Source organism: Myxine glutinosa, chromosome 3 (assembly GCF_964187855.1).
Source record: "Myxine glutinosa chromosome 3, kmMyxGlut1.1, whole genome shotgun sequence".
In the NCBI taxonomy this organism is placed as follows: Eukaryota; Metazoa; Chordata; class Myxini; order Myxiniformes; family Myxinidae; genus Myxine; species Myxine glutinosa.
In genome coordinates this window covers 79,526,039-79,598,127 of record NC_136263.1, presented here as the reverse complement: position 1 = coordinate 79,598,127, position 72,089 = coordinate 79,526,039, and the positions used below count along the sequence as shown (strand labels likewise).

At 44.7% G+C, this 72,089-nt stretch overlaps 1 protein-coding gene across 1 annotated transcript; it reads right to left on the bottom strand.

The window, feature by feature from the left end:
* Positions 1-32,795: 32,795 nt before the first annotated feature.
* LOC137424008 (uncharacterized) lies at positions 32,796-42,154 on the bottom strand. Its single transcript, XM_078773582.1, has 5 exons — positions 42,001-42,154; positions 34,695-34,982; positions 34,401-34,572; positions 34,161-34,313; positions 32,796-34,055 (listed from the first exon to the last, which is right to left on the bottom strand). Exons 1-5 carry the CDS (start codon positions 42,152-42,154, stop codon positions 33,383-33,385), a joined length of 1,440 nt encoding a protein of 479 aa, XP_078629708.1. The 3' UTR covers positions 32,796-33,382.
* Between the last annotated feature and the right edge of the window lie 29,935 nt (positions 42,155-72,089).

The following is a 72,089-nucleotide window of genomic DNA, read 5'->3' as shown; positions in this document are numbered from 1 at the left end:
TTACATGCTCAATTTCCAAGTTGAACTCCTGCAAAGCCAAACTCCATCTCATCAACCTCTGATTTATTTTTCATTTTTTGAATGAAGGTTAAGGGGTTGTGATCAAAAATCCAAAGCAAAGCAAATCTATAGCACTTTTTGAAGGAGGCCGAGCTGAGAGCCAGGTTTCATGGTGGTTGGGTGGTGAAGCCTGGAAGTATTCACTGCATGGACGCATTTAGGAACGTGGAGTTCACGGGTTAATCCGTGTCGGAATCTTGGCTCGGCTGCTCTTGAACACTCAGTGCTTCCAACTCTTCTCTTGATCATAAAAATCATAATCACGGTTGTCGAGTTGGGTGTTGTAGTCACGTGAGTAGTGGTCCCCATCTCGGCTACCACCGTAATAGTCATCCCGTCGAGAGTTGCCAAAACTGCGCTGCTGCTGCTGGGAGCCTCCGTAGTAATCACGACTACGGCCGCCACCAAAACTACTACTCCCACCCCGGGAGCCATAGCCACCCCTGAAACTACCTCCACGTTTTCCTCCTCTGTAGCCCCCTCGACGCCCATTGCCTGCCTTCTCTACTGTTATGGTCTGACCATCCAACTCCTTGCCATTCAAATCCTTTTCTGCATCTTTGGCATCCTTTGTGTTTTCAAACGTGACAAAGCCAAACCCTCTCGACTTTTGCGTCTCCCTGTCTTTTATCAGCAACTCTTCCAAGAGTGGTCCATATTTGCCAAAGATAGAGTCCAGAACATCTTCACTTGTGTCAAAGTTCAGTCCACCTACAAAGAGCTTGCCAACATTGCCTCCATCCATGACTTGTGTGTGCTGACACTTCGTTTCAGGGTACTCGACAAGAAGTGCCTGTGCAAAGCGTGACATCAGTACCTTCTCCTTCTCTTCAGAGTGCTTCCCACCCATAGCACGAGTCGTGGCACAGGATGGAAAGATACCCGGAATCTCCTGCTCTCACTGTGCGGTGTTATTTTCCATACAAGGCTTTTCAACAAACATTGGATTACCAGAAACTCGACCACCGGCCAAATCATTCCCGATAATAAAAGAGATTCCCTTTACAGGAAGAGTGGCTTGTAAACCTACGGTGACCGGTCCTGACACCAAATCAGACTTCAAATGGATGACATGAAGTGGAGCTTTAACATAGCCACCAACCCCCTGTAAAAGAACACTAACACCAGTTGCCGTCTTCTCTGACAATGGCAAAATGCCCTCAAGCATAAAAGATTGATGTGCTCCTGTGTCCCTCAATACCCTAACAGGTCTCTGGTTCGTTAAGTCTCCATCCAGTGACACAAATAAAAGGCTCAAAACTCTGAAATAAAAGGTTTGTAACCCTCTTGAACAAGGTCGTTCTGTGATGCCGTAACTTTGGCATGGGAACCTTCACAAGGCACTGTCCTCCAAGGACGATTTCTCGCATTTGCCAATCCATTCGGAGTTGCACTAGTTTGACTCCATTCCTGATTTTTCCTTTTCAGGGCATAACATTGGGACATCAAATGTCCAGGTTTCTTGCAAAAAGCGCAAGGAGGCCCGGAGGAAAAACTCGTGGTCTGCCTCGGGCCCCCCGGAAGATAAGTATGTCTTGGAACTGCAGTCTTCTGATCCCTAAAATCGCGGTATCAGATTTATCCCCATAGTCATCTCTAGGCCGCCTCCACAAATATTTGTTCTCCGCCCCTGATTTACCATAACTGCACAGGTTTGTGCCTCCGAGAGCTGCGTGAGTAAGAACACCACATCATCCATGTTGTGTAACTCTCGTAAAGCTTGTTGTTCTTTCGTGTCCAAATTGAAATGGTTGCGTGAAAATTGCGGAGGGCGAAGTAAAACAGCAGCTACACGTGATCTGATTGGATTAAGGCTCCTTTGGGATCTCAAAACCAAAATGTAACCTTTGGCCGGGAGAGAAAATTACTTTTTCCACATGCGAAATTTGCATTTATGTTTATTTCAATTATACAATGGACTACAAAATGTAAATGTTTCATGATATTTGTTACATTATATCACCTTAATCTATCAATATTGTTGAAATGAAGATCAATTAACTGTATGTTGAAATATTTTGAAAAAGTCAAAACTTTACATGGGGTGTACTTACTTTTTCACGTGACTGTATATCTGTTTCATTCAATCACACCCGGTGTGTACCCTGGATAAGAATAGGTACACCGTATCCCTGCATGTCGTAAGAGACGACTAAGAGGGTTGGCGTCAGGAAGGGCATCCGGCCATAAAAACATTGCCTCAAAAAGGGAACCATGACAATTATGGCAATGGCAATGGAACCAAACCATGGCAATCTGTCCTCTGTTTCTGTGGAAATTGCTTTTCTGCTTCTCTCGGTTTCCTTCCTGACTCATATTTTTTATGAGATAGTTTAAGGTCATTTCATATCTTTAGAATTGGTTTATCAAGGTAGTCATGTCACTTTACTCAATGTCGATGCTAATAATGTTGCTCCTAAAGATTTTTCCACTCATCTAGCTAATTACCTTCCCACAATAGCCTTTGATCATTACCTCACCCGATTGGCCAGAGGTTATCTTTTCACACCTGTCTGTTGCTTTGTCTGTATTTCTGTCTGTGAGCAGGATAGCTGAAAAATATTAGGGACAGATTCGGACATAATATTGTGGACAGGTTGGGTGTGTGACAAGGACAAATTGATTCGATTTTGATGAAGATCCAAATACGAATTGGGATACTATAAATTTTAAGGGATACTATAAATACGAAACAAGGGGAAGGGTGACCCTCTGCAGTGTGGCTCATATCGAGCGATAAAGTTATTGGAGCATGGAATGAAGGTATTGGAAAGGGTGTTGGAGAGGAGGATACGGAAGAAAGTGAAGAATGACGAAATGCAGTTTCGATTTATGCCAGGAAGAGGAACGACAGACACGCTCTTTATTGTGAGGCAGTTGCAGGAGAAGTACATGGAGAAAAGGAAGAAGTTGTTTCTTGGGTTTGTTGATCTGGAGAAAGCATTCGATCGGGTTACACGTGAAGTAGTGACATGGGCATTGAGGAAGTTAGGAGTGGAGGAATGGTTGATCAGAGTAGTGATGGCAATGTATAAAGAGCGTGCACAGCTGTAAGGTCAAAGGAAGAGAACAGTGGTGAGTTTGAGGTGAAGGTGGGAGTGCATCAGGGGTCGGTACGAAGTCCACTACTATTTGTAGCTGTGATGGAGGTGCTGGATCGGAAGGTAAAGGAGAGTTTACCGTGGGAGTTGTTGTATGCAGATGATCTGGTGTTGATTGCAGAAAGTAAGGATGGATCTTGGAGACGGCGTGAAGCTGGAAGGTGTGAAAACATTTTGTTACCTAGGAGACATGCTGAATGGAGAAGGTGGATCAGACTCGGCAACAGTTGCTGGAGTGAGATGTGCATGGAAGAAGTTTCGGGAACTGAGTGGCATGCTGACGAGGAGGGGAGTGTCGTTGAAGCTGAAGGGAAAGGTGTATGCAGCATGTGTGAGAAGTGTTATGATTTATGGGAGCGAGACATGGGTAACGAACGTAGAGCAGCAACGAAGGCTGGAAAGGGTGGAAATTTGGTTTCAGACCTGGTCACTCTACTCTGGACATGCTGCTTCTGCTTTCTCAACAATGGATGGAGGTCCTCAACGCCAAACAGGAAATTAGAGCTGTCTCCCTTGACATTTCAGGTGCCTTCGATACGGTCTGGCACCCTGCTCTGCTCACCAAACTCTCCTCCTTTGGTATCCATGGAAATCTCCACGCATGGCTGGCGGACTTCCTCTCTGGTCATAGTCAACGTGTGGCCCTGAATGGGTTTCTCTCATCTCCTCTTCCTGTTCAGGCTGGAGTTCCCCAAGGTAGTGTTCTGGGCCCTGTGCTTTTTCTAGTCTTCATCAATGATCTCTCTGACTCTCTTCAAAATCCTCTCTATCTCTTTGCTGACGACTCTACTCTCTGTCGCTCCATTCCTCATCCCTCAGATCGGCAGTCTGCAGCCTCCTCACTCTCTGCAGACCTGGACAAAATCACAGACTGGGCAAACAAATGGAACATGTCTTTCAATCCTGATAAATCTCACACTCTTACGATGTCTCTCCGAAAAGACCGACTGGAAAACCCTCCCATCCACTTTCTGAATAATCCTCTCCAATAAGTTCTGTCACTCAAGCTTTTGGGTCTCACTATTTGCCATGATCTTTCCTGGGAAAACCACATTTCAAATCTGGCCTCCAAAGCCAGTCGCCGACTGGGCATCCCCCGTCGTGCGAAGTCCTTCCTTGGCACACCTGAGCTCCTCACCACATACAAGGCTTTCATCCGCAGCTCTATGGAATACTGCTCTCCCCTCTGGTCTGGTGCTCCTGCCTCACACCTAGCCCGTCTTCACGCTGTTGAAACCAAAGCGTTCAGAATCATTGGAATCTCCCGCGATGAAGCTAACTCCAAGGGCCTTTCACTCACTCACCGCAGGCAGGTTGGTGGTCTTTCCGTCTTCTACCGTCTCCTCTCTGGCCTTGCCCCCCCAGCCCTCTCTGGGCTCTGTCCCCCAAATATTCCTACAGGTCGCACAAGATCTGCCTGCAACCCTCTTATGGTTAAACTGCCAAAATCAAGACTCTCTGCTCACCTTCACTCCTCCATTCCTCTTTTCTCCCACCTCTGGAACAAACTCCCTCACTCTCTTCAATCCCACTCCACCCTCCAGGTCTTTAAAACAGCTGTTCACCACCATCTCTTATCCTCCCCCATCCAAAACCTTGATCTTTTCTACCCCCGCTAATTTCGGTCCCCTTGTGTTTTATACCTCCCCCACCCCCCCCCCTCCCCCTCCCACGCCTCCTGCCCCCAAGCCCTCTCCCTCCCACACTTCTCCCTGCTCTCAAATGTTGTGATTGTGTGCTTCCCCTTCTCTCCCCATCTTGTCTTCCGCTCCCACTTTTTGTATATTTTGTTTGTCTGGTTTGTTTTGTTTGTTTGTTTGTGAAATAAATGTTAGCTCTTTCACGAGCCTCGATTCAGTATACAAAAAAAAAAAAAAAAAAAAATGCGAATGGTTCGGTGGATGTGTGGAGTATCCTTGAGGGAGAGGAAGACAAATGATGAATTGCGAAAGATGATGGGAATAGAGCCTGTAATGCATGCTGTGAAGAGAAACAGTTTGAGATGGTTTGGTCATGTGTTGAGGAAGGATGAAAGTGACTGGTTGAGAAGAGTGATGGAAATGAATGTAGAAGGAAGTAGAGGACGGGGAAGACCGAGAAAGACTTGTGTTACGGATTCGTCACTTCCATCTTTGTGGTTGTCATCCACTTGAAGCATTTTTAGTTTCATGTACTATTATTGTTACAGTTTGAGTGTGAAATGGAGATAACTGTCTTCAAATGTAAAAAATAATGTCTCAGAAGGAAAACGAGATGGGTGAGGGAGAAAACGGAAAAAGAAGCGGGCGAGCGGATCGAGTGAGATCGGGAAAGGAAGGCCTATCTGCTTCGAGGTGTCGAGCGGACGCTGGTGGACATTGATCACGAGCGAATATTGGTTTCCCCGGGAAAGGGATTCCTGTGACAGTGTCGTTATTGCTGTGGCAAATAAACCTGCGTGACGGGTTTTGCTTTTGGTTCCGAAAGTGAATCATCGCTGGAGAGCAGGTCCGCCTCCATTACCGGCCGTCCGCCATTTCACCTCGCACCAGCCATTCGCCGGGTTCTCGTGTGTGTCATGGATTTTGCTTGGGAACTCGCGGTTCTTCATGGTTCTCCGCTTGGGAGCCGCTGATCGTTCATGTCAGCATCATTGTCTGATGAACCGAAGGTGTGAATTCCCAGTCGCCTTTTGGGTGAACTTTTACCGGACACCTCACCAAGTCCAACTTTTGGGTGAACACCTCACCAAGCGGCTCTTCTGCAGCATCGACTGTTAGCCGTTCTGGGTTCAGGTGTCAGTACGACCTTTTCTTGTGATCGCGAGAGCCAAGGGGATCGACTTTGGCCTGGTATCGTGACACAGTGACTTTTGGGGATGTTACCGATTGCTCACGTGGGAATACCGTGAGTTTTTGATTCAGGAAATTGGTGGTACCATCAAAGAAATTATATGGTGTTTGCTGTGCAAGTGAGGTTTTCTTGCGTTACTTGTTATTATTGTGTGGTTTTAATACAATACTTGGTTTTTTGTAACAACTGATTGGTGTGGTTTCACCATTGGTCATTGGCACACATAGCACATTTTTCTGCCGTGACTCCTTTTGGGGCTCAGAGGTACACCGTGGCCGGGGTTTGAGGAGGAGCACGTAACACTTGGGTAAAGATGGTCGAAGAAGAAATGCGGGCAAGGGGGTTAACAAGGGGAGATGCAGAAAATAGCACAAAATGGAGAAGATTGTCATGGGGACCGCAAGGCTAACCCCCACTCTTGCAGGGAAAATGGCCTTAAAATGCCTGTTGTTGTTGTTTAATACTATAAATTTTAAGTGAGTCTTCACCATTGAGAAATAGGCCCAAAAAATTATATATAGTACGAGATCTCTAATATTTATGGATGGGTTTGGATGAAACTTGGTATAAAGGGTTAGGTGTGTGACCAGGAAAAATTCATTCGATTTTTGTGAGCATCCAGATCCGGATACAATAATTTTTTTAATTTCTCAAGTTATTCTTCACTATTGAGAGATACGGCCAAAACAAAAACGAAACGAGGGAGTTTGCGAGGGGATTTGCTCGGACCTGTCACTCGATCTCTGACAATGAAGCCGCAGGTCACAGATAACTCCAAGGCACGACAGGTTGCTAAGCAACTATAGACAAAGGTTGAGGTAATTAAATCTAGCAAAGTCCTCACACCCAGCATTCACATTACCTTAACTCTATGATTTAATTACTCCAGCTAGGGAACCCCGCTCTCAACGCCACACCCTGTCTACTTATTACATAGGGCCGAGCAAAACCGTGGGTGGGGGTTCATTCCACCTGATAGATCAAATTAATGGGGTATAACTTCCTGTCTATTTATTACATATGCTATATTGAACCAAGGAAGGAAAAAACAACTGGGCAGCTGTGAAGCAGTTTACCAATGCAAAGTGCATACATATAATTACATATCAAGTATTTACACCAAGGCAAAGATGCATAAGAAAACAATTTACCCTTGGCATGTAAAATATCCTCTTACATAATCTGACTTGCGCTAGAACACAAGACAGGCATCCCACAATCATGCAGGAAAGGAGGGGGAGCGAGAGAGAGGGAGAGAGGGGGGGGGGGGGAGAGAGAGAGGGAGAGAGAGAAAGAGATAAAAAAATATTGGGGCTTTGGGTCAGCCTCTCACTCATCTTATGTAGACTTATGTAGATAGGCGGGCCTGCGTCAGTCCAAAGCGTAGGGAAGGTAAGGAATGTGATGATATGTGGGGTGTCGATGCAGCATGTCGCATTGTATGTGTGATTGGAACCACTGCACCCAAGGATGGTGGACTGCCCTCTGCCCTCGGAACCCTTTGGTCAGCGTAACTGGTCCTGCTCTAGCTGTCGTACTGGCAATGACTCGTTCAGACAGGATTTAGCATGGGCAGCAACTCGAACAAGCAGCAACTCATCTGTCCCGAGCCTTGGTGTGTCAGACAGCCCATACAGGCAATAAGGAAGGTGGGCAGGAAAGCAGATTGGAAAGTAGGCAGTGTCAGGTTCGTAACTGTCCTTGGCGTGTCAGACAGCTAGCTAGCTCACCATGGACCTTAGTGGGTTTATATGGGGCTTCCAGTGAGGCGTATCGAAGAATCTCATCCTCATTGGCCCGCAGGAACTGTCGTTGACTGGGCAGCCCCGCAAATGCACCAGGTGAGATGGACCAGAAAATTAAGAATGCAATATGTTTTCATACTTATAACTGCAATTCAGCCGATCCTATAGGAGGCTACGAGCTTATACTTTTTTAATATTATGCCTATCCTATAGCACAAAGCTGAAAGAGAACCTCTGGTATAAACTGCTCAATGTGAATTGGGGGCGACAGCTTGGGTTTGGAATCCCATTTTGAATTTCATAATTGATCCATCATTCGTCGATACATCAGAAGTCAACTCCACAAATTTTCATTCTTCAAAATGCAGATCAGTGAAAATGGTTTATTGCAAGAATGGGGATTGGGGAGTCCTAAAAACATATTGTCTTTAATGTAGGGGCACATTTTACATGAGTGCTGTCTGAGAATCACACTTTATGGTTGTAAAGTGTAAATGAGGCAGCAGAATACAGTACTTAATGTAATGTTCCCTCTTGCCCCACAGTGAATTCAGTTCTGTACCTGAACAAGCACAACACACCTTATATTAAGCAGACTTAAGATTAACAGTACTACTTCCTGAAAAAGAAATATTACTATAATTGTAGCCTCTGAATAAAAGTTAAAATGAATATCAACAGAGAATGTTTTTTTTCCCTATCATAAGCACAAGTTGTAAAATATTATCTTTCATTGACTTCCTAAGTACAACATTTATGTGTAAAATCTTATACTATCATCAGATTAAATTTTATGAACAATTGCCTTGCCCGAGGTCTAAATAAAGGCAACGGAAAGCATTTTTACGATTTTCATGTTGCTTCTGCCGTGAACTATATTGCACAGATATATCTTGAGCATTTACTTCCTTATAAAGGCGGTTTATAACTGTCTATAAGCGGGACTTTGGGCTATTCGTGACACTTGTGAAAAGTAGGAATATTTGCTGTTGAAAGAGATGGAAGTGGTTCAGGATAATGGATTCTGGACACAACACGTGGAAAGTCATTGGACAAAATATAACTGATAGTAAGGTCGATATATGGAAAATACCCCCTCAACCCCCAAGAAATTGCTACAAAAGGTTTCTCAACTGATTCTGGTAGGGTTTAGTGTACTTTATAACATACTAAAAGTTTACCAAAGGAGGACCCCCGGAAAAGTGTTTTTTTCAAGATGGCGTCCAAGATGGCCGCCGAAACCTCTTAATGATCATAACTATGTAACTATCAACTCAAATTTGATGATCTTGGTGTCTATCCCTAGGTTTTTGGGGGCAAGGAACACATTAAGACCATTAAAAATGAAAGTGGGCCATTATCTAACAGGTTGAGGGGGCATTTTCCATATATTGACCTGAAGAATGTGTCGAATTGGATCCAACTGAATAACTAATTCTCATCTTTCTCTTTTTCAGACATGATTCAACAATGAGTGCAAGCACAGCCAGTCAAGCTTTTTGTCCAATCTGCAAGGAGGAGATCGAGGATTCCAGTGATAACTGGGTTGCAATTCAGTGGAAGGGGGCGAAGGGAATAAATGAAGCCAGTGTAAAGCGGAAGGACGATCTTGTAGTTGAAGCCAGTACTAAAGTGCATAAAAGCTGTCGTCAACAGTACATAAATGATAAAAACATTAAAAGCCATGTTGCAAAGAAAAGTAGTGGTTCTGTGCCACCAAAGAGAACCACAAGACAATCAAGTGGAGGTTTTGACAGTGAAAAGGATTGCGTATTCTGTGGATGTACAATTGATTTGGACAAGGGACACTTTAGCTGGGTACGGACTGACAAATTTGTGGAGACAATTGTGGAGGTCTGTGAATCCCGTTCAGATGATTGGGGACATACTGTAAAGGGTCGGATTGAATACTATTTACGAGATTTACATGCAGCAGACGGACTTTATCATCATTCGTGTAGTGGAAATTTCCGGTCCTTCAAGTCTGTGCCTTTAGAGTTCCAGAAAGCCCCCGAAGCCAAGCGCAGAAAGTGTGGTCGTCCTAAAGATGAAGATAAGTATGAAGCATTTCAGAAAATGTGTGCTTACCTAGAACTGAACAGTGAGGAACAACTAACTGTTACATCTTTGAGCCTCATAATGAAAGGGTATCTTTGTAATCCTGATTCGGAACCGTATGACAATTACAGTTTGAAAAAGCGTCTTAAAGAACGCTTTAAGGACTCAATTTTTTTTGGTGAAAGAGAAGGCTTGGACGATATTGTTACGATGAGAGAACAAACGTCGCAGATTCTGAGATCATACTACAAGCAAACGTGTCAGGAAGGCGATGAAGAGTCCCAAAAACGCGCTATTATTGAAACTGCTGCTAGGTTAATCAGAAGTGATATAAAATCTCAGGTTTCTACCGTGACGAATCAGTATCCAAGTAGTGATGATTTAAAACTTGATTCAGCCCTATCGTTCATTCCGACTAGTCTGCGGACAGCACTGGAAACATTGTTCGTTGGGAAAGACACAAGACGCAAGGTTGCGGCAGTTGGTCATGCCATAATTCAGGCAGTTCGCCCACGAGCTGTCATTGCCCACGAGCTGTCATAGTAGTGATCTTGTCATCGAACAAACGTTGATGAGGTCTCTGAAGAGCACTGGTGGTCTAACTCGCGGCAGTGGGATGACCGAGGACATGCGAAACCTTTGGACCTTATCTGCACCTGTAACATCCGAGTACAACATTGCGATGCAGGATTTCACAAACCTAACCTATACTACAAGTCTGCAACACAAAGACTCAACTGAGGCGCGCATCAAAAGAGATGCATCTGATCTCGAGAAAATTCGGATAAAGCTTGCAGCCTGCTCACCCTTCACATCTGATCCTACTCTGAGAAACATTGTCAACGGGATAGTTGGGCCAGGGCTGGGCCAGATGTGAATGTACATGACTTTGAATCGGTTGGAAACAAGATCATTGAAGATATAATCGGAAAGTCGGCATTTACTTACAAATTCAAGCGGAAAGACAGAGCCAAAACCCTTGGGAATATCTCTGCTGTGAAGATTGCTCCTGATCGTACCATTGATCCTGCCCTTCTGTTCCAGCGTTTCCTTCTGGTGTCAAGGTCAGGAGATCTTTCCCTTGAAGAGGTTTTGACGTATGAACTAAGCCCCTACCCTCCAGCCCTCTTTGAGACCAGGAACATTCTTCGAAAAGCAGACAAACCTCAGCTTGCTCAGGCAATTCGAGACCATGCTGCGGACTTATCAAGTGAGGCTGTGATGAACTCTATTCCCAAAACAGATTGTTACATGCTTGATGGTGGCTCTTTGCTCCATCGTTTACCGTGGAACAAAGGCGACTCATATAATGCAATAGCTGAGTCTTATGCAGACTTCACTGTGAGACATTACGGACAAGCGACAGTGGTGTTCGATGGCTATGGTGAAGGTCCCTCCATAAAAGACAACACACATCAGAGACGAGGAAAAAACCTGCACCCTATTGTTAGTTTCACTGCAGAAACAGAGTTTGCAGGCAAAAAGGACGACTTTTTGTCTCGTGACAAAAACAAGGCAGACATGATTGCTCTCATCAGCACAGCACTAACTAAAACGGGATGCCATGTCATTCAGTCACCAGGGGATGCAGACGTTGATATCGTTAAGGCAACTGTTGAACGATCCCGTCATTGCACCACAACGTTGGTCGGTGAGGATACAGATTTGCTGATCTTGCTCCTTCATTACTCCAGAACAGACAATGAGATCATCTACTTCCGTTCTGATGCAAACAAGCAGTCAAAAGAACACAGAGTGTATAACATTAACCTGTTGAAAGAAACTTTAGGAGACGATGTGTGCAATGAGTTGCTCTTTGTACATGCCTACTCAGGATGTGATTCTACTTCAAGGATTTTCGGCATCGGAAAAAAGTCAGCCTTCCGGAAATTAGTGAAATCTGATCCTGTCATGAAGTCCTGTGCTAGTGCATTCATCCTTCAAAACAAATCTCAAGAGGACATATCAGATCTTGGCAAAGACCTGATGGTTGATCTCTTTGGTGGCAAGTCTAATGATACGCTATCATCACTGCGCCATATCATTTTCACCAAAAAAGTGGCAACTGCTCAAGCATTTGTCACTTCTGAACGGCTCCCCCCAACATCACCTGCAACAATATTCCATAGCCAACGTGTGTACTTTCAAATTATGGTATGGATGGGGATGGCAAATGAAATGAACCCAACTGAATGGGGATGGAAACAGGAAAATGATCAGTTAATTCCAATTATGACCCAAAACAATGCTGCGCCTGACGAACTCTTGAAAATTATCCATTGCAACTGTTTGGGGGGATGCAAATCCTCTCGATGCAGCTGCAGACGCTATGGACTCCGCTGCACTGCTGCATGTGGCCCTTGCCAAACTGAAAACTGTGACAATCCAAACAACACTCAAGAGGTCGATACTGAGGAGGAGGATGACACTCAAAACTGAACGCTCTGAAACTTATTCTATGGACAAAGGTGTTTGTGCATTAGGTGACAGCTGAAGGTCATGAGTTCAATTTCATAATGATTCAACAGCTCAGTAATATCCAAAGTTGTCTTAATGTGTTCCTTGCCCCCAAAAACCTGGGGATAGACATCAAGATCATTAAATTTGAGTCAATAGTTATGGACTTGCGGTCATTTGGAGGTGTTGGCGGCCATTATTGACGCCATATTGGATTTTTGTGTTACATATAATGGCCCACTTTCATTTTTAATGGTCTTAATGTGTTCCTTGCCCCCAAAAACCTAGGGATAGACACCAAGATCATCAAATTTGAGTTGATAGTTACATAGTTATGATCATTAAGAGGTTTCGGCGGCCATCTTGGACGCCATCTTGAAAAAAACACTTTTCCGGGGGTCCTACTTTGGTAAACTTTTAGTATGTTATAACGTACGCTAAACCCTACCAGAATCAGTTGAGAAACCTTTTGTAGCAATTTTTTGGGGGTTAAACTGTATTTTGACCTGACTATGAGACATTCATTGGGTTAGGCAAGCTGAATGAGATTTCTCTGGAGTAGGGCAAAATGGTGAACAGCTAACTGTTCCAGCCGATCAGTAAACTAACTGTTCAGCCTTGTGGAGGTATGTATTCACTTTACCAGTACCGTTCTACCTCCCCCGCACACACAAAGGGAAAAGCAGGGTTAAGTAATTGGTTCATGTCCATCCGTCTGTCTGTCTTATCAGTTTATGATCGAAAAACAACTTATTTAAATTGAATGCTATATTTTGAATACGAACCGGAACATGGATGGAAGACAAGTTCTTTGAACACTCTAGTTACTTAAGTTACTTACTAAAGCTAAAGCTAAAGCTAAAGTTACTTTGAACACTCTCCTTCGCAGCGGTGTGGCGGTGGTTTTCCCGCCGTGATCTTGATTTGTAGCGGCGGCGGTTGATTGCCGCTGCATTTCCCGCTTTGCCGTGATCAACCTTGGCCTCGTGGTCGTCTCTTTGCTCCTGTCTGCCCTCTGCTTGGTCCCGACTCTGCTCCTGGTTTCACCTACCTGGCTCCTTCGTCTCCTTCGTTTCCTTGGGCCTGCTCCCGTGCGTTGGGACCATTGTTTCACCTCCGCAACCTTGGCCTCGTGCTCGCCTCTCCGCTCCTGCCTGGCATGGCTCTGCGGTACTCCGCCGCAAGGCTCCTTCTGCTCAATACCCGCTCCGCCCCATCATGCATCTCTGCCATCAAATCAAATGGACTCCTCCGATGACCCAGGTACATTCACCGTGGCTCCGGTCGTAAGTTTGTATATGTACAATCAGGTCACTCCATCCCCGTCCTCTGGTCGGCTCAGTGCACTCCCACTCATCGTCCCAGCGCACCTAGTCACGGCAACGCACAAAATCGCACCTCCTGCCTGCGAACCCTGGCTAAATCACCTGAATTCATCCCCGCTGTTCAAAACAACATCAGGCTCACCCTGTTCAACACCCGGTCCCTCAACAACAAATGCCTCATCCTGAACGAATACATCCTGGATAACAAACTGGAGTTTCTGTCTCACCGAAACCTGGCAACAACCACTGGACTACTACACGCTCAACCTCACCACACCCAATGGATATTCCTACGTCAATAAACCACGCTCGGAGGGCCGAGGTGGTGGAATTGCCGTTATCCACCGTCAAGACATCAGGACCAGCCTCATCCCCATCGCCTCATCCTTTGAACACCTGGCTTTTAAACTCTCTGGTCGCACGCAGTCAGTCATGGCTGTCGTCTACCGCCCTCCCAAACCACACCCATTATTCCTGTCTGACTTCTCCTACTTTCTGACCCAGCTATGTTCCCTCTCCCCCTCAATCCTCCTCCTTGGTGATTTCAATATCCACATGGACTCCACTGACTCCACAATAACCACTGACTTCACTGATTTACTCACCTGCTTTAACCTCACTCAACATGTCAACTTTCCTACGCATATCCGTGGTCACATTTTGGACCTTGTCTGCTCCACTGGATTAATTTTGCACCATCTCTCTGGCTCTGACCTCACCCTCTCTGACCACTTAGTCATCACTATGACCATCAACATCCCCACCCCAACACCAAGACATTATCGCACTATCAACTTCCGTAAGCTAAACGCTCTTTCACCTACCTCATTCTCATCCACCCTCTCTGAAAAAATGTCCACTTCTCCCTTCATTGACCTCCACACCCCTTCCGACCTCACTGACTACTACAACCACACTCTCTCCTCCTGCCTTGACCAGATTGCGCCTGTAAAAACCAAAACAGTTTCTTTCACCCATTCTGCTCCCTGGTTTACCCCTGAACTCCGCCTGATGAAAACTCGTGCTCGCCAACTTGAAAGACTCCGCAATAAAACAGGTCTCACAGTTCACTCCCAAGCCTACAAGGACCACCTACAACACTACAAAGATGCCCTCTCCCACGCCCGCTCCGCCTACTACTCTCAAATTATCCACTCTGGCTCCGGAAACCCAAAAGCACTCTTCTCGACAATAAACAAACTCCTCCGCCCCCTGGACACCACCACCCAGTCATTCACAGTAGACAACTGCATCTCCTTCCTTTCTTTCTTCCAACGCAAAATTGACAACATCTACAACAGCTTGACCACCGCCGCACCCGCTCCCCCTCCAACCACCTGCCCCCCCTTATCCTGCCTTCCCCTGTCTCAATTCTCCCCGGTCTCCCCTACTGACCTCTCTGAACTCATAGGAATGAAAACTGCCACCTGCACTCTTGACCCCATCCCCTCCAGCTTTGTCAAGGCCTCCCTCCCTGCTCTCTCTCCACTTATCATTGCAACAATAAACTCCTCCCTGTCTACAGGCATCGTCCCACCATCCCTCAAAATTGCTGCTGTTACCCCCATTCTAAAAGAAACCTGGTCTAAACCCTGACACCCTAAACAACTTCAGACCCATCTCCAACCTACCCTTTCTGTCGAAAGTTTTGGAACGCGCTGTAGCCACTCAACTCAAACATCACCTCTCTGCCAATAACCTGTATGAAACATTCCAATCCGGATTCCGCTCCAACCACAGTACTGAAACTGCTCTCCTCAAAATCACCAACGACCTTCTCCTCTCCTCTGACGCTGGCAACCTCAACATTCTCGTCCTCCTCGACCTCAGCGCTGCCTTGGACACCATCGATCACACCATCCTCCTCACCCGACTTGAATCCACCTTTAACGTTACCGGCACTGCCCTCTCTTGGATTAAATCATACCTCTCTGACAGACGCCAGTTCATCTCCATCAATAACTGCAAATCCCCCACTGCTCCCCTCCCCCAAGGTGTCCCCCAAGGTTCAGTTCTTGGCCCCCTCCTCTTCATCCTTTACCTGTCCCCCCTCGGTCACTTAATCCGCCGTCATGGTCTCCAATTCCACTGCTTCGCCGATGACATCCAGCTTTTCATCTCCACCAAGTCCGTCTCCACCGACACCCACTCTATCCTGACAAACTGCATCTCTGAAATAAAATCCTGGCTTCAAATCAACTTCCTCAAACTTAACTGTGATAAATCTGAAATAATCATCATTGGCCCAAAAACGCTCACAAAATCCACCCATAACTTTGCCCTCAACATCGACGGTATCCCAGTATCCACCTCCCCTCTCATCCGGAATCTTGGCGTCATCTTTGACCAAACCCTCTCCTTCGACAAATACACTAAACAGATCACAAAGACAGCCTTCTTTCACCTGAAAAACATCGCCCGTCTCCGCTCATCCCTCTCCTCCACGGCTGCAGAAACCCTCATCCACGCCTTCATCACCTCCCGTCTGGACTACTGCAATAGCCTCCTCTATGGTTCACCCTCAACAATCACCAATAAACTCCAATACATTCAGAACTCCGCTGCCCGTCTACTCACCCATTCCCGGACCGGTGACCACATCACCCCCGTCCTTTACAAGCTTCACTGGCTCCCCATCTCCCAGAGAATCCAGTACAAAATCCTCCTCTTGACCTACAAAGCCCTCCATAACCTGGCCCCATCCTACCTGGCTGACCTCCTCTCCAGACACACTCCCACCCGCAACCTCCGCTCTGCTGGTACAAACCTCCTGACCCCCCCCATCCGGACCAAATTCAGATCCTGGGGGGACAGGGCCTTCTCCATCGCTGCTCCCACCCTCTGGAACTCACTACCTCACACCATCAGAGACTCCTCCTCACTCACCACATTCAAAACATCACTCAAGACCCACCTGTTCAGCACTGCATTCAACATTCAACCCACAGCATTTAACCCCTGACTATCTCTTCTCCTTCTCCCTCCTTTTGCTTTAAATATTTCCCTATTGATTCTTGTCTTTTTGCACTTGTTGTTTTCATGTTTTGTTTTGCATTATGTTTTGCACTCTGTCAAAGCGCCTTTGGGCTTCATGAAAAGCGCTATACAAAATAAATGAATTATTATTGTTATTATTAAGTTATTTGAGGAATACTGCAGCACATTTATCATTGCAAAAACCAGTGCATGAAATTTTAAATAATTTCTCTCGTTTGGGTCTTTCGGGTGTTTTGAAATTCTCTCGTTTTAAGTAGAAAGAAGAAAACATCTGAAAATGCAAAGCCCATCTGCAGCGTTTGTATTCAGACGTCTTCTTCTTCTTCTTCCTCATACTCAAAATAACGAAAACAATAAAAAAAAAATGGATGATTTTATGCAGCCTTGACCTTTGAAACTAAAAAAATAATCAGCTTCGATCTTTTGATTGGTAAACCAATTTTGTAACCCAATATGCTAATTCTTAAAAGTTCAGGACAATTGGATGAAAATGGTCGATTTTAAGCAAACTTGACCTTTGACCTTTTGATCCAATAACAAAACTCCTACATTTTGATTGGTGAACCCATTCAGTGACCCGATATGGAAATTCTTTAATTTTCATGTCAATCAAGAGAAAATTGGTTATCACACAACCTTGAACTTTGGCCTTTTGATCTATAAAAACACAATCAGTTTCTAGCTTTTGATTGGTGAACCAATTTAGTGACCCAATATGCTAATTCCAAAAAAATTCCAGATCAATCAGATGAAAAATGACGAGTTTATGTGACACTTAACCTTTTACCTTTTGACATTTTGACCAAATTTTTAATTTGCCTTCCCCATATTCTCATAACAAAGCTTTGTTGAAAATTAAATGACAAAACTCAAATGGTTTTTTGAAATTTCAGGTTAATTGGATGAAAATTGATTCTTTTAAGTGATGCTGATCTTGACCTTTTAACCTTTTGACAAAATTATGAATGCGTCTTTTCTGTATTATCATAATAAAGCTTTGGTGAAAATTTGATGACAATAGCTCAAATGGCAAAAAAACCTTAGGGCCCAGACAGACACACACACACACACACACACACACACACACACACACACACACACACACACACACACACACACACACACACACACACACACACACACACACACACACACACACACACACACACAGACACAAAAAGACAAGTGATTACAAAACCCCATCTCCTGCTGTGCAGGGGATGGGCTAAAAAGAACGAGATCAAAATATAGCAATGACATAAGCAAGTAGACACAGAAATGTTCAGTATGACAATAAAATTCCGAGCAGCATCATACAACGCACAGCAAAGAAAACAAATAGAATACTAGAACAGCACTCAATAGAGAGCATACCTCCACCTGGTTGGCCATATCACTCAATGGTGAAGAATCACTTAAAAAATTAAATAAATCTCATATACAACAACAACAACAACAACAACAGGCATTTTAAGGCCATTTTCCCTGCCAGAGCGGGGGTTAGCCTTGCGGGCCCCATGACAATCTTCACCATTTTGCCCGATTTTCTGCATCTCCCCTTGTTAACCCCCTTGCCTGCATTTCTTCTTCCACCACCTTTAGCCAAGTCTTTCTCGGTCTTCCCCATCCTCTACTTCCTTCTATATTCATTTCCATCACTCTTCTCAACCAGTCAATTTCATCCTTCCTCAACACATGACCAAACCATCTCAACCTGTTTCTCTTCAGAGCATCTATCACAGGCTCAATTCCCATCATCTTTCGCAATTCATCATTTGTCTTCCTCTCTCTCAACGATACTCCACACATCCACCGAACCATTCGCATTTCCACCCTTTCCAGCCTTCGTTGCTGCTCTACGTTCATTACCCATGTCTCACTCCCATAAATCATAACACTTGTCACACATGCAGCATACACCTTTCCATTCAGCTTCAAAGACACTCCCCTCCTCGTCAGCATGGCACTCAGTTCCCGAAACTTCTTCCATGCACATCTCACTCGAGCAACCGTTGCCGAGTCTGATCCACCTTCTCCATTCAACATGCCTCCTCGGTAGCAAAATGTTTTCACACCTTCCAGCTTCACGCCGTCTCCAAGATCCAACTCAACATTTACTACATCTGCAGCTCCCTCTGTGCACACCTTACATTTGAATGTAGCTGCCACACTGGGTAATGACCCTCTCAGACCACTACATTTTTAATGAACCCACTCAGCGCACATTGTACATTGAATGGAGTTCACTCCGACACCCTTCCTGCACACAGCACATGGCCACTTCCCAGTTCTTTCCACCTCACATGTTTTACCACTTGCCATCACCTTCGTCTTTCCTATATTCACCTTCAGACCTTTTGTCTCCATACATTCCTTCCACTTCTTCAACTTTTCCTTCAGTCCATCCATACTTTCCACAATCAACACCAGATCATCTGCATACAACAACTCCCACGGTAAACCCTACTTTACATTCTGAGCCAGCACATCCATCACAGCTACAAATAGTAGTGGACTTCGTACCGACCCCTGATGCACTCCCACCTTCACCTCAAACTCACCACTGTTCCCGTCCTTTGTCCTTACAGCTGTGCGCGCTCTCTCGTACATTGCCATCACTACTCTGATCAACCATTCCTCCACTCCTAACTTCCTCAATGCCATGTCACTACTTCGCGTGGAACCCTATCGAATGCTTTCTCCAGATCAACAAACCCAAGAAACAACTTCTTCATCTTCTCCATGTACTTCTCATGCAACTGCCTTACAATAAAAAGCATGTCTGTCGTTCCTCTTCCTAGCATAAATCCAAACTGCATTTCGTCGATCTTCACTTTCTTCCTTGTCCTCTTCTCCAACACCCTTTCCAGTACCTTCATTCCATGCTCCAATAACTTTATCGCTCGATACGAACCACAGTCCAGAGGGTCACCTTTCCCCTTGTATAGAGGGACGAGGGTACTCAGTTCCCAATCCACTGGAATGCGGCATTCTTTCACCACCAGATTACAGATCTCTGTCATTCTCTTCACACCCCAAATTCCCACTGCCTTCAACATATCTCCCACAACTCCTATTGGCCCTCCCGCTTTTCTACTCTTCAATGCTTTTATCGCTTCCTCAACTTCCTTCTCAATTATCTTCTCTGCCGGGTATAAAACTTGGTTACTCTCTATGTTGCCATCCCATTCATTCTCTGCATTCAACAGCATTTCCATATATCTCTTCCATCTTCCTTTAATCCCATCTGGGTCCACAACGATTTGTCCCACTTCATCCTTCAAGCAACTCACCCCCATCACATCACACCTCTCTTTCACTATCTGCTTTGCAATCCTGAATACTGCTCTCTGACCCTCTTCCGAATCCAAGCGTTCTCCAAACATTTTCCTCATGCCCCCTGCGCCTTTGCTACCTCTTTCTTTGCGGCCTTCTTGGCTGCCTTATAAATTTCATGCTCTGCCTTTTCTGCTCCCGTACCCTTCGCCTTCTGCCACTCATTGAACTTCTTCCTAATCTCGTCAATCCTCTTTCCAACTACATCATCCCACCACCATGTTTCCGAGTGCATCGGTGGTCGTTTTATCCATCCACATACCTCACCAACGGCTCCCAACAGACTATCTTTCATTGACATCCAACCACTTTCAAGCTCAACACTTCATCCTCTACCATACTCAGCCTCTCTTTTAATACCTCCCTCACTGTCACCTCGTTCAACCTCCACACCTTCATTCTCAGTTGGTACTTCACCTGCCGAGCTCTCTTCGCACCTTTCACTCTTATGTCGCAGACAACCAAGTGGTGCTGTGAAACAGCCTCCTCCCCTGGGATCACATTTGTGTCCCAGAGGTTCCCCCTATCTCGTCTATGCACCATCAGGTAGTCAACGGTTGTCGTCGACCCACCGGACATCTATGTAACAAGCTTATTATCCTCTTTCTGTAACTGAGTATTACAAATCAACAAACCAGATACATCAGCAAGCTCCAAAATCCTTTCACCTTCTCCATTCCTCGCACCATATCTGTAACCCGCATGAACTCCCTCAAAACCATCCATACTCTTTCCCACATGTCCAATTAGGTCTCCTCCTACCACAACAACTTCCTCATCTTTCACGTTTTCCATCAGCTTCTCTATCGCACACCAGAACTTGTCCTTCTCTTCATCGCTCCGACCAACCTGCGGAGCATATCCCGAGATGACGTTCACCAAGAGCTTTCCAATCATTTTTTTCACCATCATCAACCTTTCACTCACTCTAGTCACACTCACCACACTTTCTACAAACTCCTCAGAAAACAGGACACCAACACCATTCACGCCCTCCGGGCACCCTTGCCACACAAACTTGTGTTTCTGTCCCTGCCTACCCTTCACCATTCTCACACCACTTCCCTTCCATCTCGTCTCCTGCACACAACATATGTCCACTCTTCTTCTGACCAATACTTCCACCACTTCTCCTGATCTCCCTGTCATTGTCCCTACATTCCATGTCCCAAACCTCAGAAACCGATCTCCACGTGGGGCATCAGACATTTCGTCGTCATAAATGGAGTGATTTCCACCCTTGCTTCGATCGGGTTCCCCACCTTGAGTTTTGACGAGAGGGAGTGAGGTCCCCCATGGGGTACTTTGGGCTGTAACCTGCCCATATGTCGTTGTAATTGTCATGGTTCCATTTTTGAGGCAATGTTTTATGGCCAGATGCCCTTCCTGATGCCAACCCTTTTAGTCGCCCCTTACGGCACGCAGAGATACGGTGTACCTATTCTAAACCGGGGTACACACCAGTTAAATAATGTCCACATGTCCATTTAGGACAAATAAATTATTCTCACATCCAAATCCATATTCAGATCTTCACCAAAATCTAATCGAATCGTTCTTGTCACAAACACAACCTGTCCACAAAGTTTCGTCCAAATCCATTCATTACTTCTTGAGATATCCTGCTATGTATCGTTTTTGGCCCTGTCTCTCAATGGTGAAGAATCACTCAAACAAAAAAAATTCTCATATCCGAATCCATATTCAGATCTTCACGAAAATTGAATCTGTTTGTCCTTGTCAGACACACAACAGGTCCAGCAAGTTTCATCCAAATCGGTCCACAACGTTTTGAGATATCCTGATTTGAGATATCGTTTTGGACCCTATCTCCCAATGGTGAAGAATCACTTTAAAAAATTTAGTAGCCGGATCCGAATCCGGATCTTCACCAAAATCTAATCATTTCGTCCTTGTGACATACGCTACATCTCTGCCAAATTTCGTCCGAATCCGTCCGCAACTTTTTGAGATAATTTGTTCACAAACAGACAAACAGACAGGGGTGAAAACATAACCTCCATCCACCTTTGTCGGCGGAGGTAATTACAAAGTTAATTGTAAAAATGACAATGACGTAATGCAGAAAAAAGACAAAATCGACGAGAGCCGAATTAAAATCTGGGAGGGAGAAGGTGGTTGTTGGGATTCAAAATACTGATGAGAACAGTCTTTTTTCTACAAGGTCCAAGTCTCTTCCATTTCAGTCAATTTTGTCTGGGTCCATCAGCTGATTTCAGGACTTGACCTTTGTAACGTGAGAACGCTGTCGACCTTTTAAGAAGTACCTTGTCAGTGCACGATGTGCTGGTGTTGTCCTTCATTCCCCTCCCTTTCCCCCCCACCCACACATTCGATTACAACCTATGGGGTTTATCCATGCCCTATCCTCTAAATGCTGAACACCAAAAGGTGAAGCAACACAAGTACCATTGATAAAGTGTTTGATATGACTCAACCAGGATCAGAATCAAAAGCCCTGACTGAGCAGACTCAGAGGAGATGCTCGAACCACAATTCCACGGAGTCTGATTTTGTTGTTTCATGTTATGACTCCAACCTCAGTTCGATTCATAATGTTGATCTTTCATAATTTTATAGCTCCATGTGTTATAGTAGGCTACACATTCAAGTATTCCAAATGTTTCTGTAGATCATTATGTCAACCTATGTGCTATGATAAAAAAAATTACTGGTGTGACTGTAACATGTAGAACATAGAGTTTTTCCTTTTTCGAACCGTTTCATTATTTGAACCTCATGGTGTTAAAATATTGTGGATGGCATATTCCGCCCTCTCAATCTCCCTGATGCCTTACATTTGGATGTTCGAATTTGGAACGGTGAATTACCCGGAATGTCAGCCTCTGGCTACGAGCCTGCTTCATATGGAGTGATGATGAAACCGAAAAAGCTCATGAAAAACTCAAACGGATGGATGAATTGCACAGACAGAAATGAAGACTTTCTGGAGACAGCTTGGGTTTGAGAACAATAAATTCAGGTGGTTAAATTAAAACTGACGGTGGTCATTTTCCAATGTAATTGGACAATTTTCTTTGAGACAGCAATTTCATTTGGCAACAGATTAGTGAGAGCCAAAAGATTGTTTGTGGGGTGATAATATGGGTTACTTTCTTTGTTACCGCTGTCATCCAATTGCTCCTTGTTGTGCACACTTGCTTATTCCCTTCACCTATGGCAAAGCATCACTCACCCCATTTATTTAGAGTCTCACATAATTGTATATGCAATCCTTTTCCATCACTGCCCTGTTTAATACTCATCACAACTCAGGTTGAGTGGATGAACCTGAACCGATAGAAAACATATATCACCGGGCCTTCTCCACTTTCGTCGTGGATTATCCACCCACACTATTCCTTTCTCCTATCGCTCACATTTGTCTTGGACTGCTTATGGCATTCCATCCTGAGTAATTGTACCAAATCCCCACCATGGGCACGTACCTACAAGCCAGGAAATAGGCATTACGAAAAGATACAATGATTTATTTTGGGATCCGATGAAATTCTCATCAAATCTAATAAGATTTCATTTCCCAAAAAACGAAAAATGAAATGTATACGTGATATTTTAAAATGATTTTTTAAAAATCATTTTGAAAAATCATCAAAAACATTCTTTTGAAATCTTTTGTAAGGTGAGAAATGGGGTACTACTGGCTACTGAAATATCTTATTGTGAGGTAAGGTGAGAGACAATCTTTTGTTAGGAGATAAGAAAGTAATTTTGTAGCACAATCCAAGCCTTATTATCAGGCGAGCAACGTCCAGCCATGATGATCGGCATTGCTATTTCAAAACGCATTATGAACAAACTCAATGCTTTGACAGAATCCAATTGTGAAAAATGCACGAACAAGCTGTGGAGGTAACTTTATAACCCTTTTAATCATCACGACTCATTCTCAAAGTTTTTGCCCATTTAATTATGTCTTGACTGCTGTTGTATAGCTGCCTTCTACAAGGCAGTTGGAAATGGTGAAATGTTGGATAAGATTTTATACAAAACATGGGAATTTCAAACGTGTCATAATTATTCACGTTAATACCACATGTGAGTAAAGCAAAACGGGGAGCCGGTTGAAAAATTGGCTCGCTTTCTGTCTGTCTGTCTGTCCACAAATGTCAGTTTATAATAGAGAAGCAACTTCCTTTCAATCGAATGTTACATTTTTAACAAGATTCGGAACATGAATCGGAACACAAACCTGCAGTTTAGCAGTAATTTGGCTCTGAATTCATCCCGATCACGCATGCGCAGTGAGAAGTGAGATAATTTTTTTCTCTGTCTGCCTGTCTGGCAGTCAAACAAAATTGAAAATCATTCCAAACAGGAAACTTATCTGTTTTTAGCGACGTCATAAAGGACACAAACGAGAGGCACAAATGACAAATTTAATGTGTTAAACTAGGTGGTGTAAAAGACGCTGCATAAACAGGGGTAAACTTCCGAATTTTTTTTTTGCAACCTTTACAAATCCAGACTAATGTCAATTGAATCATATACTTGAACACTGCATAACACAAATCCTCTTGTAGTGACTCATTCATTTTTTTTGGCCTCCGCCGACGAAGTCGCCGGAAGCATTACGTTTTGAGATTGTCCGTCCGGCTGTCTGTCAGTCCGTCCATCCGCGATAGGTTTTCGTTACCGCGATAACTTGAAAACGGCTGAAGGGATCTTAGTCAAACTTGGTGCAGGATTGTACAATGAGGTAAAGATGAACTGATTAGATTTTGGGGTTACGAGTTCAAAGACTAAAGGTAAGAGGTCATGTTAGGTAAAAATCCTGTTACCACGATAACTTGTGAACCAGTGATGAGATTCTGACTAAATTTTGTGCACTTATGTAGAATGATGTAAAAATAAAATGATTCGATTTTGGGGTCAAGACGTCAAAGGTCAAAGTCTGTAATATGTATATAACTTGAGAATGGCTGAAGTGATCAAATTAAAACTTGGTACAGGTACGTATAATGATGTAAGGATTAACTGATTAGAATTTGGGGCCAAGAGGTCAAAGGTCAAAGTCTGTAATAGGTCTATAACTTGAGAACGGCTAAAGGGATCTAATTCAAACTTGGTACAGATATGTATAATGATGTTACGATTAACTGATTAGATTTTGGGGTCCCGAGGTCAAAGGACAAAGGTCAGAGGTCATGTCAGGTAAAAATGTGATAACTTGTGAACAGATGAAGGGATTTAAATAAAAAATTGGTACAGATATGTATAATGATGTAAGCTTGAACTGATTACATTTTGGGGTCAAGTAGTCAAAGGTCAGAGGTCATATCAGGTAAAAATGTGATAACTTGAGAACAGCTGAATGTATTTAAAGCAAACTTGGTACAAGTATTATAATGATATAATAATGTGGGCGGAGGCATATCGGTCAACGTCGTGACGTCGAAGAGTGTCGTTGTAGTTCTTTACATTTTGTCAATAGCAGTAAGAAAGCAAACGTGTGAACATTATTAGCCAATCAATGGAGTCCTTCCAGAGAGCCAATAATATGGATACAGAAGGTACAAGGCTCACACATGGAGAGCTCATCTGCCGACACGTTTTGAGCTCGAAGCGCATTTTTCCTTGCAATACTTTCTCATTTTCATTCACAAGTTACTCAACACGTCAATATATTTAATAGTGACTTTTATTTGACACCACCAAGACTATTGAGTGAAGCGGATTTTGTTTGTTTGGCTGAACAACCACGAAGACAATGAACGAGTCTTCCCCTCTGCTTGTTATCTTTGATGCCATTTTAAAGCAAAGGTGGCTCAACGCCAAAAAAAACATTTCTTCTTCACCAACCAATGGAGAGATGACGGAAGGAGTAATCATCAACCGGACTTAATATACAACACGTCATTGCGTTTTAGGTGTGAGTGAGATTTATTTTGTTCTGGTTTAAATATCCACACTACCTGGTTTAAACATCATCATCATAACTAGCAACCTGAAAGGAATAATCACCGCACTCTTTTTGGCACTTTGAAAGAAGACCGGTAGTCTAACAACAGCATAGCCAGGCTTGTTTGATACTTTAGTTGAAGAGGATAGTATGACCTGGGTGGGGAAACCAGTAAACAGTTAGCAAATAATTTAAGTATAATTTCTTTTTGATTTCAGGCATGGACAGCCAGTTCGTGAATGACCTGGGTAAAAAAAACCAAAAAAAAAACCGGTGAATGGCAAACGATGAATCAATAAATTCCACATTCCTGTGCTGCCTTCAGTCGAACGTCAGGCATTCACAGCACGTTCTCTATATTTTAAATCCAAACAGCATCATTCATCATTCCAATCACAAATTAATACTATCGTATTAATATATCAAAATATAATGTTAAATCAAGATTGTATTGAGATATTATCAAACCAGCAAACCGTTATAATCTGTTCACTTCCGGATTTGGGAGCAAGATCCATGTCGATTGCATTTCAAAATCATAATTGAATTGAGGAATTTCTGAAACCTCCTCCCTACTTTACTTCAGACACCCGCTGGGACTTCAAAATGTTCCACAGAGGGTTATTATATTTCCTTTTAGTAAAATATGCAACTGCAGTGGTTATTAAATGCGTCCCCCTGTCATGTGCCCTGATTGGTGTAAATTTGTGGGGACATACGGACAGACAAGCGTTGTTCTAAACGTCATTGCCCTATGGGCTGCGCCATAAATACCTTTTTTTTGGAAGTATGGTACTAGGACAAAATATTGTGGTATTTTACATCATCTCGACCAATCAAAATTACTGCTTGTAGACCCAAAATTACTGCTATTAGTCAGGTTCACTATGTCAATAAATTATATTTCGTTCAAAATCATGGTAGATTAGCAAACCTATACATTTTTGGAAAGGTTATAGCATAAGGAAACTAAAAATCAATGTTTACATTTGGAGAGATACCTGTATGGCGGCCATTTTGGATTTTCAAAATGGCCACTGTAAAATACATATTTTGTTCTATTTCTGCCTCTAATTACCCTAAAAACTTTAAAAAATATACTAAACCTATATTTTCAGGGACAAGGAATCCAATGAAAGTATCAAATTAGTGCTATGGGGAATGGTAAGACACGAATCAAAGGTTTTGAATTGCAAAATACTGTCTTTATATTCGCGATAAGTTGCATAATCAAATACATGTTATCATTTTGTACAGGCAGTTAATAACATCAAAATGTGTCACAATAATTCATATCACCAAACATACACAGGCAGTCAGCAAAATCATATATACACATGCAGTCAGTATAACTTCACATCGACACAGGCAGTCAATGACAAAATATACACAGGCAGTCAATGGCATCAAACATACACGATTACAGAATATGCCATTTAGAGTTCGTCATCACTGTCCTGTGTGTCGTATCCGACAATATAGTCCGCATCGTTTTCACAATCCGTTCCACACAAGCAAAGGTCGGTCAAATTGATTGGCAAATCGAATTGGTCGAATGGTCGATCGAATCGAATTCGATGAATCGAATCGAATCGAATCGATCGAATTGTCGAATGGTCGATCGAAGCGATTGGTCGAATGGTCGAATTGGTCGAATGGAATTGGTCGATTGGTCGAATTGGTCGAATCGAATTGGTCGGAATTGGCAAATGTAAACACTGATTTTCAGATTTTCCATGTAATAACGTTTCCAAAAATGTATAGGTTTGCTAATCTACCATGATTTTGAACGAAAAAACATAGTGAACCTGACTATATGTTCTTGTTGTACAATATTTTTTACTCTAGTCATATTTGCAAGAACTTCGCAGGTTTTGTACAAGTATTATAATGCCCTGCCTGTGTCATCTCGACCAAAAAATGTCGCAGGTTTGCAAGAACTTCGCATTGCTGTTGTTGTGGTGATTGTTGTGGGACTATTTTTGAAATGTGCACCCATTGGTCAGACAGCTGCTGGACCACACCCACGTGTGTCACTTGACTTCACCCAACATGGTGCCAAGACAAAATTATATGGCCGCCATCTTGTTTCCTGGTGGGCCGAACACATTAGGCCTGTATAGGCTTCTGCTGATTATACACTGTACGGCTTTGTTGCATCATATTTCAATTGACTTTATTTGGGTCGAGTGTTAAATTATCAGTAAGGTTTAATGAAGCCCGTACACACCTCCCTAAAACATAGCATTACATAATTTTTGAACAGTGCCATATGCGCGTTAAATGCGTGTTTCCCAATCGGCCAGTTACCGGATTTTTAAAGACAATTCAGTCATGATTAATGGCAAAGTCCTGTATTGAATGTCGAATGACCATGACCACGTACAGGTTTTTATGAACTAAAGGTTTATTACCAAAGAGAAAGCAGGAGAGCGGAAACTTGGTAATGAATACAACTCTGAGGTTCTTGAGGTCCGATCCTAGATCTACTGTAATCTATATATATACCCTACAGAGGATAATAACATAACCCTTCTTGCCGCTCCTGTTTGGAGTGGGTGCACTAGTTGCCTGAAACCAGACCCAGTTGTCCGTCACATTCGTAGTTGATATCGAACCAAACCGTGAAGACCCTCGGAGATGAATTGTAGAATACCTTCAACAGCAAGGATGAGGGAGTTGAGTGGACAAAGAAAGCAAAAAATATAGATTTTGTGCCGCCGGTTGTGACCGACCACAGTGCGGTCATTCTTGTTATTATATATTTATCTCAAGACGATGTGAGGTAAGGTCTTCTATGAACGCCCTAGTTTATAAGGAAACATTTAATGATGTATCTGTGAGTCATAAATGAAAACAAATGGATCAGTACCTTATTATAAAATAAAAGGTTTTATGTTGTATGCGCTCTTTCATCTTTGTGGACATAGAAATGATTCAACTATTTCACCTTATTTATTGTTCCCCTGCAAACACTTTCTCATAATTCTGTTTCCCTGATGATTTGAATCCTACATGTGTTGATTTGTCCATTGTCAACAAGTCTTTTGCCATTCATGTGAAAGTACATGACACATGATGCTTGCTATCTTGCTTGTCCTACTTTAATGAAATGTACAATTTATATTTTGCCACTTAGAAAGCAGAGGAAAAAACCATTTAAGAACAATAAACTGCACTATCAGCAAAAGCCTTTCTAAAACATTTGTTGTATTTCTTTATTAATCTTACCAACTTACAGACTTGGCATTTATTATGGAATATATATTTTTTCTTGACTTGGGTTTACTTTCTGAACTCAGTATATCAATCTGGTGAGTTCCTTTTACCCTTCGGTGATGTCTTTGTTGAAAGAACCATGTCACTGATTGTCTTTCGCAGCAAGAAGTCAATAACAGGATTATATCACAGGTTGCGTGACAAAATGTAAGGACAGGTACATTTGACGATTGGCTTCACAATCGGGTATATCAGGGTTGTTGCGTTCTGTATTAGTGGAAAACAACTGCTGCACGTCTACAAAAGTTCTTGCCGCTTCCTCTGGTGATGGTCCGTCAACTTGACAATGCTGTTTGTCATGGAGTAGTGGCTCTACGAAATTCTGGCATGAAACAGCGTGCTCAGCAGTACGGCATCACTCAAGGTCAGGTGTCAAAGATCCTGAAACGAAATGCTCAGAGGGGTGTCCCTACTCCAATACCGAGGCCAGGACTTCCACGCAGAACCACAAGGAGAGATTATCGCCAGCTGCACCGGTTAGTCTGCAATGGCCGTACCAAGTCAGCTAATCGGCTTCGGGCTGAGTGGCAGCAACTGACAAATGTGCCTGTATCCAGAAGGCTCGTCAACCAACGACTGGTTCAAGCAGGCTATCGTGCCAGGCATCCCCTGAGAAAGCCATGCCTGACCAGACAACACAGCCAGCGCCGATTGCAGTGGGCCAGAGAGCACCGTCAATGGCAGCCAGGACACTGGAATCACGTGACCTTCAGTGACGAGTCTAGATTTCTGGTCAATCGTCAAGATGGCCACGTCCGAGTGCGCAGACAAGTGCATGAAGCCCACAACGAAGATTGTATAGAGCCAAGAGTCCTTGCAGTGTTCATATGTTTTAATCCTCTCCCACCTCCCCCCAAGTCCTCCCGATGTCCCTGCTCTCAAATGTTGTGTTTGTGTCCTTCCCCCTCTTCCCCCTCTCTTTTGTGTCCTTCCCCCTCTCTCCCCATCTTGTCTGCCGCTCCCCTTGTTTTTTGTGTTTTGTGTGTCGGTTTGTCTTTTTGTGTGATTAATGTTAGCTCTTTCACGAGCCTCGATCTTGTATACAAAAAAAAAAAAAAAAAAAAAAAAAAAAAAAAAAAAAAGAGTCCAAGCTGGAGGTGGTGGGGTGACCGTTTGGGCTGCTTTTCATGCAGGGGGCAAAACTGACCTGGTTGTTCTGAATGGAAACCTGAACCAGTTCAAGTACAGGGTCATTCTGGAAGAAACATTGCTTCCATTTGCTCGTGCAGCCTTTCGAGGAAACTTTGTCTTCCAAGATGACAATGCACTGCCTCATCATGCTCACATGATCCAACACTTTCTTGCTGACCGTGGTGTAGAGCATATGGAGTGGCCAGCCAAGTCCCCGGATATGAATCCGATAGAGAACTTGTGGGCAGAATTAACGCGTCAAATCGACAACTTGGACCAGCAGCCTACCTCTGTGCGTGAATTGCAGCAGGCTATTGTCACTTCATGGCAAGCGATTCCTGTCCAAACCTTGGCAAATCTCGTGAACAGCATGCCTCGACGTGTACGTGCTCTCCTGAATGCTCGTGGGTGTTACACGAAGTACTGAACTGTAATTTTACTGTCCGTAATCCCAGTCATAATTTAGCTTTTGTTTTTGTTGAATTTTTTTTTGGCTAATGTGCAAAATAAAGAGATACTTCTGGAAAACGTACAGAAGTTTAACACAGTACTGTCCGTGAATTGAGTTCGATATCAGTTTAAATCACTTTCAAGGATCAATTTGATTGCTTCGAAATGTCAAATGTGGTTTTTGTTTCTTTTAAAGGTCACATTAACAAAATCTAGAATAATTTCAACATAATTCCAATGAACTTTTGGTTGTAAGTCATCTTGAAAAGTAAGTTCACCCCCACAAAAAAAATATTCCATATTAAATGCCAAGTCTGTAGAAAGAAAAATTTGGGCTTGGTGGATATTTTTATGTTATGATACAAAATAGACCACAAACCTCCTCTTCTTCTCCTTTCGTATGTTAAACATGGCTGTGGGCAGAAACAATTGCTGGAGGTGCAGCTGTGCTGCTTATACAGTGCCCCCTTGTAGGTTAGAGCACAAAGTTGGAGTTTGGCCATGGTGCCATCGCTAGCTCTCCTACTAACGTCCATCACCAAATGCTGGCAGACAGGACGCCCAGTTTAACATCCATCCTCGGGACACATTGATGAATCACTGCTCGCAAAATCACACCAGTTAGAGAGTTTATAGCTGGGTCGAGATTTGCACCCAGGCTAGACAGCTCAGAGGTGAATGTGCATTCTTCTTGGCCATCCTGCCATCTCCTCACCACACACTATAAGTATGAACCTTACTCGACCTGCTGTCAAATTTCATCCAAGATAGATGATGCACTACTATTGGGGGCATTGCTTCATCACCTTTACTTTACTTGCCAGACCCATTAAGTCGAATTTGATTAGAAAAAACAGCATTTGACTGAATAGTCAGTCAATTTGTATTTGGCTATCAATTTGGTTTTGTGTTTGGTTGAATAACATGAAGCTTTGTTCTTTTGGCCGAAGTGTACAGCTTTGTTGTACTCCATTCAGCAACCATAATCATAAATATAACTAAAGATAGCTCTGGAACAGACATCAATGTTAACACCATGACAAAATACAATACTTTGGGGACTTTCGGTTCGGGGTTTTTCCATGTGCTGTTCGAATCTGGCATTGCCTCCACAACGTCATTAAAAGCTAAGTTTTCCGAAGCCGATCTGTCATGTTTGGTTTCTGTAATATAGTCGTGTCTGTGTTGCCGTTATATCACATCCAATATTCCGTGTTAAATTGTATCCTGCTTGTGCTGTATTTGTTGAATTCTTGTTTGAGTTATTCGACGCTCACTTCAGCCGCTCCTCAAGATGACAACTGTGAAAAATTATGTGTTCCAATTTTTTTGTCTCTCGTATTCCTCATCCATACTCCCCCAACCCCCCCCCCCCCCCCCCCGCTTTCGCAATATCTCCAAACCGAATATTCAATTAATATAATTGATTTTCTTCTTCTTTTAAAAACATTTTAAAATGCTTCAACTTCCTTATTTCTCCATCTGGAGTACTCCATGTGTTTTTCTTCCACGCCATTATTTATTTATCTTATTCTTCGCAAAAAATGTTTTTCCCCAAAATAGGCCGTGGGCAGTCCCTATGAAAAGGCCCTAAAAACACTTTTCGATCCGAGGAAGGGGTGCGAGGTGAACTTTGGGCTGCTGGTAGACACGTATATGGTGGACATTAGGACAAAAGCTCTCCACGAGATCTTGGCCCAATTAGGCACAGTGAGCTGTCGAAGTTGGTCGCCAGGGTGCGAAAAGTGGCATTTTCGCATTTTTCCCATTTTGGTAATCGTATATCTCCGCGAATATACATCTCCCAAGCCTCAACTCTACCGGGCCGTCAGATATAAAAAAATATATATATAACCACCTTTAGAGGCCATTTTTCCCCGCAAAGCGGGGGTTGGCCTTTTTCGGGAACCGTGGTTGTTGTTGTTTTTTGGTCCCCTTTTTGAAGCAATGTTTTACGGCCGGATGCCCTTCCTGGCGCCAACCCTTTTTGCCGCCTTTAACGACAAACAGGGAATTACCAGTGAACTGGTACTCAAAGGGCCGTCAGATACTAGAACATATATCACGAATCAGAAGTATCGACCATGTAAACATTTTATTGTCAAGATAATGAAAACTGCAACAAGGTGCATCATTCAGAAAAATAGCGATTTTTAAGGATTTCCTTCATTTTTACGAGTCTGTATCTACCTCCAATACCGACCGAGATGTCTGAAATGACTGAAGACAACAGGACGTACTACTATCTTCCACTTTTGGAAAAATCGTGGTCCTGGGGTGGCCAATGTGGAAATTATAAAGGATGCAAATCAGCACTAATTATCTCGACATTGACAAGGCTTCATCTTCCACATCGACTGACCTAGATATTTGAAACTGCGCATACGGATACAACCACCTGCTTACTTAACATTAATGGAATACTGCCATCGTACTCCGACAGTAATTAGGCACTTCGTCATTAAAAGACGGATAACACTTCGTCATTAAAAGACGGATAACACTTCGTCATTAAAAGACGGATAACATTCTCATATTATACTTGTATGACACTTTCTGTGCAGACAGAAATGGAAATTAGAACAGTGAAGCTGTTAACTAACCTACACCAGATTCCACTAAGGGAAGACTACACAGAATCATCTTCACAAAATTACTAATTAAGCCTTAATTATCTTCCTGTGATTGTGACAATGACCAAGTTTGTTCATCAAGTTTAGTAACTGGGATGACCATGTCAAATGACGAATGGTCATACCCAAACACAGAGACTTGGGTGTTTGTTTTTTTACCTTTGGATGCAAGCAGGATAATGTCCTGGCAGAGTGAAAATATTTTCAGCTCTACATCCTCAGGTACGTGGACAAAATCTTCAAGGGCTGGTTCATCACTAGCCCCAACAACCCAAACTAAGAAGTTGTATAAAGCTACTGGGACCATACCCTTGACAGCAGATAGACCAAGGTCAGATGCTAAAGGTGGCCAAGGGCACTGAAGTCCAGGAGATAAATTTACTTCTGCCTTGAGGAACAAACCTGCATTATAAATAATGCGGACAATATCAGCACCAATCTCCCGACCTGATATGGGCACTGCATTGCTCTGACGGGTTGGTCGGCTGGATGAAGAACCTGCACCAGTGCCAATGTCACAGTCACTCACTTCAGCAGCACTTGTCTCAGGCTCACTACTGTCAGATGATTCTGATGCACACTGACTGGCCACTGTTGTTGCTGTAAACGTGTCTGTAAACACCAGCAGTGACGTATTCCGGCATGGTGGTTGATGAAAAATCAGTTGTGGAAACATCTGCATCAGTAGAGATTTCATGCGATTATTCCTGGAAAAGATAAAATATGTTGGGCATTTCCACATCATTACACAACTTTATAATTTGCAGTAAAGTGGCAGCATGAGCAAGCATACACACTCAAACTACACTCACCTCATATTTGACAATATGACACCATGATGTTTTTTCACAATTTTTGTGAATGTATCCACAAGTTTTGTTAGCCTGAATACTTCTCCATTGTTGATGATTTTTGTCTGGATCACATCTTGGCACAACATTCTATAAGCTTCTTCATACAAGATGCTGTGAGAAAAGAAAAAATAAATAAGGTCCCACATGAAGAAATGATAAGGAATTATTTCACACAAGTTATGTGATATGTAGTGATACCTTTCATTTTGAGGTGTACTGACTGCTGGCCCTCTGTCCTTGCTGAGAAATCTTGTGTATTGCACAAAACATAATTTATGGTAACTGACTTCTGCAGCGACACAATCAGATCTCCTAGTGTGGACCAATATACTTTCATCTTTTTTCAGCTTGGCAGCTTCAATCAGACGTCCTGAAATATAATTTGAGGACTTAGGATGTGGGAGGAAAATTAATTGTTCTTAAACAAGCCAGAATGGCAAATAAAAATGATCAAATTTGATTTAGCTCATAACAAATGCCTTAGGTACCTACCTGCTGTGAGTGTTTCGGCTTGAACGAGTTTATCCCGCTTCGGCCCATGGACTCGGTTAAGGTAACGCGACTCTTTCTTGCAAATGAAGCAAATACGTGGGAGGATATGGCCTTGTGAAGAGATTGGCAATGCCGATCTTGATCGCAGACTCTTTTTTGGTGACGACAGCACACCAGGCTTTTGAACAGAAGCATCTACTGCAGATACTTCAGTAGCTCCCTCAAAGGCGTGCAAGCATCGTTTCTTACTCGCAAGCTGTCTCTTTTTTTTTATTATCAGTGAACCGTCTGTAGCACGTTGGATGGTAACCAGCACTCAGTGGAATATCGGGGAAGTCAATGTCAGCATGACTGTGATAACGCGACCGGGCGATGTCACCACTTTCCCCGTCTAAATCGAACCATTTTCCTAAGCACTCGTGATATTTACCCCATCTAACCTCAGTAAATGGACACACATTCTGTTCTTGTACCGAAGACAGATGCAAAACACACCATAAAGGCGACTTCTGCATAGATTTTGCTCGGGACATGACCAAGTTCAGGCCGACGTGGAAGCTGCCATGACAGTACAAGATGTGCCCGTGTTTACAAAAATACGGCTCTTGATTGGTTGCGGCTGATACTGCTGCGCCGGCTGGCCGACTTACCGGCCAAAGTACGCAGTTAATCGCCGATTACACTTTGAAAAATAGTGCGTGTAACTCCTAATTAATGCTCAGCCTTGGGCGTTGTTCACGCGGATAACTTTTTACACAATACAGCAAATATCATTTAGACCATATTGTGAGTGAAAATAAGTCGCAACCTTGTCACGGAACGAAACGGAACGATAGCGGCGGACAGCCCAGGGCCTAAAACTGTGTCAGCTTAGCAATTGGCTCATCAACCCTCCTCCAACACCTACAGCATCTCCTTTTTCCAAACCTTCAACAAAAAATATTACCACCCATCCCATGATCTTTATTTCCATTTGTCCAATTTGGAATCAGCATAACTCAATTTCATATCCCCTCTTTCAGCTTCAAACCTCACTCCACCACCGAAAAGTTTCATGTCCTCCCTTTCTGCATCCCTCCTCATCCCACCCTCTCAATGCTTACCCCTCACACCAACCCTCTTCTCATGCATCACACCCACTAAAAAACTTCCCCCTTACCTACCCTCTCAAAATCTCCTCACCCTTCACCACAAAGCTTCCACCACTCCCAATCCTGCAACCTCCCAATGCCTCCTCCCCTGCCCATAATTGTATGGACCTCAAACATTTGAGGTCTCCACCCAACCTGACAGAGCTCTCAATATAGGATGCTGCCGATAAACCGAAAATCATCTGTTTAACAGAATCTGTCCTTAATAGGACATCATCTGTCCTTCGTCCTACAGAACGTATCTGAATCCATAGTGTCTCTTCCCAGTTGTTGCCTCCTCCAATTTGATGGGCATTAACTTTGCTCCGGTGGAGGAGTTGCACTTTACATCATTAATTCAATTTCTCACTGCCATTGTAGTGATCTTACACTTCCACAGTCCACACCCCCAGGAACAGCTCTTGCTGCAACTACCCCTCCCCTTCCACCTCTTGTTTGTCCATTTGTTGTACTGTCCTCCAAACAGGGACGACTCCCTCCACATTACATCTCTCTCTTAGACAACAAAGACCAACTTTTAACCATTCATCCCAACTCTCAACTCCTCATATGTGGCGATTTCAATTTTCACCATGCAAATTGGCTAGGTGTACCTCTCTCGCCTGCCATGGCACTTCAGCAAAGGACTTATGTGACTCCATGGGACTGACTCAATCTGTGAACTTTCCAACCCAGTTTTCTTCCAATGGCAAATCCTCCCTTCTGGACATAGTGATGCCAAACCTCCATGCAAATGTCTACTGTTCTTCCTCTGCTCTAATTGGATAAACTGATGTGCTAGTGAGAGTCAACATCTCTCTGGCTATTCTCAGAGATGCTTCAGTGCTGGCAAACCTAGCAATTCACTCAAGCAAATTGGCAGAGACAGAAAGCAGCCATTTCACTTCAGGACTGGTCTCCGATATCTACTGCTCTTGATATGAACTCAGCCTGGAATTTTTCCGCACAAACCTGCTCTCTCTAGGGCTAGGAGCTAGGGCTAGGAGCTAGGGCTAGGAGCTAGGGGTAGGCGCTCGGGGTAGGCGCTAGGGGTAGGCGCTAGGGGTAGGCGTTAGGGGTAGGTGTTAGGGGTAGGCGTTAGGGGTAGGCGTTAGGGGTAGGCGAGAGTGAATTCTTGCAGAGATTTTTCTGGAGGGTTCACTTGGCTGCGCCTGGATGGATTTGAGGGTTGTGGAGTAGCAGCTCAAACCAAGATCCTATCCAGGTTTCTCCTGATGACTGACTCTATCTTTGCTCTTTGCTTATTCGGGTTCCTTCTGATGACTCCAATGTAGTATTTGGCTTTCCATTTCATTATGCACAAATTCATCTCATTTCATCTTCAAATTTTCTACCATTCTTAACACCCATGGTACACTGACTCCTGTGGCGAGGCAGTTGTTATGAAACTACATGCCTTCTCTTCCTGGAAAGAAAGACCGACCAAAGGCAATCTCAGCTCATTCCAGAAAGCCTGCAACAAGTGTGTGTTTACTCTCAGGAGAGCCAGAAAACACCATCTTTCCATCCTCAAGAAAGAACTTTCAAATGCTTCTCATGCTCTGAAACCTGGTGATGTATTGTTAAGTCAGTGTGTCTGGAGTATGCTCCCCCTCAATCCCTTCCCTCTCTTCAAATGGCACCATAGACGAATCCATTGTGAGAAGGCCGAGTGCCTCAAATTCTGTGTTTGCTTCAAAATATTGGGTCCTCAACCCCTCACTCTTTGGACCCAACCCACCTAGTCACACCCAACTGCTCATGGACTCTGTCTTTTGTACCTGAGAATGTGGAGCAGTTTCTGGCCAACCTCAACTCTGATTCTGCAACTGGAACTGACGGCATCAGCTCACGTGTCCTAACCACCTGCTCTGCTGTTCTTGGAAATACTCTTTCTGCTCTTTTCACCCTATAATTTCCTCCTCAACTCTCATAGCCAACATGTGACCCTCAATGGAATCCTTTCGTCTACTCTTCCTGTCAAGGCTAGATTTCCAGAAGGCAGTGTATATATATATAGTAGCAGAAGTACCCGGCGTTGCCGGGCGGGGGAGGAGGAGGGAGGGGGAGGGGAAGGGGAGGGGGGGAAAGGGGAGGAGGTGAAGTGGAGGGGAGGGGGGGAGGGAAGGGGGATGAGGTATGGGGAGGGAGGGGGGAGGTGGGAGGGAGGAGATGGGGGGTGAGGGGGGGATGAAGATGGGAGGAGAGGGGGGAGGGGGAAGGGGGAGGAAGGGGGGAAGGGGAGTGGAGGAGGGAAGTGGCGGAGGGGAGGGGGGAGGCAGGAGAGGAGGGGTCGGTTCATATATATGCTGGTGGGTGAATGGGGTGAATGTGGCGTTCATCACGTTTCTGAGGTAAGTGTGATGCAGAACAGGAAGAAGAAGAAGCCGTACCACCAACTTTGTACACTTCCGGAATTGTTCGATTTATTTGGCATGGCAAAAGGCAAAAGGCCCTTCCCTTTCAAGGCATGGCAAAACTGACAGGTGAACGACATGGAGCCGATATCAACCTTTGAGGAGTAGTCAGTGTTTGGATTGTAACGAAATGCAGCCTTCTCCCATGCAATGGCCGGCTGCCGTCTGCCTGATGGTTGCCAGTTGTTGAGTCGTTTTTGGCGCTGTTCTTCTGTCTCCTGCTGTCTGGCCCTCGATACACATTGTTGATTGGCGTTTAGACGTGCCACTCTCTCATCTTTTGTCTCTCGCTGTCTGGCCCTCGCCAGACGTTGTTGATTGGCATTTAGACGTGCATCTGTCTCATCTTCTGTCTCTCGCTGTCTGGCCCTCGCCAGACGTTGTTGATTGGCGTTTAGACATGCCTCTGTCTCATCTTCTGTCTCTCGCTGTCTGGCCCTCGCCACACATTGTTGATTGGCGTTTAGACGTGCCTCTGTCTCATCTTCTGTCTGGCCCTCACCACACGTTGTTGATTGGCGTTTAGACGTGCCTCTGTCTCATCTTCTGTCTCTCGCTGTCTGGCCCTCACCAGACGTTGTTGATTGGCGTTTAGATGTGCATCTGTCTCATCTTCTGTCTCTTGCTGTCTGGCCCTCGCCACACGTTGTTGATTGGTGTTCAGACATGCCACTCTCTCATTTTCTGTCTCTCGCTGTCTGAATCTAGAGACACGTTCTTGATTGGCTTGTCGACGGTGAAAAGTATCTTCATCGGTTTCATGGAGTCTCCGATCAGCGATTTTCCTTGCTCTGGAGGTTGAACGTGACAAATTTATGTTCTTAGGTGGCATTGCCTTTATCACAGTCAGTCTTCCATGTGTGAACTTATAGACAAATTCAATTTTTTTTCACTTTTACGTTTACGTTTATGTCGGAAACATGATTTTATTATATATATCCTTTTACTTGTATGCTCTGATAAACATTATTTGTATTTAATAAGATTGTTTGCTTCACCACTATATGATTGGAATTACTTCACATGGCTTGGACCACGCTTTACTGCCCAACTGTATGGCAGAGTTGAGAATATGCTCAAACCACATTCTACACATTCCCTTCCCTTGAAGAGAGGCCTGGATAATATCTCCTTTGAAATGATAAGGGTTTGGGAATGACAAGGTCTTGCTCCCACATTATTCCCTCACATTCAGCACTGCCCCAGGATAGGATCACGGTGAGAGGATGTTGAGCCCACTTTTGTCCTTTATCTAAGTTCACCTCTTTAGCGGAGACTTTTTATATTATTCTGCCTATATAAAGACACACACCCTCTTTTAGAGGTTTTGGGACGCATGCTGTTCTTGTAGCTGTATGTGCCAAAGCCTTTCCACAGCTGTGTGGTCTTTCAATAAACTACTTGTTACTCCTTGAACTCTAGTTGTGGCTCCAGGTTTAATTCCCAACATCTGGTGTCAGAAGTGGGATCCAACTCGGAGCGATATTTGGGAGGCAGACCCTGTGGAGACCCTGCGGAGAGGCTGGCCAGCACTGATTTGATTAAGGTGAGCTTTCATGCTGAGGGGTCATTCCAAATTGAGCTCCGTTCACTCACCCAGGTTGTCTGTCTCCCCTTTCGTCGCTTCGTGCTTGGATCACGAACAAATTGTAAGTGCAGGCCTATTTGGCTCAGAGTAACGAGTTGCTTTATTGATCTACCAAGGATAGGGGTCAGTTAGCAGGAAGGGGGCAAGTGAGGCTAAGGCAGCCACAGGGCATCGCCGGTAAAACCAAGAACCTCCCAGGCAGGGCAGTCTAGAGACAAGATGGGGTATGCCATTGCATACCAGGGAAAGAATAGGCTGCGGGCTAATGAAGAAGACCCAAGGAACATGGCCAGGAAAAAGGAAATGCGCAAGTACCAGGTAGGCTTGGCAGGAGGGGTAGTGGTAACTACAAGTTCAAGCCATGAAGCTCTAGACAAAGCTCTAGACAAGAGGAACCTTCCCATCCGACTATTGGAAACTGTTCGGGGTGGTGGAAAGAGGAGGCAAGGAAGAGCCAGGCAGCGGTGAAGCAGGCTAGCCTGGCAGGAGAAGTGCTGAAACTTCAAGGGCAGAGGAAGCAAGCAGATAAAGCACAGGAAAACAGAAATCCAGGTAGAAACAAACAGGACAGGTGAACCTGAAGAGAAAATAAATAGGCTCACAGCAAGGGGCCAGGTAAAAGCACAGGTAGGAAGGATTGGAGTGGTTCTTAAAATATTAAAAATTGAAGCATTAAAGCTGTCGTATTGAAGCTACAAGGACAGAGGACAATTAAGTAAATAGTCAAGCAAGCGAACCAGCGACTGATGCAGCTGGCTCTGGATCAAGACCCCGTGGTAGGGGAGGTAGTTACCAGACGCCTACCCTCCCAAGACCTGGGCCCTGTCCCCGGGCTCCAGGCACCACCCTCCCTGCCCCCACCCTTTTCACCCCAATTCACCCTTTCCACCCCGTCCTCAAATCCCCTTTCCTTTGAATGGTGTGAGAGGAACATGAATGAATGGGGATTGTTGAACAAGATTGTACAAAGAGACACGTGTGCATGAATTTATGCTGTAATGTATGCGGTTAGTGACAAGTTGGTCGGATAGGCGTTGTACCCGACTCACTCAGGTCGTTGTGCTGTGAATTTTACGACTGTTAACAACGCTGGGTGTGCGCAGTGTTTTGAAATGCGAGCCAGTACGAGGTGACTGTCACGTGGTATGATGAGTGTATAAGGGAACGAATGATTCGAAATACGTTGCATCGGTTGGCATGGGAGTGACGGTTGAGGGTACATAATTAGAATCGATCCAGTATTCGCGCAAAGTTGGAGAGACTCACTGGTATATGTGGATATTAAAACTTGTATGGAAGCACGAAAGTGCGCACCGAATCAAAGACGGCATGACGTCATCGCGTTGAATTGCTTGCGTCAGGTTGATTGGCGATCTCATATTTGAAGTTAAATCAAATTTTTGGGTTAAACGGGAGGGATGCGTCAATGACGTGTGTATTTGGCCAACTTATGGACGTGTGTATGATTGACATTGGGCTTCTTGTTTTGTCTGCATAAAATATGCAATGAGGGAAAAGTATTTGAGATTTGACGGTTGGAGAAGGGAAATGTGAATTTAACGTCAATCCGAGGGATAAAAACCTTCCGGTATGGTTTTCTGTCGGTATGGTTGTGACTTGCACCGTGTCAATGACATATGCTGGTTCTTCAGTGCAGGAGGTGTGCACCAGGTAGAGATGGTGCTGCATGGTAGAGAACACCTCCCAAGTCAGGATTTCCTGGGCAGATTGTTAATGGTTGTTATTTTGGTTCATCAAATGTTTGCATTTGTAATGTGGAGTCTCACTGATTGTCTGTCTACCTGTCCGGATGTGGAGCTCTTGCAGAGGCAAGATGGGCTGAGACTGACCAAGCCATTGTTGTATTTGTAAGATGAAGACATCTGTTACCCCAATTTGACGTCTGTTACCACACCTTCCTTTGTTTGAAGTTTGACCTTTGAAGTTTGTTTGACCTTTGTTTGAGATACGTGTGAAAATCATTCGATACAGGAAAGTTTTGCAGATGAAAAGGTTCTGCTCGCATGGTAAGGAGGTCTGAGTTAATTTGCTAACCTTGAAAGGATGACAGGCTGAGTCAACCCACTGGGTGTTAATTCAACGGCATGACAGGGACTTGAACTGGGCCAACTTGGGATCGCGGAATGCATTGAATGAAGGGAGATACTCACTTGAGGACGGGAGCTCTGAGCTCTCTCGGTCATTCTCCAGGTCGGAGGGACGAAACGGCTCGGGCTGGCAACGAAGCAGGCTCAATGCCGTGTGTGCCGCAGATACAGTGCCTCGACGGAAGTTGAGGCAAAGGGATGTTGTGAGCTGTGACATGCGACAAAGTTGATATGAAGCGGTTTCTTGGGGAGGGTTACACTCGATGGGCTGCCGTTGCCTTTGCAACAGAAATTAGGGCAGGAATAGGGAATTTGTTCAGAATGCCGGCGATAACCCACCTGTGTCTGTCCCTGTGTGTGTGTGTCCCTGTGTCTGTGTCTGTCTGGCTTTCTGGCCGTCCATGGAGTCATGTTTCTGAAACACTGATTTCGGGGGGGTTGCGGGTGTGCCACGGAGCTCGGGTGCACCTGCGGTGGTTTGAAGGTGGTTTGGCGGGAGATGTTAACCACAACCTGACAGTGTTGTTCGTGGTGGAGGCCTTGTGTTAAAGTTGGGACGTGTTGCTAGGGGTCTGGGTGACTGCACTGTCGGCGTGGTTGAGGTGTGGCTGGCACCTCGTGTGGTTGAAGGTTGCAGTTTGTGTGGAATGCAATAAACATGCCCGACTTTTGGCTTTGTGAGGCTCCAGATAGAGGTTGGCATATAGATACTGTAGATTAGATTGCGCCTGTCTGGAGAAGTGGTGTCCTTTGAAAGTGAGTTCGAGTTTGGTTGGGTTCTGGGGCTTGTAGTTCACCTCTGTTGTCTGTCTGTCTGTCTGATTGTAAGTCTGTGGTGCGATTCCATGGAGGGTCAATTGAGTTCTCAGGTGCTGAAGTGATTTAACATCGGAATACATCTCTCGGAGGACCACCAGCTGTTCCAGGGAGGTAAGGTGTGAAATATAGCGACGTCATCTTCGCTGGAAATGTGGTTGAGAATGGAATGGCAGTGGGGAAGGAATCGTTGTTGTGGTACCGTGTACAATGTCATTGTAGAAGAACGTCGGGTGGCAAGTGCGGACATGTTAATTGGCCAGGATGTTGTGGAACTCTTTTTATGTTGTGGCCTGGTTGTTGACAACATCATTGTCCCATTGTCAACAGAGGGTATCTCTAGACACACCAACAGAGGAAGGAGTAAAACAGGACACCTGCACTCAGACAGTGAGAATTGACGAGAGTGAGTCACAGTGGGTGAGAAAATTGACCAGACAGTAAGACATATGAGAACTATTTTTATTTTCAATAAACAGACAAGGTTATTTTTTTTTTTTTTTTTTTTTTTTTTTTTTTTTGTATACAAGATCGAGGCTCGTGAAAGAGCTAACTTATATAGGGTTGGTTTTCATATAACCATATATATATATTTCATATAACCAACCATATTTCATACAACCATATAAACATGTTGTTTATTTACGAAAAATAAATAAATAACAGGGGAAGGTTAATGGTGGTTTGTTGGTGGTAATTCTAGTTGAAACTCTAGTTGAAATAATTTAAATGTAGATATCGGGATATTGGGATATTGGGATTCATAGTAGATATTGGGCAACTATTGGGATATTGGGATTCATAATAGGTATTGGGCAACTATTGGGCCAGAGGCTGAAACAGGTGTAGGGAACAGGTGCATGAGATGCTGAAAAAGTGGATTAGGAAAATTGGTTTGTTGAAATTGATCAATTGATTGATCCTAGAGATTATGCCCGAACCAATAGAAGCATGGCCATCCACACCTTCCAAGCCGGTGACCAGGGGCTCGTGGAGCACTTCACCCACAAGAATGCCCTGGAACCAAGGTGGACGGGACAATTCCAGGTATTGCTGACTACATCAACCGCTGTCTTTTGCGAGGGTAAGCCCTTCTGGATCCACGCCACTGTTACGTGGTCCCCTCGGTGAATACCTGGTCTCGGTGACCCCCGGACCGTGAGAGGAACTTCGCCAGAAAGTTGTATTATATATGCGCTTTCGCCACGCAATCCATATGAATTCCACCCAAGAGACAACGGATGTTCAAGGATATATTTCAATGGTAATGATACCATACAATTTCAATGATACAACCACGGAGATTTCCCCCGAGCAATCAACAATAAACAACCATCAACAATTCCCAATCCACAATCAATTCCCTATGATTAAGATGGCCATCTTATATATGTGTGTCCCCGTGGGTACTCACGACCCCCTTTTGGTCTCGGTCCCGCACAATGTCTCTGGGCCCCTCCTGAACAAGATGATGGTCGGCGTCGCCGCACTCGGGCGGTTGAACGAACCCCGGGTGGACGTGTTTCCACCGGGCAGGTATCGTACCGGGCACCCCGGCTGCAGCCCCTCGTGGCCACGCGAAGCGGGTACGGGAAAGCAAGCCAAAAGCCCCACGCCGCTTGCAAGGCGTGTTAGGCCCCAACGGGCGACCCGTACGCGTCTTTTTAGACGGTGTCGCGAATGGTGCCAAACGCTGGGTCGGTGCACGGCCACACGACAGTTTGACGTCCACCGGGCAGGTATCCGTCCCGGTAACTCCTCTCGCCAGACGGGCTCGGGAACGCCGCTTTTCCACACGGCTCAATCAATCCCCCCTTTCGTCGGAGCGGGGCGAGGAAGAAGAAGCCTCGTCGCTTTTCTTCCTCGTGTCTTTTCCTCTTCCGTTTCCGGTCTCTTTTTCAGAAGGGCTCCTGACCCTCCAACCACAACAACCCTTAATCTACTACACATGGATAAGCAAAGACCTGAATGGTAATTCACATACATTCACATAAATATGTAACACCACGCACTGTAAGTTGGCTATCCAAGCACCAGACACTACACCACAGTAATGATGTTTTCAGTCACAGGTGTAATGCTACTGATAGCGGCAGCATCTATTGGTAGCGCGGTAAGATGGGGCCATAATAGTGTATGGAAAACCGTCATTTGGGAAGCGTTGTTAAATGGCAGTAGGTTTAGACAGGTATTGAAAAGGTCCGTGCAATGTCATTTTGGGGGGTAACCACGCTTCAGGTGAAGGAGCAGCCGGGATACAAATGGGGGTCTCCCAATTTAAGGATGCGGACACGCACACACCTGGAACAAGGCATGTTCCTGGAGCTTAGGTGTAAAGGTTGGTTGAAAAGGGGAATGATAGATGGCCCATTGAAAGCAAACTTCGAAATCATACTCAAACCATTCCCCGGGATAAAGCTCAAGTGAGAAACGTGGAGAACATATTGGAAGGTAGCAAGAGAGGTGGTGACAATTCAGAATAGGACTCACTGCTGGTCATGCATGCACTTTCCCCAAGCAGGCACCACTGGAATACAAATGATAGTGCTACCCTTGTCCCTTAACGATCTTTGCTCACAACCTATCGATTCCCCATGTTTAGTCACCACTCTGGAAAGAGAAGGGGTTAGTAACGACAAGAGTTGTAACCGGCAGTTTAATTATCGCCCTTCAATTATTGCCCATATGGCCAAGAGGCCTGCCCCCATCTGGGTCAAACCACAGAAAGGGATGGTCTGCCTCCAGGGCTCCGGCCACTTGCTTATGGGGGAATCAGAATGTGCCTACACTCTCCCCGGGAAGCTGGAAAAAGGGAGCACCGGGATCACACTACGAATAGTACTGCAAGATAAACACAACCACAATATAACGGCTATATCATTTTCTAGGGGGGTTAGTAGGATCAATGGGGTGACAACGGGAATCACATACATACCAGATCCATCCGAAGGGGTGTCAGCCACAATAGTAAGATTGAGAAAGACTAGCCACGCATTAACTGTTGATCGACTAGCGCGAGAAAATTCTTTGAATGTTGATTGGCTTACCAATTGGTTTTCAGGATGGACAGGTACCATAGTAAAGTGGTTGTTGACCGCACTGGCGGTGATAATCAGGGTGGTGATCTGGGGAGCACTAATGAAGGCTTTAGTCCTATGTGTGAGAAAGTATTTTTCAAGATGGACGACGAAGAAACCACCGACGAAGACCATGATGTTGACCGCCGAGGCCGTCGACCTGAACGAGCCCCTGGGCGATGCTGATGTGTTCGTCGCTTCGAAAGATTGTCATAATTTTGCTGCTAAAACTGTGATGATTTTGTTGTAAATCCCCTGCGGGAATTGGCTAATGCTTCTTATGTATTACAAGCACACAGCTGCACATCTCCGCTCAATTCGACTATGGATCTGATTGCGATGCTGGGTCTGGCTGTCGAAGGACCTGACACGGATACTCTGGATCCTGAAGCTGAGTACGCGTCCATGAATGACTTCGACACCAAGGAAGTTTCTCTCTTTACTTTGAATTGTAATGGTCTGTACCCTGACCAGGAACACATGACACAAGATATTGATGACATTGTGTATTCCCCAGAACAGCATGTACGGGCTCTCATGAACATGGACCTTGATTAACCACGGAGATCTGCAAGGACTGCGTTTGTGCGAGGTGGGGGGAGCCAGTTCCGCAGGGGAGGTGATTGGCCCTCTGTGGAGCACATCCTCATTCGGATCAGACGTCTTCGTTGTGGATCTGAAACGTTAATGGACTTTCATGTACCAAAGCACGAGCGATCGCGACACACCTTCCAAGTGTGCATGCGTGGTGCGATGGGTGCGTGGCATGCCCTTGGGAGGACACACATATAACACTCAATAAAGCCCGATGTGGCCACATATAACACTATTCTCTTTTGCTAGCGAATAAAGCCCGATGTGGCAGATTGTCTCGTTAGGTACGTTGCCCCTACGTGACAAAAGGAAGGTTATGTCGGAACCATGATTTTATTATATATCCTTTTACTTGTATGCTCTGATAAACATTAATTGTATTTAATAAGATTGTTTGCTTCACCACTATATGATTGGAATTACTTCACATGGCTTGGACCACGCTTTACTGCCCAACTGTATGGCAGAGTTGAGAAACTGCTCAAACCACATTATACACATTCCCTTCCCTTGAAGAGAGGCCTGGATAATATCTCCTTTGAAATGATAAGGGTTTGGGAATGACAAGGTCTTGCTCCCACATTATTCCCTCACATTCAGCACTGCCCCAGGATAGGATCACGGTGGGAGGCTGTTGAGCCCACTTTTGTCCTTTATCTAAGTTCACCTCTTTAGCGGAGACTTTGCATATTATTCTGCCTATATAAAGACACACCCTTTGTCGAGTTCTTTTCGAGGTTTTGGAACGCATGCTGTTCTTGTAGCTGTATGTGCCAAAGCCTTTCCACAGCTGTGTGGTCTTTCAATAAACTACTTGTTACTCCGTGAACTCTAGTTGTGGATCCAGGTTCGATTCCCAACATTTACACGTGGTAACATAACTCGCTCGCTAGACAGATGAAGATCCGGAACGACTCTGCAATCAAACAAACGACGTCTTGCTCATGCCACGTCGTGGGCGTGACCAACGTGGCCTCATGCTCCCAGGTGATTGGCTAACTCGCTCGCGAGCCTGACGAAGATCCTGAGTGAGCCATTAAAGGTAACCGATAACATGCAAATTGATGGTGCAGGCAGTGATGTATATATGGGGCTGGGGTCTAGTGTCTTCTTCCTTGCAAACTTGAAAATTGTCACATGATTGCTCTGAGTTGTGGCAGAGGCAGAGGCTATAATGTTCAGAACCCAATCGGAAATGCGCTAAGTTATGGCTAAAAATATGTATCTAAAGATGAAAGAAAAAAAACTCAGCCTCGGACAAACCTTGGACAGACCTCCCTCCCTCCCCCTCCCCCCACCCCCCCCACACACACAGGAGCCTCGACCCCCGTACATTCGCAGAGAGTGTAAACGAGCAGGGTATCAGGCAACTTAAACTTGGCAGCCTGGCCTAGCTCGTACGTCCAAACGTCATTCTTCAGACCTGCCGCTGATAATTCCCACATAATCCCAATGCAGCCTGCTTGGGAGTATAGCCACTGATCTATAGTATAGCAGGCAGCGTGGAGTCTGGCGGCGAGGATGGAACATCACGTGATCGCTCTGAGCGAATCAGCGAGCTGCTCTGGCACAGGCTGACATCAGTGTATAATGTTCCTCGCTGAAATGCGCTAAGTTAAATATGAATAAAAAATATGGATCTCGTCATCGGAGGTCATTTTTAGGTAGGCCATGTCCTTCCCAGGCCCAATGGCCATGTCTGTGCCAAAAATCAAGTACTTGAGCCTCTCCGTTTAGGAGTCAATAGGTAACATACACACACACACACACACACACACACACACACACACACACACACACACACACACACACACACTCTGTTTTATTTATATAGATAAATTCAAACAAATTCAAACAAGACAAACAAGATGGCTCAGTCCTTTTCCTAATCTTCATCAACAATCATTCTGACTCTCTGAAAAATCCCCTTTAAATATTTGCTGATGGCTACACCCTCTAATCAACCTTCAATGCCTTCATCTACAACTTGATGGAGTATTGCTCTCCCCTCTGGGCTGGCTCTCCTGCCTCTCTAGCTCAGATTGACGCAGTGGAAACCAAGGCCTTCAATATTATTTGAATGTCCAGCGACAAATCTGCGTCTATGAGTTTATTACGTTCCCTTTGTAGACAGGTCGGTGAGTGGTGGTATCTTCTACCACCTCTTTTCTGGTCTTGCACCCTCTGTTCTTTCTGTACTATGTCCCTCCCATCCATCACCCCCAGGTTTCTACAGGGTACACGTGGTCCACCACGAATAACCTACTGGTGAAACTGCCAAAATCCAGAATCACTGTTCACCTCCACCCATTTGTTCCTCTTTTTCTTCTCACCTGTGGAATCAACTTCCACATTCGATTCAATTGAATTCTTCCCTCCAAGTCAGCGGTTCTTAACCAGGGGTAAATTTACTCCTAAGGGGTAAAAAAAACATCCCATGGCTGGGGGGTAAATATATCATTTCTAAAACGGTGCAATATTTTAAATGTTTCTTTAAATATTGTCGTGTGGACGGCTCTCAGTTAAGACAGAGCATCCACGGATGGAATCGAGCTTAACGAGGTGACAATCAATTAAATGGCGGATCATACACGAGAAGGGGGGTTTGGGGGAGAATGCCGGCTTACCCGATGGTCCGCTCAGTCTTCACCTGCAAATTAATAAATCAACCAAAAACGGAGTTGCTGTACAAAAAATACGTGGCTTTATTGCCAGACTCCGAGAACAAAGGAACGCGCCGGTAAAAACTAAACCCCCTATTGAGCGCTCTTACACACAGACTTCGACGACACGACAAATGGAAAGGATATGAAAATAAACGTTTTGTTGTGTTCTGTGGTGCGGCTTATCTGTCTGTAGTCGTCAGGTTCGTTCAGGCTCCGGTGTTGGCGGGACGTAGGCCTCAACACGCCCTTGTCCACTAGGCCTCGATAAGGCCCCCTACGCACACTGCTACGCCACGGAGCCACTTGCTCGCCCCGGTCACACCGCTCCAGCGGCAAGCCTCGCTTGCACGTGAACGCCAGGGAGGATAATCGATGGCGCTCCAACGTCCGTCGTCCAGCAGGTAATTCGCGGTTCGCAAAAGAAAAGGGTCCAAACGGGGCGAAAGGCAAGGGCAGAAGGGAGGTCCGGGCAGGAACGAAGCCAAAGCGAAAAGGGCCAAGGGAATAGCTCAGCGGAGGCAAAGACAGGCAGAGACGAAGAGGAAAATGTCCATCAGCAAGTCGTTTTTACTGATCGTCTTCTGACGTCAGCTCTCTTCTTGAATCTTCCGATCGCGTTGGTCGCCTCTTATTGGCCGAGCGCTTGGCGCCCTGCTCCCATGCCATTGTTCGGTGGCCAATCACAAGTCCTTCTTTACTTTCCAATCGGTGCTCTTGGTGTTGCTCGCCCCTCCCCCTCCTGTCAATCAAGAGTCCTTCTGGGCGTGGCTATTGCCTGCCTTGCACGATGTCTGCTTGCCATGGCGCCGTTGTACGCGGCCGCTTCCTGCTTGTCTTTCCGGTCAATCGTCATGGCGGTGGGGGAATTAATAAATGTGGTGTGCTATTGGGCCTAGCCAATGTCTATGGGATGTATTGCCATAAGGGACACCGGGAACGTACTTATCTGGAGTCATACGTACACAATATGGCTTTGACTTCACTGGTGTGGATGGTGTGCAAAAACCTCAGTGTCTGATATGCTCAAAAGTTCTTTGAAACAGTTCATCAAAACACTCAATACTAAAACATCATTTGGAAACTGCTCATCCTTCCCATGCTGCTGATAACCACGCTGCATTTGATGTGAAGAGAGCTCGGGTTAGGGCTGCAGGAATACTGCCCAATCTTGAGTTCATATCTGAGAAGAAACCGACGCTGGAAGCTTCCTACCCCGTAGCACTGAGGATAGCAAAGGGAAAGAAACTGCACGATATTGCCGAGAGGTCGATTAAAACTTGTGCCTTGGACATGGTGGAACTTGTATGTGGGAAAGAGGGAAAGCAGAAGATACAAGACATCCCCCTCTCTTAGGCTGGTTAAAAAAAAAATCCTGTTTATCATCGCCGCCGCCCCATAAAAGTCGTCCGCCCCTAAAAAAATCTTCTTTTTTTTTTTGCTTGCGAAGTCAGTAAAATCCGTTCCCGCTCAGTAGAACAGGTTCGAATTTTGTATGTGCTCGCGTACTGTCTGAGCCAAGTTACATATGCGCGACAGTTTGACAGAAAATGCCGTTTGTTGTTTGCCAAATTCGGCGAACGTCGTGTTCTAAAGGCCTGGGTTGGTGTCAAAGTGCCAGAAAATATCACTCTAGACGAACTGTATTATGAGCTCGTGTTTTTTTTTTTTGTTTTTTTTTGTATACAAGATCGAGGCTCGTGAAAGAGCGAACATTTATCACACAGAAAGACAAACCGACAAACCGACACATAACCGACAAACCGACACATAAAACAAATAACATCGGGAGCGGTAGACAAGATGGGGAGAGAGGGGGAAGGACACAAACACAACATTTGAGAGCAGGAACCGAGCGAGAGACATGGAGACATCGAGAGATCTGTGGGAGGGAGAGGGCTTTGGGGGGGAGGCATGGGAAAGGGGGTGGGAGAGGCATAAAACATATGGACACTGCCAGGACTACCAGGAAAGAAGTTGGAATTACAAACAAGGTGGATCTGGGGTGAATTAGTGGGGGTAGAAAAGATCAAGGTTTTGGATGGGGGAAGATAAGAGATGGTGGTGAACAGCTGTTTTAAAGACCTGGAGGGAGGAGTGGGATTGAAGGGAGTGTGGGAGTTTGTTCCAGAGGCGGGAGAAAAGAGGAATGAAGGAGTGAAGGTGAGCAGAGAGCCGAGATTTCGGCAGTTTAACCATCAGAGGCTTGCTGGCAGATCTTGTGCGACCTGTAGGAATATTTGGGGGACAGAGCACAGAGAGAGCTGGGGGAGCAAGGCCGGAGAGGAGTCGGTAGAAGACAGAAAGACCACCTACCTGCCTGCGGTGAGTGAGTGAAAGGCCCTCAGAGATAGCTTCATCGCGGGAGATTCCAATGATTCTGAAAGCTTTGGTTTCAACAGCGTGAAGCGGAGCTAGGTGTGAGGCAGGAGCACCAGCCCATAGGGGAGAACAGTATTCCATTGAGCTGCAGATGAAAGCCTTGTATGTGGTGAGGAGCTCAGGTGTGCCTAGGAAGGACTTCGCACGACGGAGGATGCCCAGTCGGCGACTGGCTTTGCAGGCCAGCTTGGAAATGTGGTTTTCCCAAGAAAGATCATGGCAGATAGTGAGACCCAAAAGCTTGAGTGACAGAACTTCTTGGAGAGGATTGTTGAGAAAGTAGATGGGAGGGTTGTCCAGTCGATCTTTTCGGAGAGACATAGTAAGAGTGTGAGATTTGTCAGGATTGAAAGACATGTTCCACTTGTTTGACCAGTCTGTGATTTTGTCCAGGTCTTCAGAGAGTGAGGAGGCTGCAGACTGCCGATCTGAGGGAAGAGGAATGGAGCGGCAGAGAGTGGAGTCATCAGCAAAGAGATAGAGAGGATTTTCCAGAGAGTCAGAGAGATCATTGATAAAGACCAGAAAAAGCACAGGGCCCAGCACACTGCCTTGGGGAACTCCAGCCTGAACAGGAAGGGGAGATGAGAGAAATCCATTCAGGGCCACACGTTGACTACGACCAGAGAGGAGGTCCGCAAGCCATGCATGGAGATTTCCATGGATACCATAGGAGTAGAGTTTGGTGAGCAGAGCTGGGTGCCAGACCGTATCGAAGGCACGTGATATGTCAAGGGAGACAGCTCTGATTTCCTGTTTGGCATTGAGGACCTCCATCCATTGTTGAGACAGGAGAAGCAGCATGTCCAGAGTAGAGTGACCTGGTCTGAATCCAAATTGATGATCAGAGATCAGGCCATTGGAGAAGAGGAAAGATTTCATATCCGAAGCAATGATGGATTCCATGACTTTGCTGATAATTGGGAGCAGGCTGATTGGTCTGTAGTTAAAAGGATCTGTTTTTGCACCTTTTTTGTGTAAAGCGGTAATGTTTGCTGATTTCCAGGATGCTGGCAGATGACCTTGAGCAAAAGATAGGGTGAAAAGAACAGAGAGAGGGTGAGATAGAGCGGCAGAGCAGGATTTTAGGACCCGTGGGCTGATGCCGTCTGGTCCAGTTGCAGAATCAGAGTCGAGGTTAGACAAAAACTCCTCCACCTTGTCAGGAGAGAAGGACACAGAGTCCAGGAGCAGTTGGGTTTGACTGGGAAAGGTGGGAACAGAGAGAGATGGGTTTGGGACTAAAGATTTTGAGGCAAACACAGAGTTGAGGCATTCGGCTTTGTCACGTGCGATGTCAACTGTGTGGCCATTTGAGGTAAGGGAGGGGATGGAGGGGGAACAAACACCAGAAACGGATTTGACTAGACGCCACCAGGATTTGGAGGAAGGAGACAGGTTTGAGAGTTCGTTCTTGAGTGAGGAGAGATAGTGCTTCCTGGCACTCCTGAGGGTAGACACACACTTGTTCTGAGCTTGGTGGAAGGAACTGAGATTGCCTTCAGTTGGATTAGCCTTCCAAGAGGCAAAGGCAAGTTGTTTCAGGGCAACTGCCTCACCACAAGATTCGGTGTACCATGGACGGGAGGAAGGGTAAGACAACTGAAGACGAGATGGGATAAATCTGTGCATGAGAGAGATCAGTTTGCTTTGGAAGAATTCCCAGGAAGAATTGATGTCAGAGGCAGTGGAGATGGGAGACCAATCCAGACGATTGATGGCTGCTTGAAGCCCGTCCCAGTCGGCCTGAGTGAAATGCCAGACTCTTCGACGCTGAGGAGGCTCTCTGAGAATGGCCAGAGAGATGTCCACTTTGACAAGCACATGATCAGAAGAACCGATTGGAGCAGAAGAAGAGCAGCAGACATTAGCAGGGAAGTTTGTCATAACCAAGTCTAGAAGAGAAGAAACTCCATTGGCTGAGATACGGGTCGGGAAATTGACAGATTGTGTCAATCCCAGTGAGTCACAGAAGTCCTTTGCTGAGGTGCCATGACTGGTGAGAGAGGAACCCACACCCAACCAGGTGGCATGATGACAGTTGAAGTCACCACATATGAGGAAGAGAGAGTTGGGATGAGTGGATAGAAGTTGGTCCATGTTGTCAGAGAGTGAAATGTAAATTGAGTCATCACTGTTTGGGGGACGGTACAGAACACAGATGAACAAAAGGTGGGAGCGGAGAGGAAGCCGTAGCCAGAGGTACTCCTGGGGGTGAGGAGGAGAGAGGGCAGTGCAAGGAGAGTGAGGAAGAGAGTTTTTGATAAAGATAGCCACCCCACCACCAGGACGAGGCTCAGGTCTATCATACCGGAAGAGGGAGTAACCAGGAAGAGATATTGAGGAATCAGAGACATCTTGAAGGAGGAAAGTCTCTGTTAAGCAGATAAAGTCTGGATTGTCAGAAGAAACCTGTATGGAGAGATCAGTCAGGTTTGAGCGAAGGCCCCGGATGTTTGAGGTCCATACCGTTAAAGAAGAGAGAGGGGGAGCATCGGGTACAGGACAGGGGAGGGGAAGAGTAGGGTAAGATGAAGGATGAGAGGGGGAGGTAGGGAGAGCAGTTGCTAGGGTGTCAGAGATTACAGAAGAGTTCCAAGAAAGGGAAGGATGAGGAGGATGAAAGGTTTGGTGGTGAAGGGATGAGGCAGAGTGAGGGGTTGTTTGAGGGGGGGCATGGGACAGTAGAAGGTTGGGGGGGGTGGAGGCATGAGATAGAAGGGAGACGAGGTGGGGAGGAGGCAACTTTGAGGAGGGGGGAGGAGGGAGAATTTGAGAGGAATGGTATGGGGGGAGATTTGAATGGGAGGAGTTGGGGGGGAGTTTTGAAGGGGAGGAGTGAGGCGGGAATTTAGGAGGGGAGGGGCAAGGGGGGAGTTTAGGAGGGGAGGGGCAAGGGGGGAGTCTAGTAGTGGAGGGGCAAGGGGGGAGTTTAGGAGTGTAGGGGCATGGGGGGGGGGGATTTGGAGGGGAGGGGCAAGGGAGGAGTTTATGAGGGGAAGGGCAAGGGGGGAGTTCAGGAGTGGAGGGGCAAGGGGGGGGATTTGGAGGGGAGGGGCAAGGGGGGACTTTAGGAGGGGACGGGCAGGGGGGGAGTTCAGGAGTGGAGGGGCAAGGGGGGAGTTTAAGAGTGGAGGGGAAAGGGGGGAGTTTAGGAGTGTAGGTGCAAGGGGGGGGATTTGGAGGGAAGGGGCAAGAGGGGAGTTTAGAAAGTGGATGATTAATGAAAGACGAACATTGATAACAAATTGGGTTTGTTGTGATTTTCAAGTTAGCAATCCGATTCAGAACGATGGAGGAGGGATGGAATGAATGTGAATTTAGACCATGTAGTGAGGGAGTTTAGATCAAGTCTGGATTGTCAGAAGCAATAGTCAGAAATTCCAGTGGTAAGATATTGAATTTCTTTTATTTGACGTGGAATGAGTTGGAGAGGAAATTGAGAAAAGCCTTTTAAATAGGAAGAAAAACAGCGTGTTGTAATATACCACTGAATAAACCACTGAAGGGGAAAGGTTAAACATATTTAAAATAATATTTAAACAGAACCGTGAACAATCTTATATGCACAAAATACCAACGGGGGGAGGGCCGAGAGCACCCAAAACGAGTCACGTGAACAGGGCAAAAGGTGGATGGCAAGGAGATAATGGGGGCGGGGCGAAAAGCACCGCGATACACCTGGACAGAAAGTACAGGATGAGGCAACGGCACACGTGGAGAAAGGAAAAATAATTTATTTATTTTTTTGTTGTTGTTGTTTTTTTTGGGGGGGGGGTGGGGTGGGGTGGGGATTTAAAACGTTAGACAGAGAGTATTACGTTCGGTGTAGAAGGGAAAAACTGAGAGCCAAGCAAAACACGATGTAGGGGACTTAAGTTAACAAACACCGACAGGGGTACAAGGCCGCACACGAGGCGCAGAACAGGTTTAATTAATTACGAGTTACAGGAAATTCAAACCAAAACTAACTATAAACAAACAATAAAGCATGGACGATAAAGTAACGAGTTGAAATTTGACAAACACACGAATGAAAAATAACCACTTTGGATGCCCGGAGAGAAACCAAGCCTCCAGGTCGGAAGCTTCAACAACGAGGCCGCGTGGCCGCGCGCGGCACGAGATACTCGACTATTTTTTACAGGTATGAAAGATTAACCCCGATAAAACTTCCGAGGGACACTTAAAAGGTACACACACGTAAGATAAACAGTTTAGACAAGAATACAAATGTGACAATGACTTAGCTTCGAGCGTGCGTGAAGATCGTGGAACAGCTTCGAAAATCAACACTTGATGATACACTTGATGTGTTGGGAACACTGGATGATAAATAACCGTTTTAATGTACGTTGTTGTTGCTGTTGTTGAATATTTAGTGTGTGCGGGTTTTCCCCCTCACTCGCCATTTACGTGGACCGCAAGGTTTTGCTTCTGATAAATGGGGTGTGCGCTTCCTTATTTTATTCATAAAGAATGGTGGGAAATGTTGGACTCCAGTTCTGTTCTAAACTAAAATCTGTCGATATATCTGCATTGGGACCCCAGATATGTATTTCTAGTTTTCATTCCCGGGTGGTTCAAAATTCCAAACCAAATCCAGACTTGGACAAAACAGAATTTCAGTACAAAACACTGAATTTGATCTGAGACTGATGAATGCTTGCAAATTATTAGTTGTGAAAGGAAGTGTGTGTGTGTGTGTGTGTGTGTGTGTGTGTGTGTGTGTGTGTGTGTGTGTGTGTGTGTGTGGGGGGGGGTGCTCATTTTTTAAATGTACAATTTTTCCCCACATTTTTGTTGTTTGAACCTTGATGTTTGTCGCTTGGCTGATTCGTAAACAGTATAGTAGACAATATACAAGTATATTTTATAGTGATGTTTCTTTTTAAGATGTACCAATTGAGGACACCAATGGAGTGGTAAACATCTCAGTGGGAGATAAAAAGACTATGACCCATGTTGCAGCTAGAGATTCAACATTGGCAGATGTCATCAATACCCTTGGAAATTTCATTGAGATCGTTATTACATGTTATTTTACATGCAACGTTATTACATGCAACGATGCGACAGAGAAGCCATACTACACGGCTGGCTATGAAGATGTGTGCTATTTCTGTGGCTGTGTTGAGGAGCTGAGTACCACAGATGAGTCATATCCTATATACAGGGCCTGCAGTAAGAGTCGTACTGCCGAGAAGAAGCCCACTCGGAAGTTCAAGAAGTAGTTGGTATTCTGAAGGAGAAGCCAACTATCATCGGCAAACGGGAGAGCCTTACGTGATAATTATTGCTGTGGATTTCTTGTCAAAAATTAAACGAGGGCTACACTACATGTAGTAGTAGGTGATGATAGATACATGAATAAACGGCAACCAACATTCTCTTGGTGTTGAACTCTACTCAACATGTATGAGTGCTATAATAGCAGTAGCTGCTGATTGATAGGTGTATAAACGCGAATGTGGAACTCTAGTCAGTAGCTGCTGATAGATAGATACATCTATGAGTGCTATAATAGCAGTAGCTGCTGATAGATAGATGTATGGCAACCATACATTATTCTTAAAAGCCAAAGTTTTGGTCTACCATTGTTATATGTATCAGCAAATATTAAAAGTAAACAGAACTCAATGTGACATAGGTTTCTTTATTTGATTCGTATCAGTGCGTACATACGAAGGTTTACTAGTTTATAAATCATAACATGATTAATCATGTATGACCGATCAAGTATATTTAAGAAAAAAACATATTGTGCGTTGAATAATCCATTAAAATTTTACTCTGAAAACAAAAAAGAAAAAAACCCCCTCCCTCCCTACCCACTTAAAAAAAAAAAAAGTGATAATAAACAGGAAAAAAAATTTAACCAGCCTTAACGACACTATTCATCTCCGCATTGCCGAAATGTCTCAAGATATTCATCATCAAGTTGTCGATCAGATTAAATTGAGTCCAGTAAAAATTTCCATGCAACTTGATGAATCGTGTGATGTTTCCAATTTTGCACAACTTCTTGTATTTGTTTGTTACATACATGAAAAAGAGCTGAAGGAGGAATTTCTCTTCTGTGAGGTACTCAAAAAGACGAAGAGAAGGCAGTTGACATCACGCAGAAAGTAGACGACTTATTGGAAAGGAAAAATCTCACATGGAACGTCGGCGGATCAATTTGTACCGATGGAGCCCCAGCCATGATGGGGTTAGGTCATGCTTCACTGCACTTGTAAAACAAAGGAAACCCCGTGTGATATCAACTCAGTGTGTTCTTCACACACATGCATTGGCTGCAAAATCCCTTCCTGAGAATCTGCAACTGGTTTTGCAGAAAGTTACTGAGGCTGTTAATTTCATTCGTGCTCGAGCATTGAATCACCACTTGTTCAAAGCTTTCTGTGATGAGATTGGCTCTGAACACTCCATCCTCATGCTTCACGCTGCAGTCAGGTGGCTTCTTCGTGGGCTTGTTCTCAACCACGTGTTCGAGCTCCGTACTGTGATGGAACTTTTCCTTCCTGATCGTGATTCATAGCTGTGTGAGAACTTTGCTGACCCAGTGTTCATTGCCTCTTTAAGATGCCTTGCAGATATGTTTGGGCTTCTCAACCAACTCAACGAGCAAATGCAGGGCAAAGCAGGTGAAAATTTGAAGACATTCCAAACCAAGCGGGACTTGTGGGCACGATGAGTTCGCCAAAGTAATTTTGCGAATTTTTTGAACTTTGACGAGATCATCAGCAAAGAGCCTGAACTGTTACATGAGATCACTGAAGACATCACTGCACATTTGAAAATGTTGAAAGATCACGTCACTGGCTACATTGAAACAGACATGATTTCTCCAGAAAGTTGGGTATTGAGACCATTCACCACTGATCTCACTGAAATAATGATGACAACCCAGCGAAAGAAGAGCTGGTTGATCTTCAAAACTCTACTGGTCTGAAAGACGAATTTGAGAATGGGAGTGGATTTTTGGACGAAACTGACAGATTAATTCCCACTTCTCACTCAGCGTGCCTTCCAAGTGGTTGTTCTTTTCATCACCATGTATCTATGTGAAACCGGGCAACCCTGGTGGAGATAAAGATGAAGACCAGGAACCACATGAAAGCTGACGACATGGGACTAGTGTTATCAACAACTCCTCGAATAGATAAACTGATTGACAGAGGCAGCAACAATGTTCCCATTGATACTCCTATTTTTGGTATTTTTGATATGGTGGTTTGATATGGTGATTGATATGAATGCAATGTATTATTTTATTCTCTCTTTTATCACAGTTTATTATTGCACAATACTTGGATAATAAATGCTTTGCTTTTCTCTATTTTTATTTTTTTTGTGACAAAATTGCATCAGCCAGTCAATGAATTGAAATTGCTGATGGGGTGGGGGTAAATGGCTGGTCATGTCGAGCCGAGAGGGTAAATGGCGGAAGAAAGGTTAAGAATCCCTGCTCTAAGTCTTCAAGACAGTTGTTCACCACCATCTCAGAACATCCCCAACTGCAAAACCATGATCTTTTCTACCCTCGTGAACCCCTACCTCCCACCATCTTCCAAATTTCCATTTTTTCTTTCCTGAGTGTTTACTTCTGTATCCATCTTGCTCATTCCTCCCACACCCAGACCTCCCTTTATTTTACCCTGCTGTCAGTGCTTCTCTCCTCTCTCTACTGTTGCTTTTGTTCTAATTGCATCCTGATCCGTTGTGTACTGCACTTCCTTTTCCACGAGCCTTGAACTTGTATACAAAAAAAACCAACATTACAGTAACTCCAACCTCAACCTGTTTAACTGTATTCACAGAACTTTGTTCCAATAATTTTGTAATGTGCTGAATGCAGACCCAGCCGTCATGTTTAGCTCCATTTACCAGCCATTGTTTTGAACAGTACATTTGGCGAGTCTTGTACTATGTGTAAGAGGATCTATACTTTGCTTCATGCTTTGTTTTTTTCAATGCTGCAGAGATGATCCACAACAATGCTGTCAATGTTTCTGAATATTAAAAAAACAAGATGGCAAGCTGTGCAATGGATCAGAAACTATAAAAAGGAGCCTGGCAATTACAATGTAAGCATCTGCAGAAGGCCCTGCTCTTTTATTTTGCTTCATTCATTTTTGCAGGTAAGCAAACGTCATTGTGTTTGTAACTCAGCAATTTCCCTTGTTTGCCAAAGTGCAATGCTCATTTTGGCATCCCACCATGGTCCATGCAGTTTTTACAGCGTAGCCCGTTGGGCAATGCCACCTGGAACAGCATTAGTCTTTCCATAAGTAAGTAAGTAAGTAAGTATGTATGTATGTATGTATGTATGTATGTATGTATGTATATGTACCGTATTTTCTGGTGTATTAACCACAAACGTGTATTAACCATGACCATGCATTAACCGCACCCCTGTTTTTCACCCTCAAAAATAAAATAAAATAAATCAATGCTCCTGGTGAAGCTTGATGATGTAGAACTGGAAGTGCAGAGTCTTATCAGCCGTGTCATCGGTTAGATGTTGGGAGATGTGTGTGTAGCATCGAACCGACAGATCATGGCGTGCCATGAACCGGAAGGCCCATGACGGGCTGATAGCGAAGTCCCCAATGTCATCCTCCTTAGCTAAGCTCCTCGCCGTCAGCATGAGAGCAAGTGTTGTAAATGAAAAACGTGTAAATTCAAACTAATTTCCCATTATAAGAGACAGAGATTAGGGTGAGTGCTGCCTCAATCCTCATCTTATTGTCCTATTTTTACTATTAGTGGTTTATTTTATTTTATTTTAATGTTCAACATCCACATGGCGTTTCTTCTCCAGCAGTAGAGGGTCCTCACTTGAGAGCACCTCCAAGTACGAGTCCAGCCAATCCTCTACATCACCCTCCTCCACCTCATCAAAGCCGACAGTCTTGGCCATTTCAACGATGTTACGTCGTGTTTTCAACACATCATTATTCACACCGAAACCTTTAAAGCCATGAACAAATTGAGGTTGAATTGAACAAATTTTCCCCCATATACCATTCATGCAGGAACGGATGACTTCCCTCCAACACACCTCAACATTACATAGAACATCCCTTATTGTAAAGGCATTCCAGAATTCCTTTGCAGTCAGCTGATCAATGTCAGTTGATTTCACCAAACGTATTGATCCAATGTGTCATGTATGGACATGCAAACGTGTTGATCCAGTATGTCATGTATGGACGTGCAAACATGTTGATCCAATGTGTCATGTATGGATGTGCAAGTGTGTTGGATCCAATGCCATGTAAGGACGTGCAAACGTGTTGTTGATCCAGTGCGTCATGTATAGATGTGCAAACGTGTTGATCCAATGCAATGTAAGGACATGCAAACGTGTTGATCGAATGTGTCATGTATAGATGTGCAAACGTGTTGATCGAATGTGTCATGTATAGACATGCAAACGTGTTGATCGAATGTGTCATGTATAGATGTGCAAACGTGTTGATCGAATGTGTCATGTATAGATGTGCAAACGTGTTGATCCAATGCCATGTAAGCACATGCAAACGTGTTGATCGAATGTGTCATGTATAGATGTGCAAACGTGTTGATCGAATGTGTCATGTATAGACATGCAAACGTGTTGATCAAATGTGTCATGTGTAGATGTGAAACCGTGTTGATCAAATGTGTCATGTATGGACGTGCAAATGTGTTGATCAAATGTGTCATGTATGGACGTAACGTGTTGATCCAATGCCAAGTAAGGAGATGCAAACGTGTTGATCAAATGTGTCATGTATGGACGTGCAAATGTGTTGATCAAATGTGTCATGTAAGGACGTGCAAACTTGTTGATCAAATGTCAGGAAAGGACGTGCAAACTTGTTGATCAAATGTGTCAGGAAAGGACGTGCAAACTTGTTGATCAAATGTGTCAGGAAAGGACATGCAAACTTGTTGATCAAATGTGTCAGGAAAGGACATGCCAACTTGTTGATCAAATGTCTCAGGAAAGGACGTGCAAACTTGTTGATCAAATGTGTCATGTATGGATGTGCAAATGTGTTGATCAAATGTGTCATGTAAGGACATGCAAACTTGTTGATCAAATGTGTCATGTAAGGACGTGCAAACGTGTTGATGATCCAGTGTGTCATGTATCGACGTGCAAATGTGTTCATGATCCAGTGTGTCATGTATGGACGTGCAAACGTGTTGATGATCCAGTGTGTCATGCAAGGACGTGCAAACGTGTTGATCATCCAGTGTGTCATGTAAGGACGTGCAAACGTGTTGATCAAATGTGTCATGTAAGGACGTGCAAACGTGTTGATGATCCAGTGTGTCATGTATGGACGTGCAAACGTGTTGATGATCCAGTGTGTCATGTATAGACGTTCAAACGTGTTGATCATCCAGTGTGTCATGTAAGGACGTGCAAACGTGTTGATGATCCAGTGTGTTATGTATGGACGTTCGAACGTGTTGATGATCCAGTGTGTTATGTATGGACGTGCAAACGTGTTGATGATCCAGTGTGTCATGTATAGACGTTCAAACGTGTTGATCATCCAGTGTGTCATGTAAGGACGTGCAAACGTGTTGATGATCCAGTGTGTTATGTATGGACGTGCAAACGTGTTGATGATCTAGTGTGTCATGTATAGAAGTTCAAACGTGTTGATGATCCAGTGTGTCATGTATAGACGTTCAAACGTGTTGATCATCCAGTGTGTCATGTAAGGACGTGCAAACGTGTTGATCATCCAGTGTGTCATGTAAGGACGTGCAAACGTGTTGATGATCCAGTGTGTTATGTATGGACGTGCAAACGTGTTGATGATCTAGTGTGTCATGTATGGACGTTCAAACGTGTTGATGATCCAGTGTGTCATGTAATCATGAATGGACGTGCAAATGTGTTGATGATCCAGTGTGTCATGTAAGGACGTGCAAACGTGTTGATGATCCAGTGTGTCATGTAATGACGTGAAAACGTGTTGATGATCCAGTGTGCCATGTAATGACGTGAAAACGTGTTGATGATCCAGTGTGCCATGTAAGGACGTGCAAACGTGTTGATGATCCAGTGTGTCATGTAATGACGTGAAAACGTGTTGATGATCCAGTGTGCCATGTAAGGACGTGCAAACGTGTTGATGATCCAGTGTGTCATGTATGGACGTGCAAACGTGTTGATGATCTAGTGTGTTATGTATGGACGTGCAAACGTGTTGATGATCCAGTGTGCCATGTAAGGACGTGCAAACGTGTTGATGATCCAGTGTGTCATGTAATGACGTGAAAACGTGTTGATGATCCAGTGTGTCATGTAAGGACGTGCAAACGTATTGATGATCCAGTGTGTCATGTATGGACGTGCAAACGTGTTGATGATCTAGTGTGTTATGTATGGACGTGCAAACGTGTTGATGATCCAGTGTGTCATGTAATGACGTGCAAACGTGTTGATGATCCAGTGTGCCATGTAAGGACGTGCAAACGTATTGATGATCCAGTGTGTCATGTATGGACATGCAAACGTGTTGATGATCTAGTGTGTTATGTATGGACGTGCAAACGTGTTGATGATCCAGTGTGCCATGTAAGGACGTGCAAACGTGTTGATGATCCAGTGTGTCATGTAATGACGTGAAAACGTGTTGATGATCCAGTGTGCCATGTAAGGACGTGCAAACGTGTTGATCATCCAGTGTGTCATGTATGGACGTGCAAACGTGTTGATGATCCAGTGTGTTATGTATGGACGTGCAAACGTGTTGATGATCTAGTGTGTCATGTATGGACGTTCAAACGTGTTGATGATCCAGTGTGTCATGTAATCATGAATGGACGTGCAAACGTGTTGATGATCCAGTGTGTCATGTAAGGACGTGCAAACGTGTTGATGATCCAGTGTGTCATGTAATGTAAGGACGTGCAAACGTGTTGATGATCCAGTGTGCCATGTAATGACGTGAAAACGTGTTGATCATCCAGTGTGTCATGTTTGGACGTTCAAACGTGTTGATCCAATGTCATATAAGGATGTGCAAACATGTTGATCCAATGTGTCATGTATGGATGTGCAAACGTGTTCATCGATTGTGTCATGTATGGATGTGCAAACGTGTTCATCCATTGTGTCATGTATGGATGTGCAAACGTGTTCATCCATTGTGTCATGTATGGATGTGCAAACGTGTTCATCCATTGTGTCATGTATGGATGTGCAAACGTGTTAATGCAGGTAAAGGTATGGACGTACAAAAACACGTACAGACTCCGTTTCCGGAAGTTACATCAGGGTGCAGATGGCGCGGACCTGAAACCTGAAACAGGCCTGTATCCTGAGAGTTAATAAATGTACAACAATCGATCGGTGTATGTCGACTTACATTACACAATGCGTGAACCATGTTTCTCCTTCACTTCCTTCGCCGAGCGATAGTCGTCTCCGACACCATTGACTGGATCGTCAATCACGGTTTCCTCTTCACATTCTGATTCTTCATTAGGTTGTTGGAAATTTTACTCCCAATAAGCTTTACATGATCTTCTGCCGCCCGACACGGCATATCCCGCTCGGTTAGAATAAAAATTACCTTCCTCTTTCTATATTAACTGACTTCACCCGCAATGATTGTTTTTTAAACGGACAAGATGGTGCAATGCATTGTGGGATACCATATGTCAATCAAAACGGTAACCACGCCGTTATCCAGGTTTGAACAACCAACAATTATACTTCAGTTAGTTATCCTTCGGATAAGAAATTTCAACGCAAGATAGCTCTTATGTAGGGGTTAAATAATCCGAGTTTCTCGTAAACGGGAACTTTGATAAAACACCTTACCTCACACTTTCACAGAGTATTCATGGTAAAGGAAGTACCTATACGAGATAGTCACCTTGTTGGTCTACCTATTTTTTATTTGGATATAAACCCAGGCAAACGCTATAACGCACCAGGTTTACAACCTGTGCGTTAATAAATGAACACTATATATCATATACCTTTAATGACGATCTAATAATTATTGTACCCGGGAAGCTTCCCATCGATTATAATCAATCCAATGCGTCATGACGTCATCACGCGAGCAAATAAGCGAGTGGTGCGATCCAGAAGAAAACAACGACGTTCCTTGCTGATCAAATTCACAGCAATATAATGCAGTTTCGGCACACCCCCAAGGCAGGTACGAGCATGATGAGACGGTAAGCACGAACCGACCTTTATATGCTCTTCCGTCGCCAGACACAGCATATCCCGTTCGGTGGGCCTGAAGTTTGCCTTTCTCTTTCTACTACGTTTGACTTCAGCTGCCATGATTATGATAGCTTTGCAAGAGGCCGAAACAGTGCAATGCATTGTGGGACATTGCCGTCGACCAATCAAAGGTTTATCCACACCTTATCCAAAATTGTATCCACACCTTATCTGGTGGATATAGTTATCCTCCCCTTACCCAGCCGTACTCTATCTGTCAGATAGTTAACTATCAGATAAGAATCTTAAACTCAGGATAGCTCTTATAGCCGCCCGTGGAACTACGTAACTTCCGGTTAGTGCACCCTTCGCGACAACAGTCACGTGATTGGATACGTTGAAAACAAACCACAAAAGGGCACGTGTTACCGCCGGAAATTATGGAAACGGTGCAGGTTATTTGATCATAACTCGCTTAATTCTTGTCTGATCTTTAAAATTTTAACTTTCCGACAAGCTAGAAGTAATTCTCTTTCAAACAATATAAAGTTTTATGAAAAATAATACGAAATGTTTGGTTTAGACCCATTGCCGGATTAACCATAAGGCCGACAAGGCATGTGCCTTAGGGCCAGCCAAAAATTCGGGCCACAAAAATGGCCCTTTTGTGCATTGAAAATGATTTGCTCCGAGAACTGGACTTCAGTTCCGTAATTGAAGAGTTTGCAGTTGTAAACGTGCGCAAGGTTACAATCTAAGGTCTAGTAAACTGTAAAGCAAAGTGCCAAATCTGTGCGTGTTTTGTCATGCATATATTCATACACTGCAAATTGTATAGACTAAACTAGTTTGAAAGTAGTTTCTTTTCACATTAAATATTTGTCTTTTTTTGTATTAAATATTTTGTTCATGAATCAGTTCATCTTTTGTCTGGGGTCCATTTCCATGAGCCCGAGATCTAATTTAAATTGTTCAGGCCATTCTCTAAAATTTCAAAATGTGCCTTAGGGCCAGCCGAGGCTTAATCCGACACTGTTTAGACCCCTGTGGAAATTTGACGCTCGATTTCTCGGAATTTTTTTTGGAAGGTACCGAGGTGTAGTTTTTTTACATGTGGAAATACTGTCCGACAAGTCTTAACACAGAACTTTAATTGGCCTAATCCCTCCTTTGTCTAAATGGCCGCATGATATTCGACCGTTAGAACAACAATGGAAAGATTAAACAAATTTAAAATATGCTTACTGCCGGACAAGTCTTAACACGAAGGGCTGTTAGGAAGTTCAAAATAAGATCTTTTCTCTCCCGGTTTCCAGTTGTGGTTAGTGCAACCAAAAACTACCCAGCTTTTGGGCATTTTGAAGCGAGAAAATAGCGTTAAAATGGTGTTGAACAGTGAAGTGCAGCATAGCATTAACCTGTCAGACGGGTTTTGTTTTCAACGGCAGCCAGGTTGCTATGGTCCACAGTGCCCGGATGTAGCCCCACTTCCGGTAGTCTCACCCTCACCTATCCAGGGATTGAGTTATCCAGCCCCTGGAGCATACACTAACTCAAAACATTCTCCATTGAACCTCCATTTTTAGATCTTTCAACCAACCCAAGAATAAAAGGCTTCTTTATTTTTTATTTTGTATCGTGTTTTTTTTAACCACGGGCTTTTATTCCAGGCAACGGCAACGTAGGCCAAATTCTGCCCCGCCCACAGTGACTTCGCTCAGCCCACCCACAGCGGCCTCGCTCGGCCGTAGACGGCACTACACTCCTCCCCCCTTAAGTCACATAGTCTTTCAAATATGCTGGTCGCACAATGCGTTTGGAAGAAACACGCGGGCATTGAGCCGTGGACACGACCGGCGATGGTGAGGCATTCGAAACAGATGATGGCTCCCCGCCAGACACCAAACTGGGCTCAACCGAAACCTGAGGAACATCCACACTACTCTCACTGCCATGAACATGCGGCTCCACAGATGGATGGGCAGCTGGCCGAAAGGTGGTCACGGACACCTCAATGGATGAGGGCACAGCGCACGGCGGCATGGAATTGGTTGTGTGTGAATGGACGGACCAGCGAGTCAACAATTGATTCACATGACGTTTCCAGATAAGCCCGGCCGAAGTACGAATAAGGTAGTTAACGGGACCGAAAACTCGGACCACAACAGCCGGCACCCATTTCTGTTGGTGTACATAGTCCCGCACCATAACTGGCTGGTCCACCGTGAATGAACGAACATTGGTGGCCATAACAACTTCAGGTGCACCAGGTCGAAGCAAATCCAGGCATGACTGCAACTGCCGGCCATACAGTCACGTGAAAAAGTAAGTACACCCCATGTAAAGTTTTGACTTTTTCAACATATTTCAACATACAGCTATTTGATCTTCATTTCAACAATACTGATAGATAAAGGTGATATAATAGAACAAATATCATGAAACATTGACATTTTGTAGTCCATTGTATAATTTAAATAAACATAAATGCAAATTTCGCATGTGGAAAAAGTAAGTACACTCTTGGCTCGAATAGGTGGTATTGCCCCCTTTGGCAGAAACAACCTCAAGTAGGTGTTTCTTATAACTGTCTACCAGTCTCTGACATCGACTGGGAGAAATTTTTGCCCACTCCTCCATGCAGATTTCTTCAGCTGTGCGATGACTGGGGGGTTTCTTGCATGCACAGCTCGTTTCAAATCCCCCCACAACATCTCGATGGGATTTAGATCCGGGCTTTGACTTGGCCATTCCAGAACCCTCCATTTCTTTCTTTTCAGCCATTCCATGGTGGATTTTACTGGTATGTTTAGGGTCATTGTCATGTTGCAAGGTCCACCCTCGGTTGAGCTTCAACTTTCCGACAGATGACCTCACATTATCCTCAAGCACCCTCTGGTACAATGAAGAATTCATAGTGGATTCTATTATGGTGAGCTGCCCAGGCCCTGATGCAGCAAAGCTGCCCCAAACCATAATATTTCCACCACCATGCTTTACAGTTGGTATCAGGTTATTGTGGTCAAATGCTGTCTTTGGTTTTCGCCAAACATGTCTTCTGGTACTTTGGCCAAATAGCTCTACCTTTGACTCATCTGTCCAGAGCACATTGTTCCAGAAGTGCTGGTCTTTGCCTAGGTGTTCATTGGCAAACTTTAGTCTTGCCCTGATGTTCTTTCTGGACAGCAAAGGTTTCCTCCTAGCACACCTCCCATGTAGATCAAATTTGTGCAGCCTCTTTCTAATGGTAGACTCGTACACTTTGACATCAACAGTGGCAAGAGCTACCTGTCGGTCCCGTGATGACATTCTTGGGTTCTTACGGACTTCTTTCAGCATCTTGCGGTGTCCTCTCGGGCTGAACTTGCTGGGGCGGCCTGGCCTGAACAACTTGGCAGTTGTTTTGAATCTTCTCCACTTGCAGATGATCTTCCGGACAGTCGAATGATTGATTTCACATTGTTTGGAGATCTTTTTAAATCCCTTCCCAGGCTCGTCGGCATCTATAACCTTCTTTCTGAAGGCCTCAGAGAGCTCTTTTGATCTAGGCATGGTGACGCCTCACACTTCAACAACAAAGAGCAAACCAAACTAAATGTCTGAGGTTTAAATAAGACAGGTTCCTCCAAGATCCTCTCCAACGATGTTCTAATCATCTGCACCTGAGCTGGTGCACCTGATTCTAATTTTAGGTATTTGAAGTAGTGATAAATGTAGGGGTGTACTTACTTTTTCCACATGCGAAATTTACATTTATGTTTATGTAAATTATACAATGGACTACAAAATGTAAATGTTTCATGATATTTGTTATATTATATCACCTTTATCTATCAATATTGTTGAAATTAAGATCAAATAGCTGTATGTTGAAATATGTTGAAAAGGTCAAACCTTTACATGGGGTGTACTTACTTTTTCACGTGACTGTACATGCAGACGTTTCCTGTGTAGTAGAATACACTGAATTACGATAGTCATGCAAAAACACATCAACCCTACTCTGCACAGATCGAACTGCTTGGCCTCCACGCAAGGCATGTTTCAACGCTTTGACAAATGACTCAGCCTGGCCATTAGTAGCTAGGTGGTAAGGCGCCGACCTCAGGTGTTTGATACCATTAGCATGCATGAACACTGCAAACACCTCAGACACAAACTGTGAACCATTATCCAAAACTAAAATCTCCGGAACCCCCTTGTTCGCAAAAATACTCCGCAGATGCTCCACCGTGTTCCCCGACGATGTGTACTGCATTAAAACTACTTCTGGCCACTTTGAGTAAGTGTCGATCCCCACCAGAAACATGCGGTCCATGACTGGCCCTGCAAAATCTACATCAACGCGCTGCCACGTTCTATCAGCAGGCGGCCATAATAACGACACACATGAGCGATTATCAGCATCAGCTTGACACGTATCACATGCTTTTACTGTCCGCTCGATGTCCACATCAAGCCCGGGCCACCACAACAAACTCCTCCGAGCTAAACTCTTTGTTTTGACCAAACCCAAATGACCCTAATGCAACTCATTGAGACAGCGCTGACGTAAAGCAGCAGGAATGACCAGCCTCATGCCCCACATTACACAACCTTGACCTAAATACAGCTCAGATGCACGTCATACATATGGAGCATATTCTGACGTCGAGGGCAACTCACGCCAAGAACCTGACAAAACAACGTGCGCAACACGTGACAGCACAGGATCACGACGAACAGCAGCGGCCACTTCCGCAGTGATTACCGGACCAGATTCAATCTGTTCCAACATGTACACCTCAACCTCATCCGCAGGTTCGGCACCGGCCTTTGTAGACGGCAATCGAGATAGGCCATTACAGTTAGCTTGCCTTTCGGAAGCACGAAATTTGATTTCATAGTCATACGCACTGAGGACAAGACACCATCTCTGTATCCGAGCAGCGGTAGTGACTGGAATGCCTTTCTGAGGATTAAACAAGAACTGAAGTGGCTGATTTGTTTGCAGGAGTTTCGTTTGCAGGAGAAAATGCAGACCTATCAAGTACTGACAAAATTTCAACATGCCCCATACCAAACTCAATGCTTCACGCTCAATCTGAGCATAGTTCTGCTCTGCGGCTGTCAGAGCACGTGACGCAAAACACACCAGACACTCAGCACCGTCACTCCTTACCTGAGACGAGATGGCACCGATTCCGTACGACGAGCTGTCACACGCCAGAATGAGAGGACGTGAAGGTTCGTAATCTGCGAGTACCGTGTCTGCAGTAAGGCGACTTATTTGACTTATTGACTCGTTTGAATGCTGCTTGTTCCATTAAACTCAACCTCCAACGAACATCTCGACGCAGCATGCAAGTCAGCGGACCAAGCTCAGTGCTTAGGGTGCTGACATACCTCTGGTAATACTGAGAAAGCCCAATGAAGGAACGAAGCTGAACTTTATCCCTTGGGCTGGACATGTCGGCCATAGTGTCTACTTTCTGAGGGGCTTTTGACAGCCCCTCTGGGGTGATAACATGCCCCAGGTACTCCACTCGCTTCTGAAAGAATAAGCATTTGTCCTTGTTCAAGCGAAGGCCATGATCAGATAACTTAGAGATCACCTTGTCAATGCTCTCAAGATGTTGTTTGGCTGTGGCGCCCGCAATGAGGATGTCATCCAAGTAGCATTGTGCAGGTACGTCGGTACAAAGATGATCCATCGCCTTCTACCACATTGCCGGAGCTGAAGCGATACCGAAACAAAGACGGGTATACTGGTACATACCCTGACACTTTTTCATGGTAAGGAGGTGACGATCCTCCGGCTCGATGTCGAGATGAAAGTACGCATCACGCAAGTCCAACTTCGTGAAGTACTGACTCCCCACCAACTTTGAATATATCTCGTCAATGGATGGCAGTGGATACTGCTCCACGCAGAGGTTGGGGTTAACTGTCGCTTTGAAATCACCACACAGGCGAATACCTCCAATCCGCTTAAGCACTGTGACCACGGGTGTTGCCCACTCAGAGTGTTCCACCGGTTCAATGACCACAATCTTTTCCAATTGATAAAGCTCCACTTTGACCCGATCACGAAGGGCATACGGCACCGGTAGAGGCTTACAGAACCGTGGACTGACACCCTCCTTCAGGTGCAGGTGACCTTGAGCACCTTTGAGCTTCCCAAGTTCAGACCCAAATAGAACTTGGTGTTTTTCCAAGAAATGACGTATGGACACTGTAAATGTTTGCCCAATCCAGACGAATGGTGTGCAACCAATCACGGCCAAGTAGAGATGGTCCAGAACCATCAACCACATGCAGGGGCAACACCACCTACTGGTCCTGATAATGAACCAATATATCCATCAAGCCTAATGGCTTTATCATCTCCCCTGTGTAAGTACGAAGGGTAGTGTGTATCGAGGCTAACACCGGACTACCCAACTGACGCCAGATCTGTTTACTCATGCGACTGACTGATGCCCCGGTATCCACTGTGAAGTTGACTGGCCTGCCATTCACAATGACAGCCACCACAAAGGGGTGATTCGCAGACGACATAATGGGAAAAACGCCCTGTTGATCAATCTCACTGCCAGCCCCAACCACATCAACCGATGACGGTGATCTGCCCCGACAGACCCTCCGCACATAGCCTGTGTTACCACACTGGTAAGACACCGCATTCCGAAATGGACAGCTCCCACAAGAATGTGAACCACCACATCCCTGACAAGGCTGATATGGTAGTTGTCAAGGTAACGCACTGCTTGCATGTACCCGGGAAGAAGTAGAAGAAGATCCCTGATCCACTGATCCAGTCGGAGAATTGCGAGCACTTGACCCTCCCGCAGCTATGGCATTAACAGCCGAGTCCTCCCCAACAATGGCGTTAACATCCTTTCTAGCTTGTTCCACAACAGCTGCAGTTTCAACCACTTTAGCAAATGTAATTTCTTCAAACGTTAACCGTAAAATTGACGTGACCATCTTCTCATCTCGCAACGCCGCGATAAAACGATCCTTCAATCTTTGTGATCGTTCATAGTCACCAAAATGGCGATCCCCTGCCAGATGCTTGAGCCAAGCCACAAAATCAGCTACCCTCCCATCGGGAAACCGAACCAGGTTGTCGAACTCGTACCGCGATAACTGTGGTGACTTGCTTTAATATGATCGTGCAGCGTCTTCACTATGGACTTGCAGGTAACAGCATCATCCGACATCCTCGCCGGCGAAATCAAGTCACACAGCAAACGGAAAACCTCCGCCGAGAGGGACGATGGAAGAATCGCTTTCTGCTTCCACGCCTCGACGAGGTCGTTAGCGATGAAATAAAAGCTCAGCTTCTCCGCAAAAAGTTCTAAGTTGTCCCCAGCATACTCCAGGACCTTTCCATGCGACGCAGCCATGGTCCGAAAAATCCTTGTCGCCAATTGTGAT

Coding starts and splice junctions, on each gene's coding strand:
- LOC137424008 (XM_078773582.1), bottom strand. CDS start 42,154: ATGTCACAGCTCACAACATCCCTTTGCCTCAACTTCCGTCGAGGCACT. Junction 34,573..34,694: donor AGCCGAAACACTCACAGCAG/GTAGGTACCTAA, acceptor ATTATATTTCAG/GACGTCTGATTGAAGCTGCC. Junction 34,056..34,160: donor GTCATATTGTCAAATATGAG/GTGAGTGTAGTT, acceptor TATCTTTTCCAG/GAATAATCGCATGAAATCTC.